This window comes from Lagopus muta, chromosome 9 (genome assembly GCF_023343835.1).
Source record: "Lagopus muta isolate bLagMut1 chromosome 9, bLagMut1 primary, whole genome shotgun sequence".
In the NCBI taxonomy this organism is placed as follows: Eukaryota; Metazoa; Chordata; class Aves; order Galliformes; family Phasianidae; genus Lagopus; species Lagopus muta.
Window position 1 is genome coordinate 4134529 of NC_064441.1, and position 70858 is coordinate 4205386.

Consider the following 70858-nt stretch of genomic DNA (forward strand, 5'->3'; position numbering starts at 1 on the left):
AGTGCAAAAAGCACATTCACAAATCTATGAATGGAGAAGAAATGGCACATGAAAGAGCTCCATGTTCAGCTGTGTCCATCCCTGTTCCACCCAGCATTAACAGCAGTGCATCTAAAACAAAACTCGTGAATGCAATCATTCCTGTCCATCTCTGGTAAACTAAGTTTGGGAAAAGCTGGGAAAAAATAAAAGCATCCTAGAAAGATTCTTTTGCAGAGTCATTACCTAGAACAACTAGACAATTAGACTGCATCCTAGAACAACTGACAAGAATCAGAAATCTGGTTAGATGACTATATCTAAATGTATGCTAACTCTCTATGCCATACTGGTAAGAGAAAATATCCCTGCAAGCTTTTATGTACATGATTTTAACATGAATAGCCACAATCAAATCAGCAGAACTACTTGTATTATAAATTATCTGCTTATTTATTTGTAAAACTCAGACTCACAGCTCAGCTGTCACTGCATTCTTTGATGGCCTAGAGCTATACAGTTGTTAACGTACAAGAAATCTCTTAATCTCTTATTGAGCTGTAAGTTTCTGCACTGAGATTGTGATGAGAGCAGTCCTCTGCATCAGGCAGCACTTGCAACAGTAAGCCATGCAGCAGCACGCTACTGAGTCTCCATACTTCACAAACTTCTGCTCAAACTGCAGTTAAGCAACATCTGAACATTTCCTTACAGCCAAGATAAAGAAGTGATCCAAGGCTATTATAAATCTGCTCAAATACTTATTTGTTCACATTTCTTTTCTCTTGTTGCCACATGTGCTGTTACGAAGGTCTCCTGTGCTATCCAAAAGGCTGGATTCTGAATGTGGCTTATTCAAGAAGTTATTAGAGAAAAAAACCCATGTTTGCAGGGAAGTAATGAGGAAATGGATGCTTGCAGGACATCAGCTTGAGCAGTCATACTGACTGAAGTGTAACAAAGGTTTTACCCTGCACCTTTTCTGAAAAAATGACAAGGATTAATGAATATAATGGATTTACAACGTAGTCTGTTTAAAAACTCTCATTCTTGTGATCCAATCCAACCGAGTTTAAATTGACAAGATGATTTTTTTTTAATTCTCTTTATCAGCAAGGTGATAAAATCTTACAAATATGCCAAACGTGAGGCATGGGCCACATCTGCTGGGAGAAATTGGCAGTTCACTGGCAAGCCTCAATAAGCAGCAGCCTTAAGCTGCCAGAGCACTGAGCCACTGCAAGTGGCTGAGCTTCCTCAGCACTTTGTTCCTACTACAAAGCAGGGCTGCTGAGTGATAGGAGCCAGAGGGCATGGGGCAATCTGCACACCCACTTCATCCAGGTGCATTTCTGCAAAACACAAAATACATTTTGAATCTGAGACAAGTAATTGCTGTAATTCTATTGGAAGAAATCTTGATAGTTGGGTTCAGTTCAGTGCTCTGAAAAGGCTGCCCTGAGCTAATGCTGCACTTTCAATTACCAACTAAAGTAGGATGGAAGCTGATGGAGAAAAAGGGAAAAAGCCACCCAACACATCTCCATTTCAAGCTAAGATCCTACAGCAACCTGCATTCATTTCTACAGGAACTGAAATGTAGCAGGGATTACTGTGAGACACAGCGCACAGAATCTGAACGCAGAATACAAAATCCCATGAAGTACAACAAATGAAAAGGATTTATAGCATCCACATCCGGTGTGATGGGAGCACCTTAATAAATCAATTAAAATCAGCAAGACTTGCTCTTCTGAAAGTGGGTTGAACTTCATTTGTGAGGAAAGCTATGCAAAATGGTATCACAAGCCTGGGAAAATCCCTCTGACCTAAATAGAAACACAAACAATCAGTGTGCAAAGTTGTTCTAGAGGAATATTGTTCCAAGTATTTTATTGCCCTTTTGAGTAAAAGTCCAAAGTTTCTGAAACAGACTTCAGTTGTACTTGAAAGTTTTTGTGCACAGGCATGATTTTTTAAAAACAGATTTTAATGGCACAGCAATACTGGCAAACTCTAACATGGGTGCTGCTCTATCAGGGTAGGTTATTACAGCTGTATCTGACTTGAAGTCCTAAGTAATGTGAGAACAGTTGAATGAAAAACCTTCCCATATGCATTAGGCCCACATCCTTAGCTGCATTCATGAACACTTAAAGCATAACCCATTATCCATGGCTCTCCCAAAACCACAGAAAACGTATTGCACCAGAAGAACCAGAGCAGGCGTGCGTTCATCATGTCTGCAATGGGCTGCTGGCATCTGTCAGTGATCAGCAAGAGTTGTGCATAAGCACTAGCTGCAGGTCTGGAAGCTGTCTCATAAAACAAAAATTAAATCGTGGAATTCTCATGCACATAACACTGATTAACTGCAGGTTTAAGTAAGACTCACAACATAAGTCCACATTTTTAAATATGCCTGAAGCTATTGTCAGTTCACACTGAGGGACACCTACTTTATACACCGCCAAATAACAGCACAATCAGAAGACAGGTTAGAAGTTAGCCAGTGACATTTTTATATAAAAATAATAAAACTTTTAGACAGAAGCCAAAAGATAAATATCTAAGATATCTTCAGTCTTCAATTAGCTCATTAAAACAGAACATATCTTTAAGACTTATGTTACAAATATGCTACATGATGTATCTTACAGAAATGCTACAAATGGGAACCTCCTGCCTCCATCCTTTGAGAATCTTTCAAATGAACATTGCCAAACACTGAGCCTTCACAATTAAGTTTATTTGACAACAGTAACTGAAGACAGAAAAAAACCTCAGACAAATTAGCAACTTCCCTCCAAAACAAACCCAGACATCAATTAATTCTCCAAAGCCTTCAGTGCCTTTTGGATTAGGGCTCTCACCATAAATTAACACGTAACAGCAATGGGCTGTCCTAACTTGGAGTTTCAGTGGTTGATAAAAATTAATAACATCCACTATCAGAAAGCTCCAGGGGTTGTAACTAAAAGGATTGACTCTAATGTTGATCTCTGAAACACAATGGTAGAAGGTCTCTTAAAAGAATGAAAAAATATCTGACTAAAGGAAAACAAAGCACAACTTATTCTGCAATCCTGACTCTTTCAGGTCATCAGTTCCATACTACATACTAGTCTAACTGCCACAAACCTTCCTTTCAGCCAGTGTAAGTGCATTTACCCCTTTTGATCTAGGTCAGCAGTTCTCAAATTTTAGATCAATTTTTTTTTTCAGGAATACTTAGGGAAATATTTAGGCAGACCCAACACACTCATGTATTATGCATCAATTTGCATAAAATATAAAATACATAATTTGCAGACACATACACATATTCCAATATATACACAGTAATTCTGTCAGCACACACGCCCTTCCTGCCCTCTAGGAGAGCTTAGGGAGCTAGGCGTGTACGTAAGGGGAGTGGAGCTGCAAGAGGAAAGGAACACAAGGTGCAAAGTTTCTCTAAGAGCTTCTTCACACAGGTAATGGGGAAGCAAAGATTGAGAAGGTGCTGCTGCCTCAGAGCCCATCTCTGAGGGTGTCAGTAAATGGGGAAACATTTGTTCCGCCTAAAACACAAGAGAGTGAAGAAAGAGACACGCTGATCCCACTGCCTGGGTCTGCAGCATTCAAGCAAAAATCTCCTGCCAGAAGCACAAACAAGGCCTTAGAGATTTGTTCCAGAGCTGCCTAGAAGGGGCACATTCCTCCTGCTCACCTACAGCTCTAGGCTTCTTCCACTGCCATGGCAGCTGCTCCTACACAGAGTTCCTCATCATGTTCCTTCCTCAGGCTACAGCAAGCCCAGCTCACACTAGTCAGTGGACAAAGAGGTGCTTGGAAGCTTCCAGTGAGGCAATGGGTATGCACTACAAGGAAAGACAAGTTAGAAGACGAAATGGTAACAGGCAAAAGAGGCTGTGAGCTATGCTGACCCTTCTCTCTACCTCCAGTCTTCAGGGTAGACTTCTCTCAGCATAAGTTGCAGCCTGAACTAACTAAACCACTCATGCCTAGGCACTGGGAACCTGAGTGTTCTCACACCAGGATCTGCATTTGAGAACTGCTGGTCTAGTTTAACTAGCAGCATGCAGAACTAGAAGCCTAACATCTTAATGCCCTCTTAGTGCACAGCAGCATACAAGAAGTAAAGTAATTAGCTCTGGCAAGAGTGTGATGCCATTGCATTTCAGTAGCCTGGTAATTAGGACTTTAATGAGAGCCTCCATGGCTTATAGTATTCCCAAACAAAGAAAATACTACAGTGGCAGAGATGAAGGTAAGTCTGTACAAGGAAAACAGGCTGCCAACCTACTCCATAGAAATAATTTGCCCAAGACTAAAAGAAATTCAGAGAGCACAACTAAATGCATAGCATTTTACCACTATTAGTGCTTCCACAGGGTCTGTGGACTCTTCTCTTATTTCAGTCCAAAAACTGCTGTATGTGGGAAAAGTCGTAACAGACAATACAGCAAGAAAACGTAACTGGTGTTTAGGTTATGAGGGTGCTGGGGTGTTGATCTTAAACTTCCAAGTACATACTGGGGAATATTTAAAAGAATATTAACAGAATATTTCACTTCATGTTTTCCCATGAACTCCCAATTTAACTCAATGCATTATTTGGGCTTTACCACGAACTTATTAATTGCTGGAACCTGCAAAGGACTACGTGATATCATCAGCAGAATATTTTCTTTTTTTCCAAGTCTGTTGGAGGAAAAGCCCAGATGTTCAACAAAACATCACAGTAACACTCATGCCATGCTGAAGTTGTTGGCATATTACTGCTAGTTTAGTCACAGAGTAACCGTTGCTTAAACCTCCATGTTCACCCCTATGATTCTTTCAATGAATTGATACGTGCACAGATTTTTAACGCAGGTCCAAGCTTAATATTCATTGCACTCATAAGGTGATCCTCCTTCAACAAGAGGAGAGCTTGTCCATCAATTTCTTGTGCTCTAAATTCATCCGCAATATCTTGACAACCTAAAGGGAACAGAAAAAGAATTGCTAGGTCAGAAATGTGCATTCCTAGGCACAGTGACTGTCCATACTTGAGCTCTGCAGGTACACAATTCCAAGAGCTTACTTCTTTACCTTGTGGAACCCAGGGTATATGAAAGAGTTCAGTAACAACAAGAACTTCTAAGATAACATGAAAGTACTACAGTATCTAATTACACCATAACTACTTATGAATTACTTACTGGAAAGTTCAAGTCCTAGCACAGACAATTTTCTCATTTCATTAAGAAAAACAGTTGCCATGATCTTGCAATCAGAAGAAACAGACGATATCACAAGAACAGCCACCATTCACATGGATTTGTTCAAACAATAGAAAGATATGCTCCTACTACAGTTAGCTACACCTCTAAGAGAAAATTCACTTACCTACATCTTCCAAAAGATGCTAACTCCATTGAGATAAACAAACAATTCTGATTAGCAGGCTTTAGCCCAACTATCTCACTAGCGCATTTATCAATAGTTCATTCATCATCAAGCACAACTTTAAGTCGGTTGGATTTTTCCTTTAAATGGTAAACTCCTTCTGAACACAAAGTACCGTGGGCTCAGACCACTGAGGCCTACAACATAATAAATGGAGCCGGATGGACTGCTCAAAGGAGCTGAAGGCCCCTTTCCATTGAACAATTGAAACATTGAACTATGGAAACAAAAAGTTGCTCAAGAGCTGCCTTGCCTGCACCTCTGTTAAACAGACAAACGTTTAAATAACGTAAGAGCACTCATCGCCCACTGTTTATCTGAAGCTTCATTCGCCACAGCCACACATTTCCTGGTTTCAATACCTTCATGTTGCTCAGTCCAATGAATGGTTCTTCCAAACGTCTGAAGCCTTTCATTCACTTCAGTTTAGGCTCCACTTCCCATTCCTGTTTTCAGTTATTCCTCAAAGGCATTTTGGTTTTCTTTGTTGGTTTTTTTTTGGGGGGGGGGATTCTTCGGCATTTTTTTGGAAGAACTTTTCCACCCCAGACAAGAGCAATCATTATAAAGGTTTGCTGACAATCCACAAAGCCTCTGTAGGCTAATTGTGATAGGCACTGTGTTTTGTCTAACATGAGACTAGAACACGGCGATTGCCAGGGCACACCATTTACAAGAGAAGCTTTTATACTTAGAAACAAAAGTGGTCCTAAAAAACAGAATATTCTTTTTTTTTTTGAGGCCTTTTTTTCTTTTTAAACAGGACTTGCTTTATGCACTTTCTCTTCTTTAAAAGCCCACAACCCTTCCTCAAAGTCACTTCGGAAAAACAAAAGATGGAAGTTGAATGCACTTCAGAACCCCCTCCAAGCTGACCTGGGTGTCTTTGCAATTAGCTGTGCAGTTACTTAATAAGAAAGAGGAGACACACAAGAGAACATAGACCTTGCAACTACAGAACGAAGGAAGGAGCTGCTCTGCTGGGGCTTAAACTGCTGCTGGCTCTTTCACTGGGAGGAAGTAACAGTAGAACCGTCCTGCTATCTACATTCTTCCAAGACTCCAGAGGCATTCAGAATTCTGATGAGGACACTCGATGCTCCAGCTAGAACTCAGCTTACAGACTGAAAACAAGCAGGGAATTAAAATGGATGTCCCTAACATTTCTGAAATAGAGAAGTTGACAGAATAGAACTCCAAAGTGCCAAAATACGAATGTAGCTATGTAACAAAACATTCTGGCAGGCTGTGAATATTTTAAAGATTTTTTTTTTTTAAAAAGAGGAACTTGGCCTTAACGTGAATGGAAATTTGTAACTGTAATAATTTTTCATTGCATACATAAAAAATAATCGAGTGTTAAAATTCAATGATTAATTCATTTGCAGAACAAATAGAAGAGATTTAGCAGCTGACCGAACATTCTTTAAGTAATTGTCTCAAAATAGAAACCACATTTTAAGGATAAAATTTTTGTTTTCACACTTGCAAGTGAATTGTGTTTGTAACGTGTTACATTTTTAAGACACAAACAATCCTTTATTCTTTTGTAGAACCTGGGATCAGGGGGTTCTGGACTTCACTGGAGCTTCCGAAGTATAGAGCCAGTAAAATACAGACAGCAGTAATGTCATCATGTTCCAGTAACACCAATAAAACACAGAAATACATTGCCTTAAACCTAAGCAACTCCACTTGTTTCTACAGACATCACAGAAGTCCCCAGATGCAGATAACATACCTTAACTGTAATTTATAAACCATAAGAAGAAAGGTTGATTTAAAACATCCCTAATTCAATTTTTTGTGTGACCTGTATTAGAAAAAAATTAGCTGGCCATACACATGCAAGTGTTTCAGCAAATAAGGATACACTTCTTACAGATTATTAGCCTAATGGGATACACAGCAAAATGGTTCAGCATTCCAGAAAATAGGAGAGAATTAGGAAAAAGTCTAAGCTAGGTTTCAATGTTTAGACGTGCGAGTTATATGGGTAAACAACAAAGATTCTCAGATGACTGTTATTATGGAGACCTGTCTTGTCTTCTGGAAGGGTTACCAGATGTGATCAGATGGAATGGCATCCCTGGGAAAGGGTGGGGTGTAAAACTTTAAGGCTTATGATAATCAGGAAACAAATGCCAAATAACCTGAAGATGATAAAAAGACAAGCATGAATACTGAGCTAAGGAAAACGTGTGCAAATAAGGAGAAACAAGATGTTTTTCTGAAACTCGGACACTACTTTTCTGTCTTCTATCCTAAGAGTATATAACCTACATAAGCAACTCTCCATTTCAGCAAAACAAAACTAAATTTAGCTTTACTGAAGAAACCTGGTTATTCTTTTTTAGTGATTTATATCGTGATAAGCCTTTCAAATTTTTCACTTGCATAAAAGGAAAGGACTTCCTTCTTGCTTCTTCTACTGAATAAGCAGTAAGGAGGGAAGTGAAGAAATAAACGTAAAGGGGAAGAAGCGTGTCTGATCTCTCTACTGACCTCTTGAGAGAAATCAGACTGAAGGGAAGAACACCTCTAGTCTCCATCAGCTGGGGTGCAACAGCAGAAGTGGGACTAGTTCTATCAACACGGGATTTGTGCTGAAGGAACAAGCAAGAGGAAACAAATCACATTCCAGTCTCTATCACAACCAACGAGTACACTCGTGCTGTTACCATACCACCTTCCTCCTCACAGCGATGCTAAAAACCAGGAGATTTGCCATTAAAAATCTGCAACAAGTAACTGCACGTTACATACCAGGCAAAGAATGTATAAAGGCCCAAACTTCATCAACAGTCCATACCGAAGGGTCTGACTGCACCACTGGTAACAAGTTCATGCTCTCGGGCATTTTCCTAATTCTTAGCTCCCTTAGTTCACGTTCTCTCTCCCTCTCACTCTGTCTTCTCAGACGGGTGGTCATCGCAGTTGGAACAGCATCTTCGTGAGAAGCCAGATCTTCTTCTGCAGACGGATAAGTAATTGGAAGCTGGAAAGCACAGTACAGATACACTACACTATTATATTTTATTTGCAATTCCCCAAACAATGCCATAGTTTTAAGCAAATATTCCACAGACCTGTCTAAGAAAATGATCTCGTGGTGCCCCATCAGGGCCACTCGGTCGACGCCCGCGTCGCCCAAGACTTTGGCTATCTGATTTCCGATTCCAACGATTGGTCTTGTCTGATGCAAACAGCCCAAATTTCTTAGTGCAACTAAGGCTGTGCCTAAAGGAGTAAGATATATTCAATAATGCACTAATCGTTTTCTGGACTGAATTCAATCGACTTAGCAAGAAAATGACACAGTTGTCTACAGAAATGCTGCCTGATTCCAGACAACAGCAGGTGTCACGAACGTAAGAAAGAAAAGGCCCTGTACTCCAACCCCTTGTCTTGAAACAAGAGCATATACTTCCACATCACCCCCAGCAGACACCCATCCTTCCTGTTCTAAAAAAATTCCACAATAAAAACAGTTTTGCATTTTATCACATACTCAAATTCTACTTCTCCAACACATCCTCTGAGAGCTTAACGCCACGTTACATCTTTTGCTTTCGTTTTCTCTACCTAGCTGACGGCCAGTCAAGTGAAGACGGAGGAAAAAAGCCCAGCTTCCTCCTGAATAGAATTTCAATACTAGTCCCAACAACTACCAAAGAAAATATACACATTTCCAGTGCTTAAAATGGGAACGTCTGAGGGAGAGTATGAAAAGAGCAGCTGACATAAGAGAAAGATGGTTTCCAGGCACATCAGTACAGAATTAAGAGGCAACTTAAATCTGTTCCTCAGAGAACTATTCCCTATTTCTAAAACGCCTGGGATTAATTACCAGTTTTCCATCTACAATGATGGAAGGATTTACTTTCAGATCCTGATTATAACTTGTTTCTCACTTGATCTACACAAAATAAAAAAGTACAGTAACTCAAAGAGAAAGAGAAACCAACATTCATTTGCCTTTGCCAATGACATAAAAGCACAGGGCAGCATCATTTTCTAGAAAGGAGAAGCCTTCGAAAACATTAAATTATTTACATTTATAACGATTACTTTTCTGCTCTACACAATGAATTTTACACCATTACTATAAACATTTAAGAACATTACTGACAAATGCATTTCAATCACATGAAGTTCAGTGTTTTTCTCCCCACGTTGCATAAAACCATAAGAAAGCCCACAGAGTAGTGTTCTGTCCCTGACACTGCCCAGCAGCAAAATACATCACAAAGACACAGTGACTTGTGGCCCACAAACCACTGTATACGTCCCCAGACCTAACCAACCCTTCACAAACATCCATCAGCATTCCTACAAGCCCATCTGCATTCACTACATCCTCTGAAAGAGCTCCACAATTTACCTGTAAGTTGATCTTACAGGAAAACACATGACACTACCATGGTCATTTGTATCCCACGTAGTCTGCTTCTTAATTTTTCTACATAAGACACTATTTGAGTGCTACTCTATTAATCAGGTAACAATAAATAACAGGTAGAATACCTTTTAGCACAGGACGTAGAACAGAATCGTTTTGATCGTAGAAACTTGTTGGGATATCCCATTTTTCCACAAAATTCACATTTCAGGAGTTCATTTTCAATTTCATCCAGGCCCTCTAAGGAAGGAGTGATGCAGAAACAGATCAGATTTAATGACAAAATTGTGTTCAAATTTTTCTTTTATTTCTTATTTTCAGAAATTCAGAAGGTCTAAAAATACATCTAATAACTAAGAACCTTGATTAACAGAAAATTATGCCAAACTACAAAAATCATGAATTTCACTCTCCACAAAAGAGGACTCAAGTAAATTGAACCATAGATTAAATTATTCAGTGAAGTTAGTCAGCACTGTTCATTAAATTTCAAACCACCCATGAACAAGTATGCCCTCATCCATCAATTAGAAAGATCCAACATATTACAATCCTTACAAATTGCTTTAAAGGCGTTTGTTAGGAGAGCCAGCACTCCAAATTCAAGCTCTCCTGTAATGAAATGCTGCATTAAACCTGTAAATACTTTATTTGCATAAGCAACATCTACAAGCAAAAGGAGCACTTACAAAAGCAAATAATGCACTCAGTTTTATCCATTACAAAAGATAATGTGCATAACAAGAAAGAAAATGATTATAGCATCTACACCAGTTTAAAATCTGCTACAATCTGCTAAAATCTGTGACAGGGTATTTTTTATTATACTGGTGAGATGAGCAAGTGCTTCTGCTCCCTGGGAAGCACTCAAACTGCTGAGAGAAGCATTAGTAAAAGGAGACCTAGGAAAGCCCTGAAGTGAGGCACAGGCTGCCTTGCACTGACATGCTGAACGCCTACAGCCTCCTCCACTGCGAGAGCACAGCTGATACCTGCTTTAGAAGGATGCCACCATCTATGCAAACCAATTTGATTTTTGGCAAGAGAAAAAAAAAAAAAAAAATCAAATACCACAAACTTGTACCTACGCTATAAGTCAATGAAATACATCATCAGGAGCAAAACTGGCACAAAATGTAGCATTTAGCTAAGTAAGGGAGCGGTGTGCCACATGGATGCCATCATGGACAAAATACATTTGTTCACAAGTTTAGTGAGCAAAGCAAACAGATTTCTTCCCCATTTCTCATTTACCTTCACCAATTTCACCTACTTTGCCTTTCGCTTTGCATTTCCTACATTTTTATTTTTAATTTTACATAACAAGATGCAAAAATGCAAACTATTTTTTGTTCAAAACTCGTTCATCAGCACTGGGGTCAGCTAATGCAGACACACATAACAAGGTTTAAACAAAAGATTTTAACTATGAATTCATAGCATTGCTATGGCAACAGTGGCTCACTAACTACTGAGCTGACAAGGTGACAAATCAAAAAGCACTATAATGCAACAAAGTTTAAAAGGTTGAAGTGATTATTTGAATAACCTATCTGATGTACCAGGATTCAAAAGCATAAATGAAGTAAAAAAAAATTCCACCAGCAGTGTCAGACTGAGGATTATCACACTGCAAGTCTCCACCTCGTGCCCCAAGTTAGAACTGGGAACATGTCAAATCTGACCAAGTTTGCAGCCGAAGCCAAATAAAGACCAGATCTACCCTTCAAATTAATTGCTTGCTCCAAAAAAACCCCACAAACTATATAACGTAGGAAAACAGCAACAACACTTCAATAACTGATGCTAAAAGCCTTTTCTATATTAGGAGTTCCTACCATATACACACAATCTAAATCTTTGTTCAGCATCGGAAAATCTCCTCTGCTTGTCTTCTGCAAATGTAGGTACCTCCCAATACTGGATATCTCCTAGCTCATCTAATGAATAACTGCAAATTGGGTACATAAATGTAACATCAACTACCAGGAGTGAGAACTGATAACAGAAACATGAGTGCTTGAATAATTCCATAAAACAACACATAAGCTGAGACAATGCAGCATTAATCCTGACAGGTTCTTCAGAACCACTAAAAGCAAAACTGAATTAATATCTACTGTACTAAAGGCAAATCAGCTACTGCAACAGAGGTAGGAGCATTCTAAAAGATACTGAAGAACACCCCCAATTTCCCTTGCTCCACATAGGATGAAGCAAAATGAACAATAATCAAGTACTTGCTAAGAATTTACTAAGCTACGTGAGCTCAGATTGGCAAGTCTCACTTTGTCTAGAACAGTACAAACCCACTGTGCTGTAACACAACCAAACACGTCACATGAGGTCATGCAATTCATCTGATGACTTCCCCTGCCCTCCACAAACCTCTTGTGCTTGATGGTTTCACATCACTGGACTTGACTCCCATAGAACTAATTAAATGGAAGCCCTCATTAGGAAAGCAGGGCACCATTCAGGTTCAGAGAACAAATAACAAATTTTGAATTAAATGAAGCAAAAGTTTAGAAAAAATTTAGTCACACTGCATCCTTCCGCTGTTAGTATGCCAGATGCTTACTTTCTGAGACTTCACCTGCCATGCCTATGTGAAAAATGAGGTATGGGCCTCAAATTCTGAATGTTTGATATTAAGAAATGAACACTGCCTTGTTTCTTCATTTTTCTATGCAGACATCTTAATTACAACACAAAAGTTACAGAGCAGAGCACTTCAAATATCCTTTACCTAAATTAGGCTGTTACTGCAAAATATTGAGGGCTGCAGACTACACCAGTAAATGCAATCACACAATCTAGGAAATTAATGAGCTCTTTTCAGGCATTGTCTCCACTGTTTCTTACTTCTTGCACAGATATGAATGCACGGGAAGACTGCAACCCATCATTTTTTCAGTGATGAACTTTCAAGCTAAACCAGCTCTTATTAAAATCAGTGCTACAAACAATGCTCTTCATTTCAAGCAGAAACACACATTGCCAGAGCTGTGAAACAAAGCATCCTCAAGCAAAAGTCCAACAGTGCTTATTTAACTTCACAGTAAACATTCTTCTCAGATTTAGAATCCATTGTAAAGCAAAGTTTTTGACTCGTTTTCAGTCCTTGCTCAGAAAGGTGTAAGAGATATAAATCATTAGAAAATAATTGACCAGAATCCAATGATCTGAAAGACTGAGTGTTGAGCTGATCTGTTTGCTGAGGCATATAACAAAAGTCATTAATTTCTTCACCATGTATCAGTACCGTTTACCAAGGCAAGAACCACAGTAGCTAACAAAAGGTCACTGGTATGCCTATCTTGAAAGCTCCTATAAGAAAAACTGTTTCAATTAGGTGAGAATGAATAACGCATGCTGTAGGTGGCAGCTGAAGCACAGCTATGGGCACAGCAGGCTCTGGATCAGTTCCTTCTTACTCTGCTCACTGTGGTTTTGATATAAAAGAAGAAAAATAACTATTTTGAGACAATGAAACTAGGAGCTGTATTAATAAATTACAACACATTTTTAGCAGGTCACCAAAATCAGCCCCTGTGCAAACTCTCAAGATATGGAAGAGAAGACACAGAGCTTGCAGAAAAATTCTGGACTTTCTAGTCCTGGAAGAATTTAAACAGTGAAGTAAAGAATTACTTGGCTTTTCTGGGACAGTCCATGCTTTAATTTCTGTTCACTATCATTTATGAGGCTGCTTACACTTGCGCTTGAGCACTAATAGTGATATAACACTTAAAATACTTAATTACTGAGATCTAAAGAAATCCACAATGATGAGCACCCCAGGTATTGCATGGGGAACTTGGGTGCTTTAAGCACATGAGCTGTGTGTGCTAGAGGCCACTGTATTCCAGGCAGGACAAGGGCACAGCTTCCTGATGTTCCTGTGTATCCACAGCAACTGTTGTTAGCCCTGTGTAGCTAGTTATAAACATTTTTAAACAGTTTGTATTAGAGATGGTGTAAAGGCCAGAGGAAGACTCCAGATGTAAAGACAAGATGGGTTTCTGTAATAGATACAGACCTAAGGGGAAAAAAATGGATATTTAAACAAAAACTACAAACCTTCTGCAATCATATCCTCTATCTCTGTGTCCGATGAGTTGTCTGCATGCTTTGTATTCTGCAAGTCTGATTCAACACACATAACACTCATGATTTGACCCTCCACTAGCAATCTTTTTTCTGCAGGCTGTTCTACCAGCAAAGATGAACGACTTACCTATTGCAATAAAAGCAAAGCAACAATGGTTAACTGAAGAATGAATAACTGGAAATAGTATTTGTGAGTTAGCAGTTGTAACTGAGATCAGCACTATCATTTCTACTCTTTTATCAACAAGTCATCAATACACAGCATCAAAGTTCTACACACCTTTTCTCAAACAAATACAAAGACTGGCCTGCAGAGTTTGCAATTACATTCAACAAAGGAAGAAACATTAGATCTAGAGAGAAGGAGGAACAGGAAAAAAAAAAGATAGATTCCATTTGTTAACGAGGCAGAAGATAATATCCTTTAAAAGTGAAAGCTCAGTGCTTTAAAATTGGCCATCAGGGGATTTAAAGTTTTCACCACTAATTCTCACCAGACACATTACTACTCGGTGAAGGGGTGCTTTATACAAGGAATCATCTCAGAGGTTTAATTTATCACTTAAATTGAGGTGTGCAGGAGACAGACAAGCATAATACAAAGTTACTGTAAATGTTAGCCTAAAATCAGCCTCTGTAGTTATCCCTGGATAGCCTGTTTCACTTAGTACCTTGCCATCCAGTGATACCAGCAAGCCAAACAGTAGCACAATTTCTGATTAAATATGTAAGACAAGTCTACTGAAGTGCTGTAAGAAACAAGTTACCAAGCAGAAAAAAAGTCCATGCCAACATTTGGAAAAAATATTCAAAGTTTAATGACGTTAACATCTAGAAAACCACCTTTAAAAATAGCTCATTTCAAGAATTAGTAGTAAAAAATTCAAAGCAACTTTTACACTTACAGGAAATGGTTCCAAGCCCTCCTGAATCACGAAGCCTTCAATAACGTGAGTCAGGATCTGTGGTTTAACAATAGCCTGTGGAGGTTTATTTTCTAGACTAGGAATGCTATTGGGCATTGACGTGCTGCTACTCCTTGTTGTTGCAGCTGGAAGCAAAAGAGGTGGTGGTGGAATAGAGGCATGCGAAGGATCAGATGGAGATTTAATTACTGAGGCACTGACTGATGATGTCACTGAGGGCAGTCCTGCGTGGTCTGAAAAACAAAGTATGTGCTATTTTTGAGACGTAGGTCTACGCATACACTCAGAGTTGTACAAAGGAGAGAGAGAAACACACCCAGCCCCGTACCCAGAGTCCTGTAACACAGACTTATCTCTAAAGTTGATAGTTACCCTCAAAACCTGATTTTCCTTGACTGACTAGTCCACAACCCAACTGTTCTCAGGAACACATCATTTTACTTTAAGTTCTAAGCAAAACAGCTACCTTAGTTTTATGTTTGTTCTCACCCGACAAAGGCTCTTCTGAATTAAGTGCATCTCCATTCCCCAAGGTTATTGCTGGTGGAGACAAAGTCGGTGGCGTAGGTGTTCTAACCATATTGACACAATCAGACTCTTCAGGCATCTCTTCTTCACATACATTCTCCACTTGGTAAATCTACATTCAAACAGACTATCACTTTAGAGATATTTCCAGTCTACCTTAATACTTAGAGTCGTATAAAAATAGTTTTGTTTTTTTAATTACTAGTTGAAGTACTAAAATATGCTCATTTAATAGATACAAGTTTTCACCTGCCTATGAGACCACAAACTCTGTGGGCATTATGATGACAATGGAAAGAAAAAATTATTCTGTTAAAAAGAACAGAATTTTAAGAGAGGCACAGGTTCTCCTATCAAACAGATCAGAGAATTCGACTTTTTCCAACAGCAGGTATTTACAGTTCCCTGTAGTTTAATTTGCACACACCCTTGTAGCTACTTAAAGACTTCTGCTAAATGCAAGTTTTGTAATTTAATGATAAGCCTGCAAATTGTTCTCCATCTCACACAGAAGTGTAATCAAACAGAAGATGGTTTCTAAGCACTTACCACTGGAGTTTCAATTGGTACTGATGGCTGAACTTGAAGATTTACTGCAACAGTCTGCGGTGGTGGAAGAGTTTGAAACGGCAGCTGGACCAAAGCTTCTGCAGCAGGAAGTTCTTCCTCAGAAACCAAAGTGTTTTGAACCAAAACTTGGCCCTGAGATAGAATTTCAGGCTGCACTTGCAAAGACTGTACAGATTGCAACGGCAGTTGTTGTATCTGGGTTGAAGATGTCGACAGCTGCGGAGGAGCCGCAAGAGGGATAGGCGTGGACTGCAAGGCTGAATACTGCTGGTGTGGTGTGGAGGACACGATCTGCTGGCCTGGGGAAACCAAGCTGGGCTGATCCACTGACCCTATGTGTACAGCAGGGGAAGGTGGAAGCGGGAGGTGCGACGGGAGGTTGAGGGGCTGTGCAATTGGCCGCACTGGACTGGCAGCAGTTTGCTGAGGGGCAGACTGCTCTGCCTGAAGAGCTGCTGGCACAAGGGAGTTTGCCTGTGACTGGATAAGTGCTTGAGGATGAATAATTATTGTGGGTGACTGACTAGGGGAGTGAGAAGGTGGAGGAGATACCACTACTGACTGCTGAGCTGCCTGGGATGGAGTGGGAGATAGCGTCAGAGGTGGAGGATGGATGTGAATAGGTGAGCAATGAGGCTGCACACTGCTAGGAGCTGGAGGAAGACTATGGCTTGGGAGTGGTAGACAGTGCTGTGATGGAGGGGGCTCCTGGCCAGACGGAGCCTGAAGTGCGATCGGCTGGACTTGCTGCTGCTGTTGCAGTATCAGCTGATGATGGGAAATTTTGGAAGGCGGTGAATGAAGTGGGATCTGCTGATGTTTTACTAGAGAATGGGGTTGTAGTGGAGAATACGAAGCTGTGAGGGGAAAAAAAAAAAGTGACAATTAGCATTCACTTCCTTGGGTGCAGAGGACAGTATTAAAAAAATGAAAGAAAGGAAGGTTTTACTTTCAAGTATGCCCAGCACAACTTTTTCACATCCAAGTTTAGAAATACCTTATTTGACAGCATGTAGCACACAAGAACTTACAGGAATATAACAATTTTGAAAGCAAACTGCAGCAATTACAGCCATGTTTTTTACATATATATGAAAGTATGTTGTATGTATGCATATAAAGTATCCACGCTTTTTTGGCTGTAGTTCTGAGATTATTGCTGATCGAGTCTTTTACGTAAGAATTTCACCCAATTTTAAATGGATTTAACCTCTGTTTCAGTAGAGACTGAAATGGAAGAGACACAATCAAAAGGATTTGTTCATAACTGCCAAGTTAAAATTTAGGCAATGATATTAAGGCACTCTATACAAAATGGTGAGAGCTCAGCATGAATCAAAACCAAAATACTTCCTGAACTTGAATCACAAACTGAAATGTACGAGTCTAAAACCAGAGCAACTTCCAGAGACATGGCATCACATTTAAGTGAACCACTGACTCACCAGTAATTATTATTTATTCTGCTACTAAAAATGGACTTCATTCCATCCAGAAACAAGTTCTGTAAGTATTAGGGCTCAGTAACTGAAGCATGTCTTATTTCTCTAAAAGCTGCTATTAAGACAAGCTAAATCCCCACAATTAAAACCAATTCTCTATGCAACCCTTACTCTTTCAAAGTAAGAATACTAAAAAACAAACATAAGGCCTGCACTGCAAATGCACAACTGACCAACTGCATGCTTTTCTCGATTTATTGCTTAATTAAGTTTCTGGGGAACTATTACCTATGGATTTTTAAAATTATCTGAAATCTAAAAAAATAAAAAAAAAAAAAACAACCAACAGAACAAAAACACTCTGACAACATAAAAGATGACCAACAAAATGTACTTTGGGGAAAACAATCCACATATGCTTTCACTGCTTCATCTTAAGTGTGCATGCACAGTGACCAGTAATGAGAACTATGCTTGCACTGAGATTCAGCTGTATATTGCTGCTATGTTGCATTTGTACTGTGACTGCAGAACACTAAAAGATCCTGGACAGAAAGCATTAGACTCAGACATAACCACAACATCCAAACTACTTCAGTTCTGTAGTTTGCTCTCAACCTACCTGGTGTTATCAACTGATGTATGCTCGATGTCCGTGTCACTGGGGCACTCCGACACTCCGGCGCTGGGCTGTCACCTTTTCTATTGCTGTCTGAGGATTCTGGTTGGATGCCCTTGGTGCTGGTTACAGGTTTGTTAGCACACAAAGACAACGACTGAGTTTGACTGCTGCTTTTTGGTGGACCGTTCTGTGAACTTGACAATACACCCAACTTCTGACTGCGCAACGTCAAGTTCTGAACCTGAGAAATTAGTAAACCATGAAGACAAGCACAGGTAAACATCTGTGATGAAAACAGCCAACAAAAGAACGTTCAAACCAGTGTCATTTACTTGGATTTCCAAAAGGATTCAAACAAAATCCATTGCTAATAACTTCAAAAGAAACTGCTAAGAAAGAAGGGAATATCTTTCATGAAAACAAAAATTAATTGGACAAATGTTTGCTTTTCACAGCAGGAGACAGTGACTAACATCCTGTGAGGAGCTGTGCTGTACCACATGTTTTTCCAGATCGTGTATAATTTGAAACAACAATACTAGTTTAGCTGAAAGCATCAAGTTATTTATCATAATTACCTCTCATCCTTATTACCTCAAGGTGAAATTTTATACCCAGAATCCCAATCTTACATATAATGCAACCACCTCTAAATGCACAATGACAGAAAAGAGAGCACACTGTAAATGTACAGAAACAGAATAATTACTAATTTTTGTAGTTCAGTAAAACTTGACCATAAAGTTTCCCTACTTCCCAGTTTTGGCACACTTGGTTTGGACACAACCTTAAGAAATTTACACAAGCTCACCTGAGTAGCTGCAGACTGACAGGAAGATGAGGAAGATGATGAGACAACAGGAATGTCAGACTGAACAGCAGCCACGGTGGTAGCAGGGGTAAAAATCAGCTGTTAAGCAAGAAAAAATACCAGGTAACAGAATAAAACTTCTAAGATACCTTAAAGAAAAGCAGTGCTGTACTTTTGAAGAGAAACACATGTGTTACACGTCATGATGTACAACTTCTAAGAGTTACTTTTTCTTTTTCTCCTTTAGATGAACTTTATTTGCTGCACTATGTTAAGTAAATATAACTTAAAATGAATAAGGTAAAAACATTCGTTCTACAGATTCAGAAAAGTAGAACAAATACACATTTTCAGCTTTATATAAGAATTTTAAAAAAGATTTTCCTTCCAATTCTACGAGTGAAAAAAGGCAAAAAAAAAAAGTCACAGTAGCCCAATTCCTACAATATTAAAGCAAGAAAGCTTTGAATATCTTCCAATCTCTCAAAATGTGATTTAACAGTTCTCAACTTTAACTACGCTAATTAAGTTACACTGCAAGAATCAACCAACCTCAAGTTACTAATTTCAGTATATCAATAGGGCTAATTGTCACTGATTTCTTTGGCCACAGTACAACAAAGACAAGACTTATGGAAGGCCTCATGTAGAACGCTGGACATTCCTATGAAATTTCACACACTGCAGGTGGGGATCAGTTGGTACCAGACTCCCTACAGATAGTAGTCAATAAAAAAAATAGAATCACTGCACAGATTTCTCAATGTTGCCCTTTAATAGAAACGCTACACTGATAGGAAATGAGAAGAACTAACGATTTTCATAAGAAAAGGAGAGATCTAAGGAGAATCAAAGCTACGCATTCAACTCAAATTCTAGAGAGAATCTCAGTTAAATGCAAGAAAGTGAACTCTTGATGTTATCAGCATATTGGAAAAAGCCATGTCCTGAAAATGGATAGACTCCAGCACGCCCCTCTTACACAGCCAGAAAAGAGGCACATTCTGTTGCTATTTTTCCTATGCTTGATCCATTTCACAATCGTATAAAACCAGGCTACATGAGCAGACTTCAAATGGAGAACTGAAGTGTTCCAGAGTTTGATATTCATACACTAGTAACTAAACTCTTAATGCCACCTGAAACTGAAGAAAAATACCAAAGCAATTCCCAGAAACAAAATAAGAACAGAAACAGCATCGTTTTGGGAGAAAAAACAACCCAAGCCATCCATCAAGCGTAAGGACTGTAACCAAAACCTACCATTTGTGCTCGGAGATACATCTGAGCCTGGCTTGCACTCAGGGTAGGAGAGGTGCTCCCTAGCAACATAGTCTGCTGGGTAATGCTGCTGCTGGTGGTGTTGGAGGTCTGTGAACGGCTTATTATCTGTGCAGGTGTAGGAGAGGTGGAGAGGTTAATCTAAGGAAACAAAAATATTGCTTCTGTCATGGAAATTCAATCATCCTAGGATTTAAAGCCAGAAAGCCTTTGACAAAAATGGCAGGGCCAGTTGAAAGCTCTGAACTGTAAAGATACCAAGAACATATTGAGCCAAACATCAAAAAACTGGTTTCTGGCAAGACCGTATGTTTTCATTCTCAAACTAAAAGGAATATTTAGCAGTACATGATAACAAGCACTAACAAACATAAATGATGATGTTACAAAATCTGAAAAAAATACACCTCATAGAAATACATAATCATACAACACACAGCATAAGCTTGTCATTTTTTAAGAAAAACATTTGAATTTTATTATTAAAATATCTTGTGTTATCTGCCTGGACTGACAGCTACTGAGATGCTTGTTATTAAACTTGACCAGGATGCCTACTTGTGCTGACAAACACGGACTGATTCCTCATATACACATTTAAAAAATGACTGGAAACTACAGCTCTTCATAATCTCATATTAAAGGCTCATAGAAAATTTCTTTTTGGCATCAGGCAAAAGCTGGTTTGTTTTTCTAACACATCTAACAGAGTTAAGTGCCCAGCTCTTTTAGATCATTTTAAGATTTCCTTGAAAATCCAAGCCCAATTATTCTGTTAGCTTAACATCAGACATCTTTTAAAACTTTCTCCCAAATTTAACGAATGAATAATTTGACTTCTAACAATTGTAAGCCAAAGCAATGCTATGAGAGCTTAAAAAAGCTGTACAGTTACATCACAGAAGCTATGCACTGAAGCCATGAACAGCTTGAGGGCATGATTAATAAGCAGGATGTCTGTAGGACTAACAAAGTCCTACTCAGGACAGCTGTAGAACTGCACATGGAGACTGTGCAAATTACACATCTGAAGATGTTATTTAAAGAAATGCAGCATGAACTGAACACAGAGCTGCTAACAACAAACCCGAGCACATGATTAGAATATGGACAAAGTAAGTTAAAGTGCATAAAAGATGCATGATAAACGATGATAATAAAAGAATGAAAGCTACAAACACTTTAACCAGTTTCATATAAATAAGTGAGAAATGACTTGGATTCATTAGATTCAGTGCTCTGTAATCAGTGGCATACACTGTTGTGATTTCAATCTACAGCTGTGCCCCGACCAAAGAAACTAATGTGAAGAAAATCCAGCAAGAAATGAGAGCTCAGGGAGGGATTCCTGCAGCAGTCTGAACAGTCACTCGCACCCATTGAGTGTGCAGCCACCCCTTGAGAGCGGGCTGGGACCAGGGAAGCCTCCAACACCAACCAGCAACAACTGCTCACACCAGGCTTAGCGGCAGACACTGGAAGTGCAGCCAACACTTACTGCAGTCATCATTCTGCTATTTGGCCATCCCGTCGTACTCTATTTAACCACACAAACTTAAACACTGAAGTATTTTCTGTGCTGCCAGATAGTTATAGAATAACCAACAGGGGTTGAGAATGGATGGAGGGCTTTGTTCAGTTACGTACCGAGGTCTGCGACATGCTTGACTGCTGAGTGACACTCCCAGTGGGGGAAGTACATTGCCTCCCACCTGACAGGCTTGCCTAGATAGCAAGAATAGGCGTCAAATACTGAAATCAAAAAATGTTCAAGTGATGTTCACAATATGCATAAACGGTCAGAAAAGCTCCTCTCTACCACTAACTTTCTCTGAGCTAGCAGCAGGAATACTGCTCAGAGGGACTGGTTTTCAAAGTGAACTCCACACTGTGAGCTGGTACCTGCAAGGCATCAACTGCCTTGAACTCCTCCCAGCTTTCAGGCAGACTCTCACAGATCAAGACCTGAACAAAAACTACCAGAGGTGAAGTTTATCAAACTGCTAACAATGGAGCCAACAGATCAGCTCATCACCTATGCTGTTCAGAACTTATAATATGACATCATTACAAACTGTAGTTTTTAAAACTCACGTTGTAATTTTTATTATAAGCCTCTAAAATTAAAATAAGTTTTATAAATGCTGCAAGGAACATCCTCATATCTTCTGGAATTATAGTTAATGGACACACAACAAGTATCTATAGCAGTACACTATTCCTGACCTTCAGCTGAATACAGAGACAGTGATTTAGATATAGATATTTTAATAGACTGCATACCAAAACTTCTTAGCCTTCCCCAATCTAAACCTCTTCACTGTATCTCTATAATAGCACATGTATAAATCTATCCCAAAAAATAAATCAATATATTATCTTGACCTACTGGAGAAGGTATGTAAGTAGAAGCCAAGAAGACAGAAGAGTCCATCCTACTTCTGCCAGTGAACAGCTGTATCCCTGAAGTTTTTACCTGCATTAGTGCTTCCTCACACAAAATAATTACCAGCCAGCTATCTCTGCAAGACAGTGTTGTCAGCCCACGATCAGCTGAGGCCAAAGGAAGTCTTTCACTGCTTGAATTTTCAGAACAGATCTAATCCAACGTTCCATGGCTATTAAAAGCTTTGCTTCAGAAATGCAATGTACCATTGTCATTTACTACCTATATTTCCACTCTTGGAGTAAAAATTGAATTTTGCCTTTACTTAAAACACAGCCAGATGTGTGGCAAGAAACACCAGATGTTCACCACTTGAATCAGACTCTACTAAAGCACATGGCTATTCACTGCTTTCCCCATTAACTTTTCAGAAAAAAATCATGGGATGAAGACTGAAGCAGTCTATTTTTTATATACATATCTTTTCCTGTTTGATGATTTACATGATGCATTATAATGTATGCAGTAAAGCATGGAATGGACGCCTACTGGAGCACCTACAAGGCTGACTAAATCCACCAAATAGTTTGGAGGAAGATACAATTCAAAAGAACAAAATTATTAAAATATAACACTGAATTATTGTGAGACATTAAAAGCTCAGGCACTTAACCTGTTATTATGTTTGACAATGCTCTAGAATTGCAGTCCTACTCCAGAAAGTAGCAAACCACTATTTTTCAGCAATCTTCACTCTCACCTGTGGTACAGTTGCCAGACTCTGAAATTGGGTACTGCTTAAGTGCTGCTGCTGCAAAGCAGCAGTCTGCAGCATTAGATGCTGCTGCTGGGCTGCATACATCTGCTGGAGGTACTGAGCAGCTGAGCTAGGAGGACGATGCAAGGCCTGCTGAATAACCTGTGATGAATCAGTAGGTAATTATTACAATTATAAAGTACACACTGTGCTAACACGATGCTGAAGTTCACCTGTGTGAGGAAGTAAAGCCAAATAATGCCTCTCCACACCAATTAGACAATACTGAATTTGCTCCATCACCACTTTTCTCAACAAAGTTACCAAACACAGTCACTATAAATACACCCAGGTTTACAAATAAAGCCTGGGCAATGCGTTGTTGTGTCACAAATGACATTGTACACATCTTACACTCTCAGATCACATCCTACACAACGTTCCATCTTCTGGAAGATGAGTATAGTTTGTGAGATTCATTATCAAACCCAGCAGAACAGGCTATACAAAATTCCAGGTGATCTTAATTAAAGAACAATAAAATGGGGGTGGATCCAAGAAGCAGAGTTACACACACAAGGAGACCTCTGGATCCCTGTAAGCAACATAAGTCAAGTGAAAACCTTTATACTGTACTATTACTTTGTAAAATTTTATGTTAATAATCTCTGCTTTTATGGAATACCAATAAAACCAAACTTTCATGTAAGATTTTTCTCTCATTATTTGGAAGACAGGCCTGTACCCTGTCCTATCCTTACGTGATCTGATGTCATTTAGTGAACAGTAATGAAACAGCATGAAAACATTAAGCCAGACATTGAAAAAGAAGATGGCAATTAAGAATGGAAAGTTAATTTTGTGCACTAGTTTTGTGTAAAGTATTGTGCAAAATTTTGAGAGCATTGTATAGGACAGGAAACAACATCTGGTGTCCCAGTACCTGGACAGCATGCCTGTCAGAGCCACTGTAGACAGATATCTGTGGAAGCTGTGTCCGGGACGTGGAGGTGGTAGTAATGGTGGTTGTGGATGCAGAACATGTTGTCGTGCTTGGCTCATTCTCCATAGCTGAGCAGTGTTCGTCCAGCCTGCTAGAATTGAAATGGAAGCAGTTCACAAACAAAAGCCATTACATACTGATTTTGAAGGAGGAAATCTAAGCCTCATTGGGGAAGAACAACAGATAATTTGCAAATGGATAAGCTCAGCGTCAGCTATTACTTGATGGAATTTATAGACAGATGTGGTCTAGTGGTTGGCAACCCTGCACACAGCAGGGGGGTTGAAACTAGATGATCATTGTGGCCCCTTTCAACCCAGGCCATTCTATAAAGAACTTCTAAGTTGCATCACAGGGAGCAATAGGAGACCAATTCAGGAACACACACAGGATTTCCAGCACACTGCACAGGTGTACTGCCATATCCTGCTTCCCCAGAGCACAGTGCAGAAGCCACTAGCTGCCTGTTGTGTGCCTTTAGCAAAACAATTCCTTGGCTAAAATCACTGGTGACACGCTCTAATTGGAAATAGAATGAGACTGTACTGAAAAGAGGCTTTTATTTCCTACAGCAATGCCTCCCAAAATACAGCAATAGTCACAGAAAAAAATACCTCAAAGCATCTCTGACAACTTTTTCCTAACTGCTTTCTGTTGCAGAATACAATCTCTCCCCCAAAATTTTCTCATTAGAACCAAAATGAATCTCATATCTCAATGCATAAGGGTTGTTTATCTTAGGTTTTTTTTTCCACTTTCAGTATTACGATTAACAGGAAATAGCTTAGTTACAGTTTATTGCTTTTTAAAGGATACTTAAAAAGAAGCAGGCAGGGAGAAATATTTCCTTTTTACAACAAAGAAGAGCTCGGATAAATAATCATTTAGAAAGTTGCAATGCACTAGGAAACAAAAAAGCAGCACTGCCAAGTGCTCAACGAAAGGCCCACCGGGTGCTTCATCTACCAGGAGCACACCTGGGAGTTCCACCTCACACTGCTGAAAACAGAACACAGAGCTGCCCCTCCAAAAACGTCTTACAGACACTTAGAGAAAACATATAAAACAATATCCTCCTCCCCAAAAAGTTCTCCATACTGACTTGCACTGCACATATTGCCAGTTACACGAAATGCCAAACTTCAATGCATGCATGGTCCCCAGCAGACCTCATGCCCATCGCTGTATGGATATCTGCCCTCTTTTGACAATGAAGATTTGTGGCAATGAAGTTTGCTTTCAAAGCACAGAACCTACCACTAGAAGTGAAGGAAAGAACGGCTTCGTTGTAAAACAATCAGACCTGTTGTGTATTTCAGATGCCACTTATCCACCTGCAGGAGAGCACAAGCTAGCAGAGACAAATTAACTGCTTCAATCGTAACAAGAACAACATCACTTTTGAAACCACTTCAAATGAATTTCACACAATGCTGATGAAAAGTGCCTTGAAAAAAAATCCTGTCTCCTCCAGAGGGCATTAAAGACGCATCAAAATATTTACACCTACAACTTGCCTAGCTTGTTTCAGCAGTTACACAACTGTTTAAACTAGCCTAACAACATTGGATGTTTAATTTCCTTACCTCTTAGCCACATTTAAAACTTATTATTGAGATGAGCAACGTATCTCTCTGCAGTAGCTGAGTCAGATGCTCACCCCATACAAGCTGGTAACCTTTTTCCTGAAAGTGTCTTATTTTAAAACATACAGTGGTGTGGCCTGGGACCGAGGTGCACATGCAGTCCTCCTCAGGCACCAGCTGGCACCCCTCGGGTCCCACCTCAGCATGGCAAACAACGAGCTGCAGCTGGCAGCCCTGGCATGGGGACGTCCTGCCCTCTGTAGGCTGAAACAACACTCAGCTGCCTCAGTGCTGACACCGTTCAAAGCTTCTCCCCATATAAAGTGAAAGGCAGGTGCTTAAGGAAATCGACAAAACACACTTCAAGTAATAAAACCCAGCATCCATTAACAATTCAACAGACAGATCTTTTATAACAGAAAGCACGAAAACCATTATGGAATTCTCAGGCTACCTTTCCAGCAACGAAAAGTACATCAAGACAACGCTGTATTTGTAACAGTAGCCAGTTCTCAGAAAGAATTAAATACAATCTTCTGAAATTGTTCATTAACTCCTCAAAAACGTCAAAAAGGCAAAACTCCCAGCTTACAGAGTCTGATAAATGAGCCAGGACTGTTCACAACACTGTGTGCAGCTGCATCTCAAAGGTCCTCACTGAGGGATGAGCTTTAGCACAACTCTGGCTTTGAACAATCACTGTGCATATAAAAACAAGTCTAATATATAAAGCACAACAGAAAACTGCATTTAGAAGTATTTATTCAAATAGCGACCATATTAAACAGCACGTAACTTCAAGATGCACCACACACAATGGAAACATTCAAAAGTTTTTGTTCTCTCCCTGTTCTGAGACTTGAAGACCAAATACCAAAAAATGGTCAGAGAGCATCCGCTACTGCACACCATGAAGCCACCAGCACAGCACATGCACATGGCACAGCTCCCACCTGAGAAACTTCAGCTTTCTGTAAGCAACACAGTAAAAGCCAACACTGTTGACATTCTGCAGTTACTATGGGGAAAGCAGTATGCTTTTTCACGTTTAAAATATTTACTCATTTCATTCATCACCTCTCCCTAGAACTCCCACCCACATGGAACACAGAAGAAAAGTGACAATTCCCTATAAACACAATCTCTAGGAGCAATTCTACCTGAACCTGGGAGACACGGGAATACAATCTCTTCCATTCCACACTTCAGCTACACCACAAACCACCCTCGGCCAAACCTCGGAGTGCCAAACCTGGAGCGACAAGGAGCTGGTTTTATTTTCAACGGACTAAAAAATAAGATTTTTGTTTTTTGCTGCGTGGCACCCAGCCCACGCTCCGCAGGGCAGCGTGTCCCTGAAGCACGGCCCGGCCCCAGAGCACGGACGAAGCCCCGGAGCAGCCCCGCGGGGCGGGCACGATCCCCCGCACGCCGCGGCCTCGCCCGGCACAACCGCCCCGCCGCGCCGCAGCCCGGCCCCACCGCTCCGCTCTCAGCCCCGCGGCGGCGGGCGGAGAGAGGGGCGGGGGGAGGCCCCCATCCCGGGCCTGCCCGCGGCCGAGCGCTGTCAGGGCTCGGGTCCCCGCCTACGCGCCCCGCCCCGCCACAGCCCGGCCCGGGCCTGCCGCTGCCGCTCCCCCTCCTCCGCACGTCCCGCCGGCACACTCGCCTCGGACGAGCCGCTCACTCCGCTTCCGCCATCTTCTCGCCTCCCTCAGGGGGCGGAGCTGCGCAGGCGCACTGGGTGCCGCGGGGCACGTGATGGCCTCCGCCGCCATCTTGTGGCCTCGTCCGTCAGAGCGCGCCGTGCTGAGGCGGGGAGGCTGCCGTAGCGCTGCGTGCTGGAGCGAGCTTCAGCTGCGGTAGGAAAGCTGAAGGTGATGAGCTTTTTTGAGAGGGCTGGTGGGTGATCGGGGTGAGGAAGGTGTCTGCTCACGGTGCTTTTTCACTGCTCTGAGTCTCTCCCGGCCATGGGGAAGGCAGCTTCTTCCTCCGAACTGACCATAAGCAATCAGCTGTGTTGTTAATTCCTGTTTGTAGGCAGTAGCAGCTGCTCTGTATTGTCAGCACGGGTGAGCAAAGCCTCCATAGGGACAAACAGCCACTGTACCATGCCAGGCTAACATAAGTCTCATCCTGACAAATTCAGGACCGTTTTTCTGTGATGAAGGAATGCATTCTGCATTTTGGAGCTCCACAATGTTAATGGAGAGTTTCCACATACAGCATTATTTTCAAAGTTGCTTATGTTCCCAAGCATACAGAAAAAAAAGCTCAGTGCCGTGAGAGCAGGGAAGAAATCTGCTGCATTGTGCGGGAGTGCCGGATTGTGACACCCAGTATCTAACAGTAACTGTGCGTGTGGAAGGCAACAGGAGTAACAACAGGAACAAGTAGCAAATAGCTGCTCAGCAAGACCTTTAGATGGGATAATTGGATGTGAGGGAATTGAAAAAAAAGGCGTCTAGCAACTGAGTGGGATAGATGAGTACTGTACAAAGGAAAGAATCTCAGTAAGCATCTTATAAATGCAAATACTTTCCAAAGAATTACAGACAAGTTTGAACTGGTGAAGCAGTGACGCTGCCCACAGGACCACCATCCTCCTTTCCTCCACGCTCAGAATACATTTAACAGTCCTTGCACATCTCCCCTGTTAGAGTTATGAGTCATCATCATAGTTTCTAACACCTGGTACATTGCTGTTGGATCATCCTATAGGGTCCAGCAGACTGCTTTTAACAGATCTGTAGTGGTGAATGGGAACACAAACAAAACCAGGGTTTCTCTTTGATCCCATTGCCTGCCTTAATGGAGTCTGAGTGACTTGCCTTATCTGTCCTAAAGTATGATGAGCTATCAGATGAAGTTTGAGCCATCTGAAGGGCTGGAGGATGTCCCGTTAGAGGAAGACACTTCAGGGCCATCTGAGCTGTTCCTGAGAGAAGAGGTCAGAGTGCCACCCTGTGGGGACATCAGGCTTACAGGGGAATTTTTTGGCATGGTTATGCAGCAGTTAGGCTCCAGCAATTGAACTCACTTGGATTCCAAATTTGGATAAATTGTTGGGGTTTACTCCTTTGAGTGCCCAGGGAATTTTGCACCGGCCATTCCCCATATTCCTCACTGCCTGCTTTAACCTTTTAGTCACATAAACAGGCTCAAAGGGCTAACGTGTTTTTGCAAACCACAGCATCCACATGTGAGTCTTACACTCCAGGTGACTGTTAAGGAGGCTGTACTCACCAGTTCAGCAGATCCCCTGCCCCATCCCTGGATGTTTGGTTTCTGTTCTTCCCTCCACTGCCAGTGCCAATGAGCTGTACTGGGCAAGGCTAATTTAAGGGCTCATCTGGATCTCTCAAAATGGGGATCTTAGAAGGTGCTTCTCCGATCAGCACACTGTGCCAGAACTCACACAAAGGTCTCCTCTTTTTCAACTCTGCAGAGTTGTGTGTTTGGCAATCCACACACACCCAAGCAGAAGTTTCTATACACAGCTATTTACAAAACTCCTTCCATCTGCAGTTTCTGATTGATTGCTGTTTTCTCTTTGCTGGGCACAGGTGTTGTGATGCTGGAGATTTTAGGCTCTGGAGTGCAGACACTGCTGCCTCACTTCCATACAGGCAGGAGTGAGTTTTGGTATGTCAATAGCCCTCATTGAGCTCTAGAGATCACTTTCAGGCTATTTTCCTTTTGGTTGACACTAGCACATCAGCACATACTTGGCATACCCGCAGTAGGATGTTTACCTTTTCTTCCCTCTCTATCTGCTTTCCACTATGCCAAGTATGTCACTGACAGCCTAATGCTGATACCATCTTCCCTGGCCTTGAGGTGAAGCAGCACGCTGTGACCCCTTCAAAAAGTTCTACTCAGGCTGTCCCAAAACTGGGTATCAGCACTTTGAGCCATTTGCTTTAAGCTCATGCCTACACAGGTGGGTGCTCGGCAGTGACCCCCAAGGCCAGCACACCTTTGGGCCAGGCTATTCCTAATTGCTGTTTAACCACCCATCAACTATTAACTGTATAGATTTATAACATCTCTCAGCAACTACACGCGCTGACGTTACTGCTGATCGAACTAGCCTTCAGAAATGGAAATCTCTACTCGTGTGTGAGAAGCTCCTTTCCCTGAGCGCTCCTGGATGTCGCGAAGTAGCCGCCACAGAAGCCACTCCTCACAGCACCACTCTGAGCGCGCTCCGCCATCCGCCTTAATGGCGCCAAGGCGGCTTTGCGCAGGCGCAGTGCTGCCCGTGCGCGGCGTGCTGCGGGCCGTACCACGTGTCGGGGAGACAGGGCGGCTGGGGGTGTTGTTTCTGCCCCGCCTGACGCGGAGCGCCTCGGCTCCGTCGCGGAGATCCGCGCTGCCCTGTGGCTGCTGGTGCTTCCCCCCTTCTCTTTCACGGTGGAGCTTTCCGCTCCACAGGTGTGCTCTCAGAGCCGCAGGGAAAGCCCACCTAGTGTGGGTTGGGGTGCACCAGGTATAACGTAGGGCTGTTCACCCTCCTGCCCGGAGCGATCGAGCTGCTGCCCGCTCCCGGAGCGGCTGCTCTGTCCTACTGCTGGGCTGGGCCGTGCTCTCACCCCCCACCACCCTTCATAGCTCCGCGCTTTCTCTCCGCCTTTTCCCGGTTCACCCCCGCCCCAAGTGGTTCCGCCTGCGCTGTGCCGGCGCCGTGCGGAGCCGAGGGGTTGCGCGGCCGCCTCCGCCCCCCTCGTCCTGCCGCCCTCCCGCCCGCCGCCCTGCGCGGTGCCGCCCGCCGCGGGGGGATGCCGACGCAGCGGGACGGCAGCAGCACCATGGCGGCTCCGGGCGGCGGCGGGGGCGGCCTCGGCGGGGACGGCGCCCACCAGGTCCGCGTGAAAGCCTACTACAAGGGGTGAGTGCAGGGGGGAGGCCGCTGGGAGCGGAGGCGGTGGTCGCTTCCCGGGCTGAGGTTTGTGTCGGTGCCGCGTTCAATGCCGCGCTTGCGGTGGCGTGCGGAGCTCCGTCGTTCGAGGAAAGAGAATGAAGGTGAGGGGGCGCAGCCTGGCCTCCCCTTCCGCGGCTCTGCGCTCGAACGGAGGCCGCTGCTGTGAGCGGGCAGATGGGACTGAGCCGCCGCGCTTCGGGCTCGCCCCGCGCCGCAGGAACAGCTGGGGCAGCGGGGCGGTCCGTGCCTCGGCGGGTCCGTGGGTTCGATACGAGCTGATCTAACCCGAAAAAAATGTCGGTTGCGTTTTTGGTTTGAGGCAGCTTCCTTCCAGCTACCTGCGTGGATTACAAGAAAAGGTTTATCTGACCGTCGGTGCTCTGATTACAGTATCTCTGGCTTTCTGTACGCATAATACATCTGGCTTTATGGCTTCAAGGAGAGATACAAAAGCCACGCTGAGCATTTAGAACATGGTAAAGCACTTAGTTTCTGGCCTGTGTCTGCTTTGGAGCTCTTCTTGACCAAAGCGTTACAGGCTGGCGCTGTCTGTGGCTGTAAAGGACCTGTGGAACCTGTCAGAATAACTACATGTGAAGTTCTCAGATCTTTGCCTTCTGGTCTCATCGATCCCCCATTTCTTGAAGATGTGGTTACCAGCTGATAGGAGGGCTCGTGTGGTTGGGCGGTGAACTGAAGTGGAAGTGCTTTGGATTAAACACATTTATTTGTCTTCTTCTGGTTCAGTTTTAATCTTGGTCGTTTCCACATACGGTCATACAAATTCTTGCCTTAGCACTGAGAAGCTGTGGTGCAGGAACAGAGATAAAGAAGCTGTGGGAGTGAGCAAGAAAACTGCTATGCTGGGCTGGAATGCTGGTTTGTGGCACTTCAGATATAAGGCAGTGATTTCACAGGCACTGGAATGTTTCTTTTGAGTTTCATCTGCTGACTCTTGGTTAACACAGTTGTTGGTTTGCTTTTAATCGTGACAGTGAGTCATATGGGCAGCTGGTTAACAAACAGATAAGCTGAATGCCTTGGCAGTTATTTGTTTTGAGATCTAAACAAGCCATCCTTTCCACTCCCCTCTGACTGTCAGTCTCATTGCCTGCTTCTCAGACCAGCACTGTCAAAAAGTTGATATCAAAGCAAAGCAGTTGACTTGCACTGGGAATGGCTGGAGACTGAGGATCTAAGTGCAGGTATCAAAGGCGATGTTTACCCTTTCATCAAATAAACTGCATGAAGATGACAGTCGGTTAGAGGATTTTATGGGAAATATTGTTAATCAGGAAATGTTAATCTCTCTTAATTTTCTTGTAATAGAAGTGAGGAACGTGGTGGTGAGGCCCTTGCGTGGCTCAAGCATTGCTCTTGCAGCCCCAGAACACCCCGGGTCTGGCCAGGAGCCTAATTGCTTTTCTCAGCCGAGACAAAAGCTTTCATGAGGAACTCTTTGAAGGGTCTTTGTTTTGTTCAGCCGTGCCGTGGTAGTTCTTTATCTTAAATTCATGAAATATGTAAAACCGGGAAGGAAAATTTTCCTAAAACAAACAGAGGTGATGGGAATAAGAGGTGGGAATTCCCAGAGAGTTGGGAACTAAGTTGTGTTTACCCTAATATTTCCTTTTCGCAGGTAAGCCACGCTTGTTGTAGAACTAATTGCTTGAAATGCTGAAAATAGCCTCACCTGTTTTAAAGAGTTCCTGTAATCTACACCCTGCATGTAGCAGGAGTTCCCAGCAGCTCCTAGGAATTTATTGTTCCCTGTGTTTACATTCTTTTTTTGCTGATATGCTGACAAAGTGTAGCAGCTTCAAATGCGCAGCGTTTACACAGCATCTATAATTACACCCGTTTTAGGTCTCTAATGTTGCTTTAAAAGCTTACTTTTTGGCTTGTCTCATTTGTTGTAGGTGCTTTTTGTCAGTTCAAGAGGCTGTTACATCAGGGAAGGGTTGTGTTGTAGTGGGTGAGAGCAAATGAGAAAGATATGCTACCTATGCGTTACCAATCCTATAGGACTAATATAATTGATTATAGATATATATATATATATATATATACACACACACATAACTTGATCCATCTCTCTGTCATGATTAGATCTGCTTGCTCTTTGCAGTGGCTGGCATAGATTTTGCACTGGTTTAACTGTGTAAGCTGGAATGTAGGTTAGGCTTTTAGTACAGATAAAGGCATACCAGTCCTTTACCCACAGTTTGTATTGTTTCAAAGGAGCAATACCCCTAGCAGTCTTCTCAGAATACATGTCAATGGTGCTGCTTTTATTAATTTTAATGCATTTACAGGAGTGGTGAGACTTGTTGGAAAAGGAAACAGTGCCATTTTTACTGTGAAATCAAAATGCACTTCCACAGATATTTCCAGAAGACAATTCTTTAAAGAATGTTTGATTTCCCACATCCTCTGTTTACACGGTTCTTTGTCTTGAAACTTTCTGGTCGTTGTTTCAGCTCGATGTCTTCTGTTGCCCCTGGAATGTAAAGTGAATGTAAAGGAGTGTGCTCAGTTTAAAGAGCTTCTAAAAACTACTTACAAGCAGCAGGATTTGCCGGGAGCCTCGCACGAGTTAATTTCAGTGAGCTGCCACTAAGCATAATCAAAAGATTAACCCAGGTGTATGATGAATGTGTGGGTACGTAATTAATACGTGACTGGATATCTATGTATGTTCACAAATGTAATGTGTGATAGCTGTGTTAGGCTCCAGATAATCAAGTGGCAGCCTCCCACGGAAGCTTGACTTTAGAACTGAGAAGTGAGCTACACGTATTCAATTGCATTTAACTGTCAGCATTGTATTTTTCCCTTTGTTCGTGTTGCTGAAGGGCTGCTCCTTGTGACTGGTGGGAGAGGTGCAAAAGAAAAAGAGTGAGAAAAGCTGTCTGGTCGCAGAGAAGTCGTGGGGAAGGTAGCAGTGAGGCTGGTAGTCTTCTGGAGAGAGATAAAATCCCTAAGAAGTTGTAAAAAGCACAGTGCTTCCCTGTGATGAGATAACTAAAGCATCCAGATGTGGAAATGGCTGTCTGGAATCAGATTGCTTTCTAGTTCCTTGCATGTGTCTTGAGGAGGCAAATAAGGGTATTGTGCTGTAGAATAGCTTTGTAGCAGGCAGGTCTGCTGAACAGAAGCTTTACTCGTTGTTTTTATCAGAATGAAAGGATTTTCTTTTGTCATTGTGAGAGAAAGCATTCTGTATTTTCTTATACAAGACAGCAGGCTATGGCCCACTTTACATTCCCATCATTCTTTTACATAGCTTACTAATTTTTGTTTAAAATACCACATTTAGCTTAATCTTGTATGGTAGGTTCAGTCAGTACAGCTTTTTCCTAGTGAAGACATGCCTGGTGTGGTGCTAGGTGCAGGAGGTGTGGATAACACCATATAATCTGAAGAAGTGATAGCAGAACTAGTCTGGGAATGAGACCTATCTCTGTGGAAAATGCCACCAGTGTAGTTAAAATTGCCAGGTGAGCTTGTGGAAAGACAGCATCGTTCACATTCTGCGTCGTGCAAAGCCAGCTTCTCATCTCTAGGCAGTGCACTGTAGTTGCTTGCAGACTCTTGTTCGTATTTACATCCATCCTTCTGCTCTGGCCAGATTTCTGCCACCTCTGCAGGCAGGTTTGTGTTCATTCTAACAGCTGGGTGCTTCTCCAGATGTATTTTGCTGCTGTCTGGTGTGTCCTTTGTTGATGGTGCTGGATAGGGCAACTGCTTTGCACGTGAAGGTAACAACAAGAGGAAGTGTTCCTTCACTTTGTATCGGCTTTTACTGTAACTATACTGAAAGGCTTTGTGTTCCTAAGTCGTTTGGTTCGTCTTAATATTGTGTATATCTGACTTCTGCTGTTCACTGTAGTGTGGATAAATCTTTTGGTGAACTTTAGGTGGAACTCACTGAAGTTGCTAAGCAGTGCCTTATCTCCTGCCTAAAATGTAGGTCCCTGAAAAACAGGAAATACAGGTTAGGACTTTGCCTCCTAATAGAGCCTTGTGGGTTTTGTTTGATGGCTGCATGTCAGTAACGTGCTGTTAGATGTGTGGAGTTTGCAGAGCAGCTGTCCTGCACTCTGGATCTCTGTGCATTTTCTGGGAACATCAGTGCTCCAGCAGTGGGCTTATGAGCTGTTTGGAGAGTAGTGCTGTAAACAGCCCTGGCTTCTTGCTCCTTTCCACCTTCCTTTGGGCTGTACCTCTGACATTCTTTTTTAAAGGACTGACCCAGAGTCACCTATTCCCCTTGAAGGCCCAGCAAATACCAGGGCAGTGGGTCAGCATGTTGTGGTAATGCTTCTAAAGCACCACTCTCAGTCATAATTAAAACAGAAATACCGGTTCTGCATAACAGTAAAGCAGTAAACTTTAATTCTGAGAGCATGCTTCAGTGTTCACCTTCCCTGTCATTGTGGGGAAGCATCACCCGTGTCTTCTTAAAGGTGCTTTAAATATTAGCAACTTCTTCCCCTCTGATCTGCTGTTTAATAATTTCCATGACTGTTTCAAACCATCCCCACAATTAGGACTTACTTGGAGAAGATGTATGTGTTCTTACCAGCAATACATTAGTAATGCCCTTCAAAATTATTGCAGCGTTTAATTCCTCTCTGTCCACTGGAATAATGTATTTCATTGCTGCGTGTACTTAAAAGCTACAACTTGCACAGCTTCAAAGTCATTTGGGGATTTAAATCTTCATTTTTTCAAAAGCAGATAATGTGAGGAATAAATGTCAAATAATCAGTAATAAGAATTACATGGAGCCTGAACGCTGTAGGGAGGAATCTTGGTGGTCATGGCTTATTAATACTGCTTAAAGATTCCTTTTTTAAGGGGCTGTGGCAAGAGGTGAGTTTTATATCAGTGGTGCATGGAAGGCATTAGAGGTGAAGATGAAATGCTGTGTAATTATAGCATTGGACATTTTCTCAATATTATTTTTCTCTTACTCAGGGACATCATGATAACGTATTTTGAACCTTCCATCTCGTTTGAGGGACTGTGCAGTGAAGTTCGAGACATGTGCTCCTTTGACAACGAGCAGCTTTTCACCATGAAATGGATTGATGAAGAAGGTAAATCGATTCTTGCTGCCTGCTTTCCAACAACTTTGTGATCGTTATGGTACTCAGCTTTCTATTTTTTCTCTCCCTTTCCTCATTTTCTTTCCCTTTGTGACATGAACTGTATGTTTTTAGTAATAGTAACTTAGACTCCACAAGTAATGGCTTTCCAGTGCCCTTAGAAGTATAGTTTTGTTAGTTCAAATCACTGAAATGTGTAGCTCTACTTTTGTTTTTCTGTTGCTGTAGTTTGCTCATAAATCTCAGTGACTATCAAAGCGTGAATTCAGTGCTAGGATTTACTAGGAAGGAAGTGGAAAGTATGCTTATGCTTCCCCTTAAGCTTTTGAGAAACAGACTAACCCTAAGTGATGCATATTGCAGTATTTGTCTGAAGTACTGATACAAATTAACGTATATAGCTGTTCATATATAACAAAAAAATGCACTTTGAGTGAATCGGCTGTAGCAACCTTGAGTCTAATAACATAAAGCTATTTAATAAAAGAGAAAGTACTTTCAAGAAAATACTTGGCTGAGTGATGTACAGTAACTTTTTGTAGAAATTTTGGCCCTGAAATCTCGTTAATCTTCAGCATGTCATTTTTCCATGTCATGTTTTATATCAGATGAAAAAAGTTCAGTCTTCTCTCCCTTTTTCCACTCTGAGCTGTGTGTATGTTAGGCATGTTTTGAAAAGCCTGCTTGTAGCTCTTATTTTCTTTGTGGAGCCGTGTTCTGAACGTAAGTTTTGAGCCACACCAAAGACATCTAAATTATGGAATAGCTGTTGTTATTTTAGCCAGCTAAGTACTTGATGCAGTACATAAAAGGCAGTGATTTGTCTGCAGTGATTAATAATTGTATGCAGTGATTAGCATAGGCGGTGCTTATAGGCCTCTTTCCTCCCCTTGTTGTAGGTTTCTTATTCAGAATTGGATGAGTGCCAGTTTATTGAGAGCTCAAAGCTAAGCAGGGACTCAAGTTGCTTTTTGGAAGTGCTGTATGGGCAGTTGTGTTGAAGGCTGTGGTCTTGAGAGTCTGAGATCCTTGAGGTCCCTTCCAACCTGGGCCGTTCTGTGATTCTCTTCTGCTTATCACCAGCTTTCCCAAACTATGTACACAAGGGAGATGCAGTAAGGAGAAAGGAGCAATGGTGATAAGCAAATTGCTGCATTGTGGTGCCATTTGAGTTAGACATTTTGCAATAAGCTGGCTGTTTTATCTCAAGGACTTTTCACTGAGATGAGTCTGGAGATTTACAGTAAGAAGTAAGTCTGTCTTTAATGAAGCATGTATGTGTATATGATAGAATTGTTTACCACACTTCTGGTAGAATAAAGAATAAAAGAATAAAGGTATGATATCTTGGCCTTCTTCACTACTTTCTGACCGTATGTGTGACTGAACTGTTCAGCTGGATTTGCCTGGTCACTGAGGTTTTTGTTTGTCGTGCTCTAAATGTGTCTTCTGAGTTGTTGCAGGTGTAGAGCACCGTGTTTAAATAATTCTCATAGAGTTTAATGACACAAAGGCAGATGGAATTTAGCTTGAATGCAGTCACTTCAAATAAATGGTCAGGTTCAACTGGAAAATGGAGTGAATCTGATTTCTTTTTAGATGCACTTTGATTTTTATCTACATCTGGTCATCTCTTCTTACCTTTGTCTCATGATGTGTACTGTAAGGTGGACACTAAACTGGCATTTGTGTTCAATCTTCTTGGTAGATAAGTCAAAATTAAACACTTTCCTGACATATTTTATCTGAGTTTACTTTGGATGACTGCAAAATTATTACTAATCTGGTGTTGAAAGAATGTTTGTAGTTCATCATTTTTATACTTAGCTGTCACTAGTAATACATTGTGAATTAAGATGTCAGTTATTCCCTATTAGATTTTAAAGTGAAGTTGTGAATTTGAGGGCAGTATTAGAAAGATCAGTTGCATGCTTTTACCACAGTCAGCTAAGTTGTGATCACCAATTAAAAAAAGTGCAAGTCAGACTTAATTATGAAGGTTCCTTTCTAGTCTGTAAACTTTGTGTGCAATCTGAAGCACTGCGTACTCTTGAAAGCCTCCCTTTCTTCTGTCAAAAAGAAACAAAAAGCTGTTTGCACAGGTGTCAAAACACATGAAGAAAAACTGGTTTGTTGGTTCTCAGTGAGTCTGAATGAATAGGGATGTTCCTTCTCCTCCTTCCACGCTCTCCACTTTGTGTTTACGGAGTGGGTAGGCAGCTGAGTGCTGAGGCTGTCAAATGGGACAGGAATGTTTGATGTGATGAAAAAGGACAGCAACACTACTGCGCAGAGGTTTGGTTTGCTACAGTAATTATCTTAGCAACCACTGTGAGGGGGCTGTTGAACGGCACAACACCAATCAGACTGAGTTTTGTGGTGTTTTCTTCCTTCAGGAGACCCATGTACGGTTTCTTCCCAGCTGGAGTTAGAAGAGGCATTTCGGTTGTACGAACTAAACAAGGATTCAGAGCTTCTAATTCACGGTACACTGAAATTTAATATATTGCTTTTAATGTTTGCATCTACAGAGACCTGGAATTTTTACCTCATGTTATCAGAGTCTTTTGCACTACTCCATCTTCTTCAGTTAAAGCCAATTGTGGCAGTCTGTCAAAAGGATGCCAAAGACCACGGGTCACTCTTTAGCTGTCAGCACTTGTCAGTATTTATGGAATTAAGAAAGGAAAAATATATAAAAACTGGGAAAGGATTTCGTCTGCTCCTATACGTGTATTTCTGTTTTTTATTATTACGCTTTTTGATCAGTCTTGTCTCCATTTACTTCTGCTTGGTTGGCTTCTGAGTAAATGTGCACCAGGTCTTCCCTTCCTGCTGCTGCTGTGGCTAAATACACTGGAAACAAAGAACTAATGCAGGCAAGATCATACTTGGCTGTTCTGGAACATTGTAACGTGCTTCACTTACAGTCCAGATTTCCAAATACTGGCTGCAGTGATTGATCACATGAGAAACCAGCATCAATGCTTGTTGCTAGCATCTTTAAATAACTTAGCTTACTCTGCTGTCCCGTTGTTTTTCTTTCTTGCATCACTGTTATGTGCAGTACAGAGTTTTATGGCATCTTTTCTTCTTGCTTGCTGTTAGAATGCATTGTAGCAACTTTGTTTCTGTTGCCTTCTTACACAGATGTTGTATTTAACCCAAAGAATTGTCTTCTGTCTGAAACAGATTCATAGGAAGCTAATGTTTTTCTTGCAGTGTTTCCTTGTGTACCAGAACGGCCTGGCATGCCTTGCCCAGGAGAAGATAGTAAGTAGGCATTTTAGTTTGGGCATGCTTAAAATAAGTAATCTCTATTCTAGAAAAAGTTGGTATTCTATTGTTTGATTTCCTGTGCTTATAACTATTAATAATGCAAGTCTCTACAGCTTAAATATTAAAAAGGAACAGAAAGTTTTGTTAAACTTGAGTGTTGTTTGTCATTTCAGTCATTGTTAATAAGGCATTTTTGCATTTCTGTTAACTCTCCATGCTTCTCTGCTTTCCTTGCTTTTGCCTCTTTCATGGCAGTTTTTTATTCTATTCCTGTCTGTAGTAGTTGCCAGATTGCTAGCTGACTAATGTGAGCAAAGGCTTGCAACCACTTGTAATGAGGTGTCAAATCATCAGTTTCTGACCAACCTTTGGGTAATAGGAGTATTTTCTGAAAACCTTTGTCATGTTAGTAAATGTACTAACCATGAGAGGTGATTTTCCATCTGTTCAATGTAGGCTTCTATGCTGTTGATATTCATCTTATAAAAGAGGATGGGTATGCCGTTCACACACACATCTGTCAGTTTGACATCCAAGTTCTTGACAAATGTCAGTGTGTGCTTAAATGTTAACTTTGCAGTAATGCTGCTTTTCTGAAGGGGGGAAAGAAAGGTTCCAGACTAAATCTGAAATAGCTTTGCAACTTGAGATAGTTTTGCGTATTCTAGTTTTCAATTTTGGTTCCTGACATGCCTGTAACAAGACAAACAGTCAAAAAATGGTGGCAGCTGTGGACCTAGGATACTAGAGGATTTGTGCAAGCAACCATAAATCAGGACACGTTCCTGAAATGCACCTTCTTCCCTCCTTCCCACAGCTCCTCCTTGAATTAGGTAAGGTATGTGCATGTTTTGCAAACAAGTGCTTGTGTTGTTTGGGCTGTTCTCCTCCTTTTGACTCACTCTTCCTTTTAACTTTGGAAAGGCAGACTTAACTTTCAGATGGTCTGAGTGTTCTGCTTGAGGTTTTCTCCAAAATTAGAAAAATGAAGAAAACACATTGTGTTCCTACAAGGTTGCAGGAGTGAAACTTTACTCTGCAAATCACTTTACACAGAAGCATCCATGAGAAAATACTGCAGTTGTGCATTTATATTTTTTATGGATATAATCATATGTTTTTCCTCTTAGAATCCATTTATCGCCGTGGCGCCCGCCGGTGGCGAAAGCTCTATTGTGCAAATGGTCACACTTTCCAAGCCAAACGATTTAACAGGGTGAGACTCTTGTTGGGTGCTTAAAACCATGTTACAGGGTTGTCTAACTTTTATAATTTTAACGTTACTGCCTTAAAAAAGGCAGGCTGATTCTAATTCTTGTTGACTGTCTGTAGTACTTAGATGTTGGGTTGCTGGAGTTTCAGGAAACCTTATCGACATAAAATCAGGCACCTAAGAAAAGTAAATAGTTGTAATTCACTTTACAGTATACTCTAACTATGCTCTCTGTTATAGAAATGCTCTAGTGCTCCCTTAAAATCTTCAGAGAGGCAGACTTTAGCTCTGGCATTAGATAGCTGAACTGAAAGTGCATTTGCAGTTGTTTAAGAATACTTTGAGTTGCTTATGATGCACAGTTTTCCTTCATAACTTAAAACCTGAGATGTTTCTCTAACATCCACTTATGTTGGCAAACAAGCAACTGAAAACAATAGGCCAATTTTGATACTTTCAATAAGCAATAGTCAAAGACAATTAAGCATCAAGAAAGCTATCTGCTGCTTGTATCTGAAAAATAAAATAAAAATCAAAGAAGCAAGGTTCCTTGACAGCTTTGGTATTCTTTCCTTCTTCTCTAAGCTGTGAATCACGTGCTTAAATAACGCTCAAAATTATCTCCACTAACTTCATATTCAGCATTATTCACTGAACTCTTTTTTTTTTTTAACACAATGCTCTGAGAAATCCTCCTTGACCTCTTCCTGGTCAAAGGCTGTCAAGGCACCATCCCACTTGCTTTGTAGGTGCCCTGTGTTCATGGTTCTTTTGAGTTGTGTGATGAGTGTCCTTCAGCGAGTGGTGATCTTCCCATTTCCTGTAAGCTGGTGGTTTAAGTGTGCTGAAGCTTTTGCTTTCCTGCCTTTCCCTCTTCAAGCCTAAGGACTCCTCTACATAAAGATAATGAGACCTAGCAAACTAGCTTGGTCACAGGAGCCTGCTTATTCATCTGCACTGCTTTTGACCTGCAGTTGACTCACGTCTCTCCGGGTCCACATGCAGCAGAAGAGGCTGACTGTGCCTGCACCTTTCCATGTAAATGTGCTCTTTCTGATAAGCAGTTGTTGCTTATTGTTCATTTGTAATTCTTGGGCTTTTCTACATTGTATCTGCCTGTTCTATCTTAAAGTTCTGTCGTAGACTTTTCTGGTACAGTAGTAACTTAAGTAGGGGTCCCTCTGATCTCCTATCCTATGTTCTTCAGTAACAAAAGTGTGACTGAATAGTTTCTGTTACTTAGCTTTGCTTTTAATCAGTTGTATTGATTTATCCTAGCGAGCTCACTGTGCCATCTGCAGCGACCGAATATGGGGCCTGGGTCGCCAGGGCTATAAATGCATCAATTGCAAACTCCTTGTTCACAAGAAGTGTCACAAACTGGTCAATTCTGAATGTGGTCGTCATACACTACAGCCAGTAAGTAGGGTTTGTCTGAAAAGTTGTCTTTAAAAAGCAATAATAAATGAAATAGAAGAGCTTGTTTCCTGCTAATGGCTTTCAAAATATGCTCTGCAAACAATCACACTAGATGAAGGTTAAAAAGGTTGTCACTCTTTGTGGTGACAAGAAAATACCAGAGATGCTTAGCAGAATAACTGTTCAGTAATAAGGTCTTAATTCTTACATATATTGTCTATTTCAGTGTCAGGTGGTGAAAGGAAAGGTGACAGGTAGTTACATAGTGTTTATCTGTACGTGTATGTTGTGCATGAATACATTTCACGTATTCAGAGTGAAGTCCAAGTAAATTCTCTAAACATCTGTTAGATTATCAGACTATTTTGTTTGATAGGAAAGGAAGGTGAGGCACGAGAGTTCGGACTTTCTCCCAAGTGGTGCAATCATCTTTAGTTCTCAAGTCCCTATGAAAAACAACAGGTGAATGCCACTTGTAGCTTAATGTTAAAAGCGGACAACTGGACATCTTTATTCATACATTTATTTGGCTAATAAATTGCTATTTGGCTAATAAAACTGCTAAAGTACATGCAATTTTCTGTCTCACTTTGCATTTAGTCTACAACCTTCTCTCTGTTGTATGAAGTTTTCTTCAATAGCTTCTAGGAACTTCTCTGGAAAATAGGTAAAATAAGGGCTACAGTGATTCTTTTTATACTGTATGGACTAGAGCAGTAATTGTGTGGATTCATCTAAAAAAAGATTATATTTCTCAGAGATCTTTTTCACAGTCTGTTACAAAAAACGTTGTGCATGTTTGCAGGAACCAATCATGCCTATGGATCCATCATCAGTGCATCCAGATAACGTAGAATCAGGTAAGATCAGTACTTCTCTTTGAAACATGAACATGGGTTTTAAAATGAAACACAGTAACTTTAAGCAAATTACTTCAAAAATTCTGTTTTACTTCTTTTCATTGGGCAAGAAAAAGAAGACAGCTGCTTTAAACACTAAGGGGGTTTAAATATAAAAATTCCTATTTCCTGTGTCCTGCAGTTTAACAAGCTGTTGTAAAGATGAATCTAGGCTGTTACTTACATTTTTCCATCAGTAAGCTGTGTAGTTTAAATGTCCTCCTTAAACAAACAAAAAAGCTCTAAACAGAATTACAGTGGAAAAAAATTAAACAAGATTTCCTGACATTTCCATTTTAGCACAGACAATGTTCTGTTAAACAACAAGTGCTATTTTGCACAAGATACAGTATGGCAAGAATCGTCTAAATAGCTTTCCAAATACAATCACAACTTTATATTAGGCGTAACAGTTGTTATTGCAGTATTGCAAAAAGAATGACTTTGGTAGCTTTAAAACAACAAAAAAAACCAGTTTTGAATGCTGATAATACATACACTTAAATTGTTTCTCCTTGATTCAACTAATGAGTGGAAGTTTTGAAGAGAAAGAAAATAGCATTGTGTTCCATAAATCTAATTGTTTTCCTTGCATCTCTAGTGATTCCATATAATCCATCAAGTCACGAGAGCTTGGATCATGTTGGTGAAGAAAAAGAGGTAAAGTATCTTAACCATGCTAACTGTATTCAGAGATCTTCAACTCTGTCACTCTTTATTTTATTGTCTTAGTAATTTGACTCATCACAGAATGAAAACCAGTACGTAGAGCATGTTTGGATTGCTCACTCGATGGTTGCATGTGTGTCTTTCAAGCTGATTTTTGTAAAACTTGGGTTGAGATGTGCTTTGATTTAGAAAGCGTTCCAAATTTTTCCAGTTTGATTGGTTTTTCATCTCCTATGTTTCTTCTCCCTTCTTCCTTTTCCCTCTGTTCCTGTTCCTGGCAGTGCTGTTTAAGAATAACAAGTGTTAATTGAATTGCTTGTGTATTTATTGTGCTATTCTGTTTGAAGTGCTGACTTTCTTTAAAGAACAGCAACAACAGTTGTTAAAATTGACAAGCCTGCTGGTGAATTGAGAAGTGTCTCTGTCTGTAGGCAATGGGCATAAGAGAAAGTGGCAAAGCTTCTTCCAGTCTGGGTCTCCAGGATTTTGATTTGCTCCGGGTTATAGGAAGAGGCAGCTATGCTAAAGTACTGCTTGTTCGATTGAAGAAAACAGAACGCATTTATGCAATGAAGGTGGTGAAGAAAGAACTCGTCAATGATGATGAGGTAGGCAAGCTTTTTGTTAATTACTCAGCCAACTCTTTTGAACAGCTTTAATGCCTGTTACAAAGGGGAAGCCAGACATCTGAGTCTGCATCGTGAATTAAAACCTATGCATTAAACATTCAGTTACTTGAAAATGCATTGCAAGAAGTTCACAAGACAGATGACTGCTTGTGAGGTGTTCATTGACAGATTCATAGTTTACAGCAGTCATCCTGTGCTAGTGGTTTTTGTCAAGAGCCCCATTACTTCAACCAGTGTCACTGTTGTAATTGATGCCATCTACAGCACTACTTGTGCAGAAAGCACTTAATATGCTTCTCTTGCCTCCTTGTTTTGGAGAACTATTCCATATGTTTCCTATTATTTTTGCTTGCTGAGCTGAAAAAGGAGGTGGAGTCTACTTTTCATATGTTCACATCTGTGAGGGTTTTTGCTTTTTGTCACAGAGGAGGACCTCACGATGTTACTTTATTTGCTCTTTAAATCAAGCATCCCCATTTACAGATTGGTTGTAGCATACACAGTGATTTGTGGAAACTTGCTACCGTTTGCAGTCAGCTGTTAGATTGCAGCTGCTGAAGATTTCATTCATGGTTCTTTAGGGTATTCTGTACAGATTTCACTGACTGATTTGCTATTCAAGAGCTTTTTCATTTTATTCTAGTTCTGACATTAATTTCACCCGCCTCTCTTGCGACTTCTTTACATTCATCAGCACCAGTTTATCCTTATGCTAACTGTCATTAATACTTGCCCTACAAAGTACAACAATGCTTATCTGAATGTTGCTTTTTTTAAAATAGGATATTGATTGGGTTCAGACAGAGAAACATGTCTTTGAACAGGCTTCAAATCATCCTTTCCTTGTTGGACTGCACTCTTGCTTCCAGACAGAAAGCAGGTAAAGGAGATGATGATAGGCTTTTCTTCAAGAAATATTTCATACTGTTAGGCACATCTGAAGCCTATTTAAATGATTAAGTGTTAGGTAGGTAGTGAAAGTCAATGTGCTGTAAATCACTGTAGCTTTTTGTGAACAAAAGTCACATTTATCGTCTTAAGCTTTCAGATTGGAAAGATGCAAAAAGGTGTGAAATATTGGGTGTTATGATAAGGATGCTAGAAAGGAAGAGAAGCAACTAGCAGGGGAAAAATGTGCTTGAGAGTGTGAGGTAAAGACCAATCTAGAGAGGGAGCAAAAAAAAAGAGAGAAAAAAAAAAATGGATTTAAGGGAGGTGAAATCAGAAGTACAGAAAGGTAAGGAAATGGATCTCAGGTTTGCCTGACTCCTTGATGACAAGTCAGGATTTGGAAAATTGTGCCTTAATTTAAGATGAGAAACAGTGAAAGAGGGATGAAAATAACTGATTTTTGTGTCTATGTAGAAGACATTACAATATTACTGTTCTGTATAGTAATAATTTTCAGTACAAATAAAATATTGTGTACTTAAACAGTATCCTTGCAGTAGGAGAAGGTGGCAAACTGATAGAGTTAAGTGAGAAGAGTATTTGAAGAGCAATAACAGTATTAACTATAAGCGAATGAGATTAAGAGGATCCTGAAGGAAAATGGGGAAAAAAGAAGTGTCTGTTCTGCCATGTGCACAGCAACTATGTTAGTCTATCCATATAGTCACATATGTACAAAGTAGTAGTTGTAATGGGGTAAGAATGTGGGAAGGATTCCTTTGCTTTCCTTTAGCAATAAACAAGCTACCTAGTGAGACTTTGTATTCTTGATTTTTAACTTTGGGAGTTCATTCAAAGGTGAGGCCAGTTGTGTTGCCGCAGAAATGGGAGAAGTTAAATTGACTTTGCCCAGGAAACACCTGCAACAATGCAAATATTCAGTTGATAAGAAAGTTTTTCAGCCTCTGTACAATCATTTGTGTCCACTCTTGTGTGTTCCAGGTTATTCTTTGTTATAGAGTACGTAAATGGAGGAGATCTGATGTTTCACATGCAGAGACAGAGAAAACTGCCAGAAGAGCATGCCAGGTATGCATATCAGAGCAGGTAGATTTCTGGCACAGTGCAGTAGTGCAGATCATGGTGGTGAACTAACAAACCCTTTCCAGATGTTTCACATTTCTGAAATCCTTAACTGCATTCTCATTTTAGTGCTGCAAGCTGCAGTATCTTTGTTTCAAGGAGGAGCTGTAATAGGAGGCACTAATAAATTTCTTGTATTATTGCATTACGCTTGATGACTGCAGTCTGATTCTGATTTTTTTATGGAAAACCTGCTCTGTGGTATTTTTTTACCCGATGATATTAATATGTTTCTCCTAGAACCACCATGGCCTGCTGTCTAGTCAAATACTGAGTTCTTGTTGCATGTGTTTTGTTTCAGGTTATGAGTAGAAAGGGTTGATGTCAGTAGACATGAATATTATTAAGAAAAAATAATTGGCTGTGGGTAGAAATGACTGTATGATCATAAACAACTTATCTGTCTCCTTGCTTAAAAATTACAATAGAATAGATAGGGCTCAATTTAAAAAGTATTGTACCACCAAGACTGTTTTTGTGGTCTGGAGTGTTTTGTTGTTTTTTTTATGTCTGTTTGACTGCTTGGGCAATCAGTATATCTTACTATTCTAGGTTTTATTCTGCTGAAATCAGCCTTGCATTGAATTATTTACATGAACGAGGGATAATCTACAGAGATTTAAAACTAGATAATGTGCTACTAGATTCTGAAGGACATATTAAACTCACAGATTATGGCATGTGCAAGGTAAGCTGTAGTTTCTTCCTAAGTAACAAAAGCAACAATTAAGAAATTGTCATAAATTAAAAGAAGCAGAGACTTAAAAAGGTGAAACTTCTGTTTCTTTATACGTGTGAACCATTCCACAGCATCTCAGTTATTTCCACTTGCATGTTATGGAACTGAGTAGCTAAAAGGTTTAATAACTGTTGGCAGTGGGTACAAGCCATCCTCGTGAGATGTCAGCTGCAACCTACTTTTGTGTAGCAAATATATCCCAGCCTGGAATTGAGAGGGATTTTTGTGTTGAGACAGGAGGTAAATAAAAGTTTTAGAAAGCATGCAGTGGAAGAAAGTTACACACAGCTTGTTTTGACAGTGCTGTTGTTTGTTTGTTTAGGAAGGGCTGCGGCCTGGCGATACGACAAGCACCTTCTGTGGAACTCCAAACTATATTGCTCCTGAAATTCTTCGAGGAGAGGATTACGGTAACTTGAGCTTTTCACTGCTACCATGTAGCTACCTGTAACTTAAAGTTCATCTCAGCTTCTCCTTCAAGTTGATCGGGGTGGAATTCTGTTAGACACGTGAACCATCTGAGTTAACATGGTGTTAGTGCACCCTTCAAAGGGAAGGCTGAGAATATCACAACAAACAAATAAGATATCCCACCTTCTGCTCTCTGATCTTGTTTTTGCCACTCTGAAAGAGTCTTCTGAGTTAATTATTGTTTATAACCGTTTTTTATACTCTTAAAGATATATCTTGCTTGCCTTGAATTGTGTTCACTTTTGGACCTTTGTATTTGGCAGCAGGGATAGTAATACAGGTATTGCAAAGAGCTTAGATAAGGAATGTCCCTTTCACAAATTTTGGTGTTTAAAAATTGAAAATGTCTTTGCAAACGCTTGCTGAAGAAGTCCACAAGATTTCCTTCCTTTCACAAGCAAGTTTTACAGAATAAACAGTCTCAGTCTAGCTGCTGGATTCTTTTCTTTAGCGCTGCATAATAGAATAAGGACTGTCTTGCTACTATTAAGAATCATGTACTTCCTTCTTTGTCATTTCCCAGATAACATGCTGCTGGTTAGCAATGACTAAGCCTGTGTGTAATCTAAGACTTTGTTAAGGTTATGGCATCACCCTTTAAAGTTTTTGCATTTCCTCTTTGTACAGAATTTCCTTCTACCCTGCGTATAACAAACCAAGTGATGTCTGTTTACAGCTGTTACCTCTCCTTTATTTGGTAGTCCATAGAAACCAGACATTCAGACTATGAATACTTAAATTTTTTAAGCTAATTCTTCTCTAAACATTTTTAGGACTAAAGCAAGACTTGTTTTTATTTCTGCTCTACAACTTCTTTGTCACTATCTTCTCTTGTGAATTCCAGGCTTCAGTGTAGACTGGTGGGCGCTTGGTGTCCTTATGTTTGAAATGATGGCAGGCAGGTCGCCGTTTGATATTGTCGGGAGTTCTGACAATCCTGATCAGAACACAGAAGACTATCTTTTTCAAGGTAACTGCCATGAGCGTTCATGTACTGCAGCACTTTGCTTCTACTTACCTTTAGTCTAACTTTAAAGATGCAAAAGCTGATATAAATACTGGTTTCTTGCAGTAATTTTGGAAAAGCAGATCCGAATTCCTCGATCCCTTTCTGTTAAAGCAGCAGGCGTTCTGAAGAGTTTCCTTAATAAGGTAGGAAGGTTGTGAACTAATTGATGTGTAGCAGATCTACGTTAGCTGCTGTGCATAGAAAAAAGGTACAAAAGGTGTAATCCTGTCACATTCTAACAGGGCTGGGAAGCTTGTTTAAAATACTTGTCTTTGAATCTGAAGCTTTAGATTATTATTCTAGGGTTGGAAGTAAATTTCAAACTAAAAAGTTTAGAAATGTTCTAAATAATTTATTTAATTTGGAAAATTGAACAAGCTTAGCAGATGATCTGGGTACGTAAAGATGTTTGTAGCTCATTTGTGATAGTGTGACATCTATAAGCAATCAGAGAAGCTCTTTCCCTTGTATAAGAGACTTGTCAGAGCTGTCCTCTTTCAAGTTGACTCATTTCCTCCTTTCTGCTTCTTCCGAGAGTGTGGTGTTACGGCCTCCTAGTGGAGAGAAGTGTTATAGTAATCTTTCAGCTGTATTTATCAGTAGCTTGCAGTTACTGTCTCAAATCAACTCGGCATAGGCAAGCTGCCTGTTGAGGAGGGAGAATCAAATTCACTTGCTTTGAAACGTTTAAAGCCACTAGAATAAAAACGAGTAAAGGTGGGGTGGTTGTTTATATGTTATTCAAGTTTGGACTTCTATATATTCGCTTCTGTTTCAAAAGTAAATTGGAGCATTTTACAAAATAAATAGCACTAACTTAGTTCTTCAGTGCACCTCTAACAGAAAATTCACAGTGTCTCACAGAACTCATAACATTGCCATGGCACTCACTTAGAAACGTTTTCTTCCACAGGATCCAAAGGAGCGGTTAGGCTGCCACCCTCAGACAGGATTTGCAGATATCCAGGGACATCCGTTTTTTCGCAATGTTGATTGGGATCTGGTATGTGAGCCTGTTGGACTCTTCTTTGTGTGCAGCAGTGATGTGACAACATTTGACTGTGGGAGATGCCACAAAACTTCAAAGCCATGACAAACCTTAAGTTGCTAACTGGCATACCACAGTCGTAATACAGAGCCTCTTTTACGTACATTGAGTACAGTAGAGTATTTCAGAAAGCATACAGAATGAGTAACTTCTAGCCTCGTTTAAAAATAATTCTGTAGGTTGTAATTCATTCCTGATGTCACTAAGTGCGTTTATTCTTAGATGGAACAAAAGCAAGTGGTGCCTCCATTTAAGCCAAATATATCTGGAGAATTTGGTCTGGATAACTTTGATTCCCAATTCACCAATGAACCTGTGCAGCTCACTCCAGATGATGAGTAAGTAAAGCAGGAATTAAGATGTTTTAATGAGTGAAGGGGTTAGATAAATCACAACAAACATCAGTTGGTTGTATTTGTAGCACAGAGTCTGTTGCCTCCTCCTTGTAGACTTGGTGTGGCTGGGTTAAATATAGTGCTGTGGCATGATGTAAAAAAATCTGATCACTGGGGAAGAATTCTAGTTTGGAGAAGGATGATTAAGTGCTATTTTACAAATTTTAGTGGTGTCACTTGCAAGGAATGAATGTGTGAAGGAAATAACCTGGTTTTGATGCGCGGTTTGTTTCTGTGTTATGCTAAGAGGTGATATTTCTGGAATGTTGGATTTAGACTGCATTTATCTTGGATACTCTGGACAAGAAAAGGTGCTTTGTTTGGGTATTTTCAGTTGTTAGTAATCGAGTGAGTATGTCCTGACTGAAAAGCCTTGATATAATGCTTGGTAATGTTTTGGTTTTGGCAGAGGGTTTTGTGGTATCTTGCCTACTGAGTGTCCTGATTGGGATTGTATAGGAAGTGCCTTTCTGTCCTGACTGAACCACCATATGTGATCTTTAGGTTTGGTATTGGGTTCTGTGTAATGTGCATGTTAATTTGTAAGCAGAAACAGCAAGTGTTAAATGTTACCTATGCACCTTATTTAAGTCTGAAATCCAACTTCCTTCTTTATCCCTGTGTTGGTGCATAATATATAAGTTAGTTAGGGAACTTACTAATGCAAGAACAGTGTCACATCCCAGTGTTCTCAGTTCCTTTTTAAAAACTGGATGTTTTGGAAAAGCTTCCAAAGTGTTTTGTGGGAGAACTCCTGCTTGTGAGCTGCCAAATTGCTGCTCCTAAGGGGTGGTGTTCTTGTTACTGCCACAGGGCCTAGAAGAAAACAGTATTATCTGTAAGGAAAGGGAGGCACAAAAGAGAGAAGGGAATGTTTTCAACTGCAGTCTATTGTACAGGTCTAAATGGTAAAAAAACAAACTGTCAGCTGATACTACTGACTTGTAATTGTGCTAAACTAACAACTGTTTTTAATCTTAACAGCGATATTGTGAAGAAGATTGACCAGTCTGAATTTGAAGGCTTTGAATACATAAATCCTCTTTTGATGTCAGCTGAGGAATGCGTCTGAATTCTCCATTTCTGGACTGTGCCAGTTGTTACTCTGTTTTTTCTGCATGGATAAAGATCTCTTCATTTGGATGCACTAGCATAAAATGAGTAACTAATCATCATACCATTGCCACCGAGTGTGAATGACTCACAAAATTTCTTCTTGTATCAATTATCACCTGGGGCAATTGTTATGCTGAACCTTGGGCTGCCAGAATACTTAAAATGTAAATTTTCAAGAAGTCTTGCCAAACTTGAAGTTGGTCTCTGGGGTTCCTGACTGAACGGTGGGATCTGGCTGTATAACCTGCCAGTGCAGCCTTCTGATAAAGGAAAGTTGTTTTACTACTTTAAGAATACAAATTGCATCAGAGGACATAATGAAATATCGCTAAAGGAATTCTACTATTCCAGCGAGACAAGTAAGATCTCATGACTTGTAGTTCTAAATCTAAATATGGTTTCCTTGTTCTTACATACAGAAGTTACAGCTATATGATTGCCCTTCAGATTTAAATGACAGTGAGGGAAGCAGAATAGGTCAAGGATTGGCTGTTCTCATAAGGTACGTTGATCCATCCCAAAGGTGGTGTTTAACTCAGTATTAGAGTCAGGCTTCACTCTGCAGTGATACAGGGGGGAAGTGTACACAGTCTGATACAGAGTGCCTTTCTGAGCCTTTCCCTTTCAGTGAGGGATGTGGGTGGTAGAAATGGAGTTCAATTAGTGCTTTTAAAAATTGAAATCTGCAGAGTGCAATTCAGCAGGAGCGGGCAGCTAAAACTGACAAATGTAGGACCTCATGCTATTATTTATTGCTTTTACAATTTCTGTCTTACTGTACCAGAACTGCATGCGTTACAGCTATGGCCTAGGTAAGGGCATTGTTTCACCATGTATCCTTTTTCTGTTGTTATTATTAAATCTTACTGCCATACTGATGGAAATGCATTCCACGTTGCCAGTGGAAAAGGCACATCTAGAAAAAAAATAGGTGCTGTCCACAATGACTTCCTTAATTTTTCCACTTACAGTAGTTATTTGTAATAACAAACAAACCTTTAGTGTTGGTAGTAGACTCAAAGCTAATAGTAAAGCAATTACAAAAAATAGAACAGTTCAAACTGGGGCTTTAGGAGGTATGATTATTACATTTCATTTTAGCAGACATTGTAATATACTGCACAGCTAATTCTTATTTTTAATATTTGGGGAATAGCTTTGAATGTCTTAGGCTGAAGAAATGCCAAACGTACCACTTTTTTACTTCTGGGGAAAAGGGATTAAGAGACATTGAAGAGAAGAACCTGTATTTATATAAATAAGAGCTGTAAGTCAACTTAGTGTTACTTAAAGCAGATTTACGTGTCTGTAAATGCAAGTTAGTAAACCTTATCTGAAGCTTTTAGTAAGCTTTCTGTTTAGGCAATGTCTCTGTGAAAATCCTTGTGTGGTAAAACTGTAAATTCACAGCATGGATCTTCAAGTGTGTGTTTTTTTCACTTATATGTTAGCTGCAAGGGGAGAGACTGCACAAGCACAGTAGCTCATAGTGTGATACTTAGTGTGTACTTCTCTTTGCAAGGTGAGTAGGAACCAAAAAGGCAGAATTTTTCAAAACTGGGAATGAATTGGAGGGACCTCCGTTCCAGGGAAGCGTTGAACTTCTGCACTGTTGAAAGTTGGGTTCTCTTGGCTTCAAGTTGTATGCTTTCCTATGTCAAATATCAGAGTAAATTTACTTTTAAAGAGCAGCTGATAACTTTAACACTGTTATTTCATGTGAAATGAAACTGCTTGCATCCAGTTATAAATGTGTTTGACACTCATGTGACTAGTTAAGACATTGGGACTTAACTGATAGTAAGCTTTGAAGTTACTGAAAGCAAGCAAGAAAAGCCTTCTCTGTACAGTTCCTTAATTTCATGTACAATATCAAGCAAAATAGCTTTACGTAGGGAAGGGATTTCTGCTGCTCATCACAGAAGAGCACTGCATTTTGTGCTCAAAGCAAAACTTTTTATAGATAGTGTCACAGAAAATATACTTTTTCTATTTACACATCTAACTATTGCCACTGAGATAAATATCTGTAACGACTGTACGTCCATTGTTAAACTTTAATTTTCTCCTAAGTGCCATGGTAGTAAGTTATTTTTCATTGTGGAGCGTGATAGCAACTGTTGTAAGTATTCAGAAGGGATATGGCATGAGAACAGTTGAGTAGGCTTTGAATTTTGAAGCAAGTGTCTGCATCAGAAGTGTGGTGTATTTCTGTGGGCTGACCCTTTTGGGTGCAAGTTAGGTTCTTATGGGTGCTCTGCTCGTTCATGCTGTCTCTGCTACTTTCCTGTTTCGTACGGAATACAGTCTTGAACATTGTTGTGTAATCGTTCTCTTGTGCACAATTTTTACTTCAAATAAAACATTTATTTAGGACGCTGTGTATTAATCTCAAAAAAGAAAAAACTACTGCTACAAAACACAGGGGTTTGTTTGGGATCTTCAGGTGACCCTTAAGCATCCAGGGAGGGAGTACAACAACAACCTTCTGTGCTATCACTGCAGCTGCTGGGAATTTGCAGTTTAGAGCCGTTCTCTCATGCCTTCTACTTACTTTGCATGGTTCCTTCTGTTTCTTTCATGACTCCCCCCATCATACTCTCTCAAATCTCCAACTGAGGGCAAGGGCACTTACCTCATACCCTATTACAGATGCAGTATTTTAATATATCTGTATTTTAAGATCTTTGTATCATATTTTAAAAGACATTTCCTCTTGCAGTCTGGCTTGTTATTAACAGTATATATCAGCAGTCCTAGACAAGTGCTACAGATGGTTGCATATCTTAAATGCTTGACCTCCCCCCACGCACGCTTCTTGTTTCTGTTCAATTTGGTGGCCAACTGCTCTCTGCTCAGTCTGAGCAATTGTTTATGTTAAAAATGCTCTATAAAAGAAACTAGGAGCTTGCACCATCTATATGTCCTTGAAAAATGCTAAACATACATCCTGACTTCACAAGTGACGTAGTAAGCAGTTTAAGCAAGAAATGTATCTGAAATTATCATGGTGTGTTCCTGAAAAGAGGGATTTGAGGGTTGGAGGCTCTTTCAAAAGAAGGGAACTCTACCACATTTTGTATTTTCTTGACGAGTTCAGTTAGTTTGTTTCAGTGTCCTTTGTTCTTTTCTGCTTGTGATGCAGTTATTTAAAGTCTTCCTGGTGTGTGAGTGGAAGAGGTATCAAGCCAAGAGACAGCTGAGAGTGGCCTGCACAACCTAAAGAAGGTATATGTGCGAGGAGAGCAGGGTTAGCTTGGGGGGGGTTCTTTCTTTGTCATACAAGGGTCTGTAATGCAGGTCTCAGTTACACAGTGCCTTTTGGAGCTGCTTTGCCTGGTCTGCCATAAGAGTTGTAGGTGGAGTTAACATCTTTTGAACAACCTTCTACCTACAAACTTTGGCTTATGGTGCCTAATGATTGTAGCTCTATAGCAGCATTATCATTCCAGCACAATGGTTACCATGGAGGTTTGCAACTTGAAAAATATGCAGAACTTTGTAAAACCCAAATTAAATGGCGATACTGAATTTCTAAGCTTCCATGACTAATAAAAGATGTAATATCCACCTACATACGTTGCTGCCTTAAATCCATAGTTCATTCTAGCTATGATGTTATAAGTCTTGCATGTTCTTGGGTAAATTTGAAATGGAAATATGATGTAGCACATCTCAGAGGTTGGCATTTGTAGATAATTTCTATGATCAGATCCTAAATTCTAGAGGCTAGAGAAGACAGGAATGTCCAGAATGTCTGAACTATTGCAGCTGGTCCATGAAGCTGGTAGATTTTCTTATTTGTTTCCCTTGGGCTTGTATATGCTTCATGAATAAGTATGGGGGATAGGGGGAAATGTTCTTCACGAACGTGCTTGCATTTCCAGTTACTGACCCACCCTCAAACATTTTATTGCAGAAGAAAAAAGAATTAAGCAGAACTTAAAGATAATTGAAACCAAACCGAGGTGGAATGACCAGTATTTATTAATTACTGTGCACTGCTAATTGGTTCAAGCGCAGTAAGCTGCAGAGATGAGCCAGGAGTTGGATTATGGTTCAATGTCATGAAATTTCCTTAGAAGCACAAACCTCACTTGCTTTGAATCTCAAATGGCTGGGAAGTGCGGAGGCATCACTGATGGTGTCTCAGTTCACGTAACTCACATGATGCACAGAGGCTGGTGGTTTGAGATGTAAAGGGTTCAGCTGTGGTTCTGCTGCTACCAATGAGTGATGCAGACTATGTCTGCAAAAGGATCTAGAAAGCAGTAGGGTAGATGTAAGGGAGGAAAGATGCACTTCCCATCATGGTAATAGCTGTTATGGTAAATGCTCCCCGAGGAAGGGCTGAGTCAATCTTTAGTGATTTACAATAAAAAGAGAGAAACAAAATGAGGATGGAAGAGGCCAAATAGTAGGATATTAAAGGGAAGAAAATTAATTTCTCCAATAATTTTATTCTTCCCTGTGATTAAATGTTGGTTTCAGTTTTGGGGAAGCATTTATCTTTTCTTTGGCCTACATGGAGTGGAGGGAATTTATGCCTTCCCTTCCTTTTCTCTATCTGTGAAAAGAGAAGTTGTGTTTTTCTATAGCCGTTATATGAAGTACCTTCTGTAAGTAGTGCCAGAAAGCACACTTAATTCCAAGCGACTTGGAGGTTTACACCCTGCAACAGTTAAGGTTTCTGTTCAATACCCCTTTGTTTTGTGGAAAAGCCTTGCTCTTGCCTGAGGGTCCTGCAACATGGCAGCAGTAAAACCGTGTTCCCCGTTATAATGATGCTTTGCACTGAATGTAAAAATTGAGGTCGTGCTCTATTTCAGATTTATGATTCCTTCATCTCTACCCAAGTTCTTCAATAACACAAAGGTCAAATGCTTTTCTCTAAGCTCTAAAAAATAAATATAACTGTTAGTGTCTTTATGATCACAGCATTATGGTTAAAAGCCTGGGCACAGCTGTTTATGCAGTTATTCTAAACCCTATTCTCCTCTTTATACAGCCGGCAGTTTATTATTTTCGCCATATAAAGCACCAGGGGTCCCCCAGCCTGCATTCGCAGCTGGGGGAACAGCCGCAGGTAGGCACTGACTTCTAAGGTGAACATCAAAGGCAAAACCTGCAAACAAAACGTCTCGGGCCAAGGCAGCGCTTTGCGCGTCTGGGCAGCAGCACTGCGCCTAGTTTTTAACACGTGAGAAGAACGCTGCGGTTCTTTCTGCGCGCGGGGGGCCGCGTCGCGATGCCCGGCGGCTGCGGGCTGAGGGGAAGCGGCGGGGCGGAACGCGGGGCCGGTCGGCCCTTTAAATGGCTACGCGTTTATTTGTTGCGTTTTGTCGCATTTTATCGTGCTTTCCTGTATCTCATCGCGATTTACCGCGCCGTGTGTGCGGGGCGCTCCCTCCCAGAGCCGTGAGGCGGCGGGGGAAGGGCGGCCGCTCCCGCCGCTGCCCCAGACAGTGGGCGGAGCTGCGGCGGCGGCGGCGGCCGAGGGCGGCGGGGGGGTGCGCGCCGCCGGCGGGTTCGTGCCCGCGCGCCGCCGTCTCCGCCGTCGTCTCCGTCTCCGCCGCCGCCGTCTCCGCAGTGAGGTCACGGGTGGGCGGCGCGTGCGCGGCGTCCGTTCCGATCTCGGGGCGCCGGGGCCCCCGCGGTGCCGAGAGAGGAGAGCCGGGGGGGGGGTGAGCGAGAGGGCGAGGGCGAGGGGAGGCAGCGCCCGAGGGAGGGGATGGCGGCGGCCGGGGGAGGGGCGCGCCGTGCCCGGGGGGAGGGAGCGGCGGCGGCGCGGCGGGCGAGGGAGCGACGGAGCGAGGGAGCCGGGCGGGGGAAGGGGGGCGGGGGGAGCGCTGCCCGCGGCCGCCCGGCTCCGAGGTGAGTCACGGAGCGGCGTCCCGCGCCCTTCCGGGAAGGGCTCTGGGGGGGCGGCGCGGGCGGGGCTCCTCACGGCGCTCCCGGCGGGCATTCCCCGCTGCCGGGCTCGCCGTGACCCCGTTCGCTGTTCGCAGGCTCTGCGCGGATTGACGGCGCGACGCGGCGGGGGGAATCCGGCCCTCGGCCTCGGTCCTACCGCCCGTAAGTCGGGCTAGGAGAGTCGTGACACGCGGCGCTGACATCTGTGCCAAAGGTGACCGCCGGCGCTCGCCTCGGGTTTGTCTGCGAGCTGCCGGCGCTCCGCGGGCGGCGGCGGCGAAATCGCGAAGTTGGCGGCACAATAAAGCAGGCCCCGGAGATTCGGGCTCCATCTCCAGGAACTGAAAGTGCCGAGCGGAATTTCCGCGTGGCTCCAGGTACGTTTGGGATCGGACGGAGCTCTGAGCGCTTCTGTGTTTTGATATCGAAGTACGGACTGGCTTTGACGGCCGTCTGTTTTTGGAAGAAAAAAGTGGCCCTCAGTGGACCTTCTGCACCTCGTTTGTTCCCGAGGTGCTGCTGTGTGACTGAGCAGCGTGTGAACAACATCCATGTGTACAAATCACGGTGGTTCTTTATAAGACAGTTGAACAAATGGTTGTAGAACTAGGAGAGAAAAACTGTTTGACTTCTGCAGACTTAATTTCTTAGTTTTATGTTCAAAATGGGTTGCAGGTTTTGCTGTTGGAGGCCGAAGGATTAAGTGGAGTGCAAACCAGGGCGTGCCTGCGGCAGTCGAGATCGCTTCAAATCGTTTTTTGTCTAAGCAAGCAGGAAAATGTGCATTCGAGACTGTAATTAACTGAAGTTCTGGTGTTCAGCGATGGAAAGCCCACAAACAAATTTCCCTCTAGGGCTCGTTTCAGAGCAAAAGAGGAGTGGGATCCAGGAGGATGGGAGCCCCCCGCTGAAAAAGCTAATGACGGAGATGCACGTAAATAGCCAAGTACGAGTCGTGATAAATAAACTGCCAACAATCAAGAAGGAAAACTTGGACGAATATGACGAAACTTCTGTGGAGGCTGACGGGGAGAGTGCCAAGCCAAACAGTTCCTCAATCTCTGAACCTTTGAATTTAAATCCAGGTCTGAAACACACGTTGGCACAATTCCACTTGAGCAGCCAGAGCTCGCTGGGTGGACCGGCAGCTTTCTCAGCTCGCTATTCCCAGGAGAGCATGTCACCCACCGTCTTCTTGCCTCTTCCATCACCACAAATCCTGTCTGCTCCGCTGCTCATTCCTCCCGACAGCTCCACAGAGCTCACTCAGACTGTGCTGGAGGGGGAATCCATCTCTTGCTTTAAAGTCGGAGGAGAAAAAAGGCTCTGCCTGCCTCAGGTGTTGAATTCAGTTCTTCGAGACTTTTCTTTGCAGCAGATTAATACAGTGTGTGATGAACTGTACATATACTGTTCCAGGTGCACTTCCGACCAGCTTCATATTCTGAAGGTTTTGGGAATTCTTCCGTTCAATGCTCCGTCCTGTGGGCTGATTACACTGACTGATGCTCAGAGACTATGCAATGCTTTACTACGTCCTCGCACTTTTCCTCAAAATGGCAGCTTTCTCCCTGGTAAGAACACATTGGCCCAACTGAAGGAGACTGGCAGTGCCTTCGAAGTAGAGCACGAATGCCTGGGCAAGTGCCAGGGTTTGTTTGCACCTCAGTTCTACCTTGCTCCCGACGACCCCTGCATCCAGTGTCTGGAGTGCTACGGGATGTTCTCACCCCAGACCTTCGTGATGCATTCGCATCGATCCCCCGACAAGAGGACCTGCCACTGGGGCTTCGAGTCAGCCAAGTGGCACTGCTACCTTCATATTAACCAAAAATACCTGGGAACGTCGGAGGAGCGGGAGCTGAAGCATCTCTTGGAGGAGATGAAGGAGAAATTTAGTGAGAAAAATCAGAAAAGAACTCGATCAAAAGTAAGTTCACCTGCTCTTGTAGAACTCCTAAATCTCTCTGCCTGCGTGTTAATGGTCCTTTTGGAAGCACAGTGCTTGCCTCTTGTAAATGGCAGTGCCTGTCAAGCCCAGCCTAAATGAATTTCATGAGGGAGCTTCTCCATGGAAATACATTTCTGATGAAAAGGCACAGTGATTTCTTTCCTCTTTGGGCCCTAAATAACTTCGTTCAAGATGGTTTGGTTTTGTTGGTTCTTGTTGTGTTTTAAAGTAAGCCGTCTCTGGAAGGTTCAGAATTAATTTGGAGATCTTTTGATGTGTTTATGCGGTATGTGCTGCAGCAGCTGAACAATGCAGAAGGGAGCTTGAAAATCAAGTGTCACCAATTGGTTTTTTATTTATTGCATTCACGCCTGCACACACACATGTGGTGTACGGCTGCCTGCCCTGCCAGCCACCCATCATGGCTTTGCACATGGGTGAGGGCTCATCCATAAGCTCCTGTTAGAAGCCCAAAGCCTGCTTGTTCAGCAGTAGCTTTCTGTTTAAACGAGTTATATGGAGAAACATGCCAAAAGAGAGGAGTTCTGAAGCAGTCCAAGTAAAGAGCTGTAGGATGGTATCTTGACAATGGTTAATAATAGACATAGTATTTTTTCCTAAAATACTGCTGCAAGTCTGCAGTGCAGTTCAAAAATACAGACCTTATTTTTCCTTCAAAGGTTTCTAATTTAAATAATAAACACCAGATAAATGCTGGATGTTGCTGGGGAAATAATCATGTTATGTGCAAGAAATAGGCTTTTTAAGAGGAGAGCTGGTAGGGAACGTGGAGAGCAGCTAGCTCATTAAATGAGGGAACGCATAGGTAATGACAACATGGATGTTTGCATTCAAAGAATATGCAATTTTATTGAGTGTAATCTCAACTTAAAACTTTCTGGTTCACCTGTTGGATGTTTTGTCTTGGATTTCAAAGCAGTCCATGCAGTTGAGCCCAGAAAGGTGTGCAGTGACATGACACCTTCCAGCACAGCTCTGGACATTCAGTGTTACAGAAAGGCTTATTGCAGCAGCAGCTGTTGCTACAATTGTGCCAGTCTGCTGTGTTTTTATCAGAAAATTTCCACACAACTCTGCTGTATGGCATTCTTGCACATGCCGAATCAGCTGGGGCTGCAGGTAAGCTCGCAGCAAGGAGTCTTCACTATCATGACAGTCTTTGTCCTTGCAGTGCCAGTACAGGTGATGAACTGTGGCACGAGTGGAAGTGTGTTCTAGGTGTGACTACAGGAGGCTGCTTCCTGTTTTGTGTTAGCAGACTTCTGACCACGATTTCAGTTTCCTGTAGACAGATGAAAAAACAGCTGAAGTTCACAGCAGCAGTCATTTGGACTGGACTGGTACAAACAAAATGCAAAAAACCCTTTCTGGATTCTTCCATTACAGACCTGTGTAGTTGTTGTTATTATTATTAAGTAGCATATGAAATTAGTATGGAAGAAAAACTGAAAACTTGAGCAAAGATAAAATGGTGGGGAAGGGTTTGATGCGAAGTCACTGTTTTGGAGCTTAGCTTCCTTGCTTCCTCTCTCCTTTCTGTTCCTTTTGGAGCTGATTTGAGGAACTGCATGGGTGGAGTTACATTGCAGTTGCAGTGCTAGACTTTGAATTTAGCAGGCTTGATGTTTTGACCAGAATAATATAGATAGGATTGACTCTTCTTTTGTGGTCAAGTGCCATCTGATGCAGGCCATGCTGCTGTGACTGCAGCCTCTCGACTGGCAGAGGTGAGGTTCTATGATCTGTTTCTGTTTCTGGGCGTGTGAATATGGATTTTTTGTGGCTGCTGGCTGTGGTCAGCTAATCACACTGGGGGAAAACCCACTTATATTCACGTTTCTAGGGGTTTCTGTAGACTTCTCCCCAGTTCCAAGATGATTTTAATACGATGGAATTAGGAATCAGGTTTTCAGCTGCGAGTCCTGTAGATAGGACCAGGTGCCTCTCACTTGAAAATAGCAGTAACTATCAGCAGCAACTTTGACTGAAGTTTAATTTTGGAAATGGTTTTTGAGACAAACAGAAGGAGGATTGCTACCCAAACACTGCATGCGCAGAAGTGCTTTAGGATGATGTGTTCTGATGCACCTGAGGTGCTTCTGTTCCTTACTGCCAAGGGTTGTTAGCTTACTGCAGTGACCTTGCCCAGCTGTGTTTCTGTAACACCACTAATGGTTGCTTTTTACTCACAGATTTCATTTTGTAGTGAAGTATCTGACAAGTGCATGCTTTGATGTGTAGATGCTTATTTACCAAGGGGTGATACAACCTTTGTTTCTGCTCTCTGTTTCTCCCAGTCTCTGGTGGCAGTGCCTCTGCCAGAGTCCTGGGAGCTCAGCACAGCTTTTATGCAAAGAGCTTTTCTTTCAGTTTCGTTGCTGCTTTACTCATAATGGGAAATTGGTGATTGAAGAAACTTCTGTCTCTTGCATCAGCATGCACTTCTGCCAAAGCCTGTGGCTTTTTCAGTTTGTGTGTATGCATTAATGGTGGAAGTGCTGTTCTGCTGAGAACGGTTTGTTAAAATGTCATTAACGTGAACCTGTCTTCAAATTACTGCTTGGTTTTTGTTTTCCTTGAGGTGGATTCCCAGCAGAGCCTAGATTTATCGCAGTGGTATCCTGTGATCAAGCAGGAAGCAGAAGCTGATCCTCAGCCACCCTCCTTCTTCCATCCCAGGTAACTGGATTTCCTTTGCAGCACGATGAGCATTGCATACGTAATTTCAGTACATAAATTTCAGCTGAAAAAAATGTATTTGCAACCTGAACTGTTACGAAAAAGAATTGCACCCTAACTCGTAATTCATTTCTTAGTGTAAATATTAATGAACTGCTTATGGGTGATTTTTGGTGTGAGACTCAAGCTGTGATGTATGGGCGTCCTTCAGGAGGAAATACAATTGAAATGTAATTACGACTTTGCTTCTCAGGCAATGACAGAAGTTAATTTTCCTATTATAACATAATGCACGTATGTGAAAAGCTGCATAGGGCCTATTTACCACGAGTGCAACTGCGTTTCCTTTCAAAAAGGACTTGCCAAAACTGTTTGAAGACTTTATTCCATGCTGGAATGACTGCAGCTGACTTGTTGGTTAATTTCCAGGTTTCAGAAATCGAGTGCATTTCCTTAATGTATTGCACACTCTGCATCAGTGCTGGTCAGTATATGTGGAAAAGAAGGTCCAGTATTGGTCCCAGGTCTGCCCAGCACTGTTAGTGCCCAGCCCTGCTGCTAAAAAAGCAGTATGCTCATTGCCACTGTGCTGATCCCTTCTCCCATACTCCACTGCTGATAGGAGGATTATGAAGATGCTAGAGAGTCTGGATCTGGTGGCATTCTAATTTCACTCTTTGCATCTAAGAGATGACTCCATGTGATTTATATATATGTATGGATGTGTTTTTAATCAGTCACATTTGCATAAGCTTTTTTTTTTTTTTGTGGCTTCCAAACCATATCTAAACGATCTACCAGTAAGGATGAAGTCATTACTATTTCCTTTTGTATAGGAAAAAAATAAAAAGAATAAGCTTACATTTATTGAAAGTTTTGCTGTTTAAAATGAAGTGAAATTAAACATAGTACTCACATTTATTGCACATTTTCATCCTTAATTGCACTGTTCTACTTTTTCAGTTACTACCTTTATATGTGTGACAAAGTGGTGGCCCCAAATGTATCTCTTGCATCACAATACAAGGATGTTACAAAAGCAACAGTCAAAGCTTCTGAGGTAATCAAGTCTTCATCTGGAATGTCAGAGAAAAAGCTCACTAGTGGAAAGCACAAAAAACCTGCCTCCTATCCAGAGCTTTCTCTTGAGGAACAGGAGAAAATTGACTTGAAAACTGGTCTGGAGCAGCATAAGCGTTTAGGTGAGTAGATAAGCTATGAAAAAGAATTACATGGAAGTCTTTTCAGTTTAATTTTCAAGCATGTAACTTTGGAAGGAGCAGCACCAAGCTGGTATTTTGTCACTGTATCCGTATCTCTTCGGTGCTCCAAAAATTCTTCTGACCTTTTCCTACCCTTGAGTTTACTTTGCATTTTATTGCTGTGATTTTCTGTGCTTATTGTGCCACGTCCTTCTTTTACCTGCAGATCCCCTGGCGTCAGCTCATTCTGCAAGAGGTGGGAAATCCGAACGTCTTTCTTCCAAAAGCATGAGAGGCTCCAGATGTGTTGAAGTAGGTAATGAGGGGAGAACGTTGTCCCCCACTCTCATGAAAGACATCAGCTGTGAAGACGACAAGGGAAGGATCATGGAAGAAGTAATGAAAACCTACATCAAACAGCAAGAGAAACTAAATACTATTTTGCGGAGGAAGCAGCAGCTCCAAATGGTACGATGCCAACGTGAGAAAGCTTCATTTTGCCATCAGAAAACTCATGTTAGATTTTTGGGTTTAGAATCCTTCCACGGATGACTTCCATTTAGAACACTGGAGCACAAAAGTAATTTTCCACCAGCTTGAATCCAGACGCTCCATCTCTAATATCCTGTGTGTTTGTTAGCTTGGAGCTGCTGATAACTGGTGCTGTGTTTTCGGTTTGTAACAGCTGCCTTCAAGGAGCTGCTTTCATTATATTCCATTATATCCAAACGAGCACTGCTTGAACTTTCGAATCCTTTTCAAAAATAGAAATATTTTGGCAAATACAGTGTAAGTCCTATGGAAATTTTTCACTTTTTAGGATTTTAAAGATGCAGGAGTTGGAATTGATGCTACCGTAGCCCTGCGTAGTGATAATGGCACCTTCCTGTCTCTATTTGTTGAATCTTTTATTTTAGGGGGTTTTATGGAGGGCATTAGAAACTGGTGTTCATTTGTGATTTTGCATCACTTCTGTTTTCTGCATTAAATTAAGTCAATACTGTCTTTTCTGCTTATATTTGTACACCAGGCCTATTACTATTATTATTATTATTATTATTAACATTAAGCTCAGAATCAGCAATCTCAGGTAAGGCCCCAGGACAGCTGCTTTTAAAGTGTTCTGCTGTTGGAGGCAAAGCTTGTAGGTAATTTAAAAAGAAAAAAAAAAAATGAAGACCCTTTTACAAATATCAAAATGTTAACAGAAAGGGAAACCAAACACTTCTATTCTGTTTTCTGATGAGACACTTCTTTTGTCTTCAGAATATGTTGTAGTAAATCAGTGCCACCGCATTCTGAGGTTCACTGCTGGACATTGTGAATTTGTTTCTGGAAGCTCCATGTGCTTGAAAGTATGGATCATGTTATATTAATTGAATACAGCACGTCACCATTGATAAGAAGATGAGTTCCATTATCAGGCCATTGTTACCAGTAGATGAATGTGCTCTTTTTTGCCTCATTGTTTTCAGTTACATATTTAAATCACAAGATTGTTTTTTCGCTTTTCTGGTGTTAGAACCAAGGTGTATGTGATCCTGATCTGTCTTGACAGGAAGTGGAAATGTTAAACAACTCTAAAGCTATGAAGGAACTGAGTGAAGAGCAGCAGAATTTGCAAAAAGAGCTTGAATCTCTGCAAACTGAGCACGCTCAAAGAATGGAAGAGTTTTATTTTGAGCAGAGAGACTTGGAGAGGAAACTGGACCAAATGATGAAGCAGAAGTGTACCTGTGAGTCCAGCTCAGAGAAGGACAAGGAAGCAGAATATGCAGCACAGGTGAGAAGGGAAAGTCTGTTTCAAAGCAAATCATATTTAATGCATGAGTGAATGTGGAGTTACTGCTCATCCACTGTAAGGTTTCATCTTCTCCATCTTAGTCACAGTGATAGCATATTTACTTCCCTGCCCCTTGATTGAGACAGAGCTAAAATGTAGCTTACAGAAACGCTTCACCTGTCAGGTGTTAGGATTCTCTTCATCAGATATTTGTATGATATTAATGGTTAAATAATTAATCTTAAACATAATGATTATAACATTCTTACTCAAAGCAGGCCATGTTTAATGTGTATAGGCTTGTCCATGTTACAGAGCTAGGCATGATTGCTTTGGCTATGGAAACTTGTTGAAGTACGTTGAACTGTGTCACAGAAAACAGCCTTTTAAAGCAAACAAAATCTAAAACTTAAGCTTTATGATCACTTGATTATAGTTTTGTATATTTGCTGTTCATGCAGTCTCAAAATAAGAAACAGGCTATACTTGAGAGACAGGTTTTTGTATTTTTAGGGAGTAGGGCAGAGACTAGCATCGTAAATCCTTCCCATGAATTTAATTTCATGACATCCCACTCCACAGATTCCTGGCCTTTGCTGCCAGAAGTAATCCTCTCTGACTAAGGTCTGATTTACCAAACATCTGGTACAAGCCCTATTGCTGCAAGTAACGACATGTTCTGGTTGATGAAGATGATCGTGTGTAGTGTGTTGGATATGGCCTGTTTAGTGTATCCTTTCTTTAGAGGATAAAAGCCACAAATTGTTCTCCAAGGAGTCTGGATGATTGTTTCTTTTGATGTTAGAATACTAAATGCATTCCTGCCATGAAAGTTTATCCTGTTATTAGTTGTGCTGCAGAGCTACTTGGAGCATGTCAGTGGAGTCTTTTTCTCCATTTATCACATCTTACAGTATGTTTTGGACCATGGGTTCCAAGCAGTTGTCAGATGTACCTGAGTTAAACAGAAGTCCTGGCAACGGTTATTTTTCCCAAGCTGTATATATTGCACCTCAAATAGCCTTAATGTGATGTTTTCTTGAAGCCACTTGCCCTCTCTGAGAACTGTGGACTGGGAAAAGCCTTCGTTGTACATTAAAGGGAATGAATAATAAGGGATCTGGAGTTTTGATAAACATTTGTTCTTCTGAAGATGCAGGAGGTCTTCCTCCTTTTTTGACTCCTTTACTAGCTTTCCCAGTTGAAATGTTGCTTCACCCCATCAATCACAATAGGACAGTGTAAGCAGTCCTTAAGCCTTTCTTTATAGGTGAAAACAAAAGCTCCACCACAGACATGCTGATTTATGTATTGCGTGCTGTGGCATGCAGGCAGTGGGCATTGCTGTGCTGCACCAGTCTGCATCCAAGTCAGAAGACTCACATTAATAGGCTCGTGCTGTCTAAAAACCACTGAAATACTTCTCATGATACGGGTGAAGATGAACATCCATTGAATAATGCTTCTGCAAAATCACAGAGTGCACCAGAGTGCAAAAGCACTTTACAGCAGCTGGCAAACAGCGGTGTTTTTGTGTGCTCCTGCTTCTCTTTGCTGTCATGAGCTGCCTCCTTTTTCAGTGGGATGTGCACGTAGTGATTATTGAGATGGAAGCCCAACATCACGAGTGCAGGTGGACTTTTTAGATTCAGTGAGGTCTTTTCGTAAGAAACAACCACTCAAACCCATGGCAAAGAAGATAATGGCTTTTGTCTCCCTGTTGTAACTGTTGGTGGTAATACATATAAGCAGCTTGGCAGTAACTTTGCCACACTTGAAAAATTCATCAGAGTTTTCCAGACCTTATTGTGATGAAGTTTTGGTGGGAAAGAACTGACCCTAATAAATTCAAAGTAGTTTCTTATTGTTTTAATGCTGGGTAGGGGATTTATGTGCTGCATAGACAAACAGTGGTTGTTCAGCTGTTTTTGGGTTTTATTTTAATGGTTCCCTTCTGTACATGGTTTAGCTAAGATGACTCATGTTCTGAATCACTGGGGCTTACCACTGATTTTCTACTGTGGAGTTACTTGGTACAGTCTGAAAGTCCAGCTGTAATAAATTAGACACAAACAACTGAACACATCACACGTGGGATTCACACTCTTCTCTTGATGTCATTAGTGGTTGGACAGTCTCATGCAAAAATCTTTGCTTTACTCTCTATATAATCATTTAAGTGTGGAATATTTTTTTTTTGATGAGTAACTTTTCTGAACTGCATAATCTGCAGTGGGACTCTTCAGAAGATAAAAAAGAATGTTTGCCATACGTTTTATGGATCTTTTTTTTACTTAAATTCTTCCTTGAGATGCAGCATCTCAATCAAGCTATCACATGTCATTGCCATTAAGCTGCAAGAGCAGAGGGGTGTATTTACGGATCAGTAATTCCAATTCGCTGGGTTGCATGGCACCAAATTCCAAGTGAAAACATTTCAGTGTTTTACATCATCCCAGACAAAAATGACAAGACTCAGTGTTTCTACTTCAGTCGTTATGCAGTGACCTACTTGGTGTCATCAGAGAAGCGTTCTTTTCAGCAGAAGCCGATGCCATTTAGGCTGCTCAAGCCTTCCTCATACGTGGGGAAATTTGAGATTTGCTGTGCTCTATAGATTAAAGCCTATTTATTCTCTCGTGTTGAAACACAGAACGTTTCACAAAAAAGCTTGGGAGGATTGATGTTTCTATTTGAATAACATAAATCAGTGCACAAGATGTTCTGGTCAAGCACTTCTGAGTCTCATTTTCCTAACTTTCATTTATGCTAAAGAATGTCAGAAGGCTGTATTGATGGTTATGGGTGTTGTAGAAATGGATTAAGCTTTTGAAGTAAAGAAATAGTATTTTGTCAGGTGAGGGAAATTAACTTGGGGAGTGGAAAATTTATTCTGGGATTTGTGGAAGATCTGACGCAGGCATCCTCACAGCTTGATAGCAGATTTTTGTCTTCGGTGCAGTCTGGCAGTTCACATCACTGGAATTTATGTGTATTTAAAATTGGGCTCTTCTGGCTTTTTTTTAGTTGTATCATCTTTATGCCACTTCTCACATTGATGTCGTTTGCCAGTGGTGAGGTCGGCAGCTGCGTACTTGTTGATGAACATAGGAAAATGAGCTGAGAAATACTTCTGAGATATTTGTACCTGATTCATAGGGTGGTTAGCAGTGGGGTTTTGAATGGTTATGTCAAATACAAATATGTTTGTTAAAATTAAGTCTCTCTCCTCTGTCTTACAGCTAGCAGAACTGAGACAGAGACTGGATCACGCAGAGGCAGACAGGCAGGAGCTTCAAGATGAACTGAGACAAGAACGAGAGGCAAGGGAGAAGTTGGAGATGATGATAAAAGAATTAAAGCTGCAGATCTTGAAATCTTCAAAAAATGGGAATGGAAAATAGAAGTTGGAAAACAAGCACGACTGCGTCCTTCAAACAGGGTGTTCCTTTTTTTAATGAATTGTGAGCAGTTTCTGTGCGATAAGAAGTATTCTCTACAGATTTCTGTTTGCCATACAAGTGCAGATGAAGATATATATAAACAAACAGATAGGGACACATTTTTAGATTTTCCTACCCAATGGAAATCTGCATTTATTTGTACTGGTTTTTCTCAAACTATGAAAAAATAAGAAAGTTCAGATTTAGAGTGCCCGGTTTCTGTTTATTTCTAATGCAGCCCTTGAGGACCCTCTGCCTTCTAACATTGTCTGTTAAAACAGGTTTGATGATCTTTATTTTATTATCGATTTCACATCCGGTTATAAAAGTACTTAAAAAAAAAATCTTAATTTCTTCAAGGCCAAAAATAGTTGAGTTTTCAGTGAGAATTTTGTGTTCCTGAGCCGGGGAAAGAATAAAAGCAGCTGTGAGGTAATGCTCAGTATCTCCATGAAGGTAGATGGATGATTATCAGAGGTGATTTACCAGCATGAGTTTTCCCATAATTCTGTTACATGAAGTCAGGCTGACCTTTTCAGTGTGAGCTACTTGACAACTCAGTCAGCAGTTTTAGAGCTGGTGTTTGGTCACCGTGCTGGAAGAACAAAGCATTAGGAGTGTTGGTTTTTTGTTGTTGTTTCAAGTTAAGGAGAAATGAGGTTCAGAAATGGGATGTTCTAAAACTAAAAATTCTCAGTTTTTATTTTCTTGTACATAGCAGTTAAAGGAAACTGTTTATCAGGTCTGGTAGCTGCAGGACAAGGGGCAGTGGAAGGTGTCCCTGCCACGGCACAGAGCTTGCAGCCAGATGATCTTTGACTGTCCCTTCCAGCACAGACATGTAGGATTCCTTGGCTTGCCTGGTTTTCAGGTACCAATGCTTCCAAGAAAAGTAATATTTATTAAAAGAAAAAAAAAATGACTGGTTTATTTAGTGTCTTAAGCCTCTACACTTCAAGCTTCCTGTTAACTTGTGAATTTTTCTTTCTATACATAGAACAGGCCTTAACTGACATTGTGGTAATTGCTTAGAGAAATAGAATTCTAAGATATGGCACTTTGAAAATCAGTTTGATCGTTTCTACATTTGAATGGCATGGTGATGTTACCATGAATTAAGAAATACAGCATGTTTGTTGAGCTCTGACACTTAGAAATATGTCACTGTACAGAATTTCCACTTTATGTGTATATATTGCATTTACTCAAGTACTTCAGCAGTCCGATTCCTGGTAGATTCAGTGCATGACTACAGATTTGGATGGAGAAGTTCTCCTGTGCACTTCTTTTCCAAAAGTTTGACATCGCTGACAGACGTTGGCTGATTGTGACTAGAATTATCTCAGTAGTTCTGTTATTTCACTACATTATTTTAACCCGTGTTCTAGCTTACGTTTGCTGTTTGGTTTTTTCAAGGCGCTTAGGTTTATTATTCTCTTAAAAAAGTTGATTAATTCTGGATAAAACCACTAGTAAAATCCACTGGCATCAGTTTTTATTCTAAACTAGTGAAAATGAAAACTGAGTTCTTTCTTAGCTCTCTTTTACAGAAATAGAAAATGGCACAACTCTTTAAGCTGAGTGAGAAAGGAGGTGATACATGTTGTGGAGTCATAGAATGAGTCTTTCATACCAGTGCATGATTTTCTTTATGGACCCTGTGTCATATTTACACTGATCGTTAGGGCAGATTAGATGAAAAGAAATGAAACTTATTTGGCAATGTTGATCAGAAAAGGGGATCCAGATGATGTTTTTCACGTCTTCTTCAACTCCATCTCCAAATTATTGCTTAAAAACAAAAACAAAACACTTGACTGTCTTTACAGCATAGCAATGGTTTGGAAGGAAGCGAATGTGCTGAGTAAAAGTGGCAGCAGTGTTGGTAGAAGAGTGATGTGAGGCACTGGAGCTCAAGGCTGGATCAGCTAGATTGATGAGTCAGGAAACACCAGCCTGGGAAACCAGAAGGTTTCATTGGGGTGTTATCATTTCTAGCTGCTTTTCAGTATCAGGGTTGTGAACCAAACTTGTTCAGTTGTCAGTGTAGATAAGGCCCTCCGGACTCACTTCGTATGGCTGAAGTGATGGGTTCACTGCAGTGTTTGTAGCTTAGCTGTCAAACAAATGGAATCCTCATGGGATTATGATCTTAGAGCACTGTACTTTCAGTTTTTATTCAGGTCCTGTCCGTGTGACGTTCCTTGCTCTGAGGTTTCCCACTTCACCTCTGGTTGACTTCAACCTGTGGCAGCTGCTGCTATTGCTGGGCTTCCCCTGCCCCAGCCTGCACTTCTGCTGTGCCAACCAGCTTCTGCTGAAGGCAGCCATAGTTTGTACTCCTGTTTTCACTTCTGCAAGAACTCTAGCAGCTGGCATAGAGTTTTAGCACTTCCAGCTACAGGTGAGGCTTCTTAATACTTGTAAGACATCTGGCTGAAAAAGTTAGCTGGACATCTGTTGAGATGACCTTAAAATAGCTTTGTAAATATTCCATTTAGTTAATCTAAAGTTAGAATGCATTTTAAATTATTGTAATCCTCTTAAAATTCTTCAATATTACTTTCAGGTTGCTTACATAAATAATTTTCATACGTGTAGACTTAATTTTATACTGGTTTTAAGTAATAATGTAAACATAACTGTGCCATAGATTTTGTGCGTTCAGTCTTTGAAAGATAGTTTTTGAGTGAGTTGTAAATAACACTCTGGTAGCTCTAGAACAAATCCACATTGACCTTTTCTCTCTACCTTATGCTTGTTATATTGAGGGGTTTGTTTTACAACCTAACATAGAATCTTGCAATGAACACTTGAGGGCCCTCACTTAAGTACACACTCAGTGGTAGAAGCCAGTTCTGTCGTTAGGTTCTTGCTTTGAGCCATGCTCGTCTGATGCATTTCTCTTTGTTTTGCCTTCAGCTTTCATTTGCTGATCTTCCAGGCAGAAAGTTGCTTTCTCACATAGTTGTGGCATTAAGTCTTCAGAGGAGAAAAAAAAAATACAAATAAAGCCTAGAGTTGTTCAGTGTTTTAATAGTTTCC

At 41.2% G+C, this 70858-nt stretch overlaps 3 protein-coding genes across 15 annotated transcripts in view; 2 read left to right on the forward strand and 1 right to left on the reverse strand.

Annotated features, from left to right (window-relative positions):
* Positions 1–4190: 4190 nt before the first annotated feature.
* On the reverse strand, positions 4191–28146 carry PHC3 (polyhomeotic homolog 3). 13 transcript variants are annotated; one of them, XM_048954846.1, is made up of 16 exons: positions 27533–27570; positions 27024–27115; positions 24218–24365; positions 23278–23436; positions 21779–21856; positions 20114–20272; positions 18851–18949; positions 18040–18280; positions 15955–16832; positions 15367–15517; positions 14857–15110; positions 13922–14078; positions 9964–10078; positions 8526–8676; positions 8203–8434; positions 4191–4968 (listed from the first exon to the last, which is right to left on the reverse strand). In XM_048954846.1, the coding sequence occupies exons 3-16, from the start codon at positions 24341–24343 to the stop codon at positions 4814–4816; spliced, it is 2955 nt and encodes a 984-aa protein (XP_048810803.1). In that variant the 5' UTR covers positions 24344–24365; positions 27024–27115; positions 27533–27570; the 3' UTR covers positions 4191–4813. The 13 variants fall into 13 exon arrangements, 12 of the variants coding, with proteins under 12 accessions (XP_048810803.1, XP_048810802.1, XP_048810795.1 ...); XM_048954845.1 differs by having other exon boundaries at positions 24218–24368; XM_048954838.1 differs by lacking the exon at positions 27533–27570 and adding an exon at positions 25535–25611 and having other exon boundaries at positions 24218–24368; positions 27024–27354.
* A 2453-nt stretch (positions 28147–30599) lies between these two features.
* Positions 30600–53197, forward strand: PRKCI (protein kinase C iota). Its single transcript, XM_048954853.1, has 18 exons — positions 30600–30754; positions 35771–35892; positions 38298–38387; positions 39124–39174; positions 40311–40396; positions 41672–41812; positions 42618–42672; positions 43313–43371; positions 43812–43988; positions 44792–44889; positions 45903–45989; positions 46596–46731; positions 47105–47192; positions 48098–48223; positions 48326–48405; positions 49176–49265; positions 49533–49648; positions 50690–53197. Exons 1-18 carry the CDS (start codon positions 30645–30647, stop codon positions 50775–50777), a joined length of 1800 nt encoding a protein of 599 aa, XP_048810810.1. The 5' UTR covers positions 30600–30644; the 3' UTR covers positions 50778–53197.
* A 3412-nt stretch (positions 53198–56609) lies between these two features.
* SKIL (SKI like proto-oncogene) overlaps positions 56610–70858 on the forward strand; it is a 16013-nt gene continuing 1764 nt past the window's right edge. The window contains exons 1-8 of the mRNA XM_048954851.1: positions 56610–56695; positions 56830–57111; positions 57410–58664; positions 61288–61385; positions 62349–62587; positions 62814–63055; positions 64146–64370; positions 67613–70858. The exon at positions 67613–70858 is cut by the window's right edge and continues 1764 nt beyond it. Of these exons, the coding sequence (XP_048810808.1) occupies positions 57558–58664; positions 61288–61385; positions 62349–62587; positions 62814–63055; positions 64146–64370; positions 67613–67774 (2073 nt within the window). The 5' untranslated portion in view covers positions 56610–56695; positions 56830–57111; positions 57410–57557 and the 3' untranslated portion in view covers positions 67775–70858. The remainder of the gene's footprint in view (positions 56696–56829; positions 57112–57409; positions 58665–61287; positions 61386–62348; positions 62588–62813; positions 63056–64145; positions 64371–67612) is intronic.

What these genes read in the sequence shown, in the direction of transcription:
- PHC3 (XM_048954836.1), bottom strand. Translation starts at nt 24,343, where the DNA reads ATGGAGAATGAGCCAAGCACGACAACATGTTCTGCATCCACAACCACC. An exon ending in GTCTGGCAACTGTACCACAG is followed by an intron (nt 21,857 to 23,277) that starts GTGAGAGTGAAG and finishes CTTGCTATCTAG; the next exon opens with GCAAGCCTGTCAGGTGGGAG. An exon ending in CTTTATACATTCTTTGCCTG is followed by an intron (nt 4,969 to 8,202) that starts GTATGTAACGTG and finishes TGTTCCCTTTAG; the next exon opens with GTTGTCAAGATATTGCGGAT.
- PRKCI (XM_048954853.1), top strand. Translation starts at nt 30,645, where the DNA reads ATGCCGACGCAGCGGGACGGCAGCAGCACCATGGCGGCTCCGGGCGGC. An exon ending in ATGTTGGTGAAGAAAAAGAG is followed by an intron (nt 43,372 to 43,811) that starts GTAAAGTATCTT and finishes CTCTGTCTGTAG; the next exon opens with GCAATGGGCATAAGAGAAAG. An exon ending in GCAATGTTGATTGGGATCTG is followed by an intron (nt 49,266 to 49,532) that starts GTATGTGAGCCT and finishes GTTTATTCTTAG; the next exon opens with ATGGAACAAAAGCAAGTGGT.